Source organism: Glycine max, chromosome 18 (assembly GCF_000004515.6).
Source record: "Glycine max cultivar Williams 82 chromosome 18, Glycine_max_v4.0, whole genome shotgun sequence".
NCBI lineage: Eukaryota > Viridiplantae > Streptophyta > Magnoliopsida > Fabales > Fabaceae > Glycine > Glycine max.
The window spans coordinates 48061100-48133188 of NC_038254.2; the positions used below are offsets into that span (position 1 = coordinate 48061100).

At 35.3% G+C, this 72089-nt stretch overlaps 4 protein-coding genes across 6 annotated transcripts; 2 read left to right on the plus strand and 2 right to left on the minus strand.

The window, feature by feature from the left end:
- Nucleotides 1-31645: 31645 nt before the first annotated feature.
- Nucleotides 31646-35710, plus strand: LOC100785230 (putative receptor-like protein kinase At3g47110). The gene is made up of 2 exons (XM_003551500.5): nt 31646-34283; nt 35079-35710. Exons 1-2 carry the CDS (start codon nt 31664-31666, stop codon nt 35489-35491), a joined length of 3033 nt encoding a protein of 1010 aa, XP_003551548.5. The 5' UTR covers nt 31646-31663; the 3' UTR covers nt 35492-35710.
- An 856-nt stretch (nt 35711-36566) lies between these two features.
- Nucleotides 36567-38101, plus strand: LOC102661369 (uncharacterized). Its single transcript, XM_006602589.4, has 4 exons — nt 36567-37109; nt 37215-37257; nt 37349-37509; nt 37608-38101. Exons 1-4 carry the CDS (start codon nt 36783-36785, stop codon nt 37914-37916), a joined length of 840 nt encoding a protein of 279 aa, XP_006602652.2. The 5' UTR covers nt 36567-36782; the 3' UTR covers nt 37917-38101.
- Nucleotides 38102-40176: 2075 nt separating this feature from the next.
- On the minus strand, nt 40177-49300 carry LOC100811605 (RNA polymerase II C-terminal domain phosphatase-like 2). 3 transcript variants are annotated; one of them, XM_014770931.3, is made up of 16 exons: nt 48688-49300; nt 48107-48577; nt 46494-46704; nt 46065-46222; nt 45906-45976; nt 45722-45827; nt 45507-45587; nt 45134-45275; nt 44666-45039; nt 44501-44561; nt 42889-43019; nt 42755-42808; nt 42395-42491; nt 41502-41662; nt 40778-40857; nt 40177-40517 (listed from the first exon to the last, which is right to left on the minus strand). In XM_014770931.3, exons 1-16 carry the CDS (start codon nt 48979-48981, stop codon nt 40478-40480), a joined length of 2532 nt encoding a protein of 843 aa, XP_014626417.1. In that variant the 5' UTR covers nt 48982-49300; the 3' UTR covers nt 40177-40477. The 3 variants fall into 3 exon arrangements, 2 of the variants coding, with proteins under 2 accessions (XP_014626417.1, XP_014626418.1); XM_014770932.3 differs by having other exon boundaries at nt 40177-40530; XR_005889515.1 differs by lacking the exon at nt 40177-40517 and adding an exon at nt 41260-41356 and having other exon boundaries at nt 40772-40857.
- Nucleotides 49301-65170: 15870 nt separating this feature from the next.
- LOC100785766 (putative serine/threonine-protein kinase) lies at nt 65171-71769 on the minus strand. The gene is made up of 6 exons (XM_006602590.4): nt 71242-71769; nt 70081-70184; nt 69766-69976; nt 69193-69430; nt 66775-66925; nt 65171-65741 (listed from the first exon to the last, which is right to left on the minus strand). Exons 1-6 carry the CDS (start codon nt 71315-71317, stop codon nt 65379-65381), a joined length of 1143 nt encoding a protein of 380 aa, XP_006602653.1. The 5' UTR covers nt 71318-71769; the 3' UTR covers nt 65171-65378.
- Between the last annotated feature and the right edge of the window lie 320 nt (nt 71770-72089).

The window sequence follows — 72089 nt, forward strand, 5'->3', positions numbered from 1 at the left end:
GCATGACCTCAGTCGCTCTTGCTAGTCTGCAACAAGTAGACGACGAGTCTTACAGAAAATTCAAAGACAGATTTGGGCGCACAACCGTCCAGATCCAAAATCTTAACCCCGAGGTAGCGCTACATTCCATACTCCCTGTTTTATGCCCCAGCAAGTTCGCGGACAATCTGTGCAAAAATTCACCCGGTAGCATGGATGAGTTGTGTGAATGAGCCAAGGGCTACATCCAGATGGAAGAAATGTCTAGATTCAGGAATGAAGTCCGAGAAGTCGGACAGAAGCACAGGAAGCACAAAGGAAGCACCAAGACCGACTTACACAATTCGGACAAGAGGCATAAGCTAGACAAGCATTAGCCTCTTCTAAAAGAGTCTAGGTACGTGCATTACACACCCCTAACGACCAATTGCACCATGATTTTGGAGGAAGCTTTCAACTTGGAGGTACCCATCAGGCTACCCCTGACGAAACCTCCTAGATCGGGGTTAGACGCAACCAAATACTATAGATATCATTGTAGTATTGGTCATAACACAAAAGACTGTTGGGCCCTAAAGGATAAGATAGAAGAACTTATACAAGCTGGGTACTAAGCCCATTTTGTTAAGAGGCCAGACAACCATTAAGTAGGAGTAAGCCCCGGAGGACACCAAGAGGAGTAGCATAGGAACCATGAAGTAGACAAAAGAAGAGCAAAAAATCAAGGTAGACAAAGATACTAGCAACAACGACGTGAGTGACGACCTCCATAAGAATAGAAACCTGCCCAGCAAATCAGGTGTAATCAACATCGTTGCGAGCAAATTTTCCTATGAAGGACAGTCCAGCTAGTCCTAGAAAAGCCATATGCATTCCATCTAGGACATCGATATTAATTTTGTCGACGCACTACTGCAATGAAGTCTTCCTCTATCATGTTTACGGATAGGGACTTCAAGGGTATCAACACCGTCAGCCAAGACGACCCCATGGTTATCTCCATCACTATTGCAAACTTCATGGTGTCTAGGGTCCTTATCGACCAGGGTAGTTCCACCAATATCCTATATTGAAAGACTTACTAGAGACTCGAGGTCTCCCCTGACACTGTCCATCCTTATGCTAGTCCATTCCTCGGCTTTGGAGGCGAAAAATTCGAGACCAGAGGCTACACATACATGATGACCACCTTCGGTCAAGGCAAACACTCCAAGAGTTTCACCATAAGATATCTACTGGTTGACGTAGACACATCATACTTTTCTTTAATCGACAGAAAGACACTTAACGAGCTTAGAGCCATAGTCTCCATGCCTTATTAACAAATGAAATTCCCTACCCTGATGGGGGAGATTGTAATCGTCTAGGTAGAGCAAAAGCAAGTGAAGACTGACCAAGATCCCAATTTTTACTTGCATCTACTCATATACTCTAACCATGATCCCTCGAGTGAAAGAGCATAATTTATCTATTTCTCTCCCAAATCCCTTTAAGAGGTAAAACAGTTAAATTGAATTAAATATAGAGATGTATAACAAGCTAAATAAAATCAACCTATCCCTACTAATGAATTATTTAGATACTCTTTCTAATTTCTATTAAAGAATAACACTTCCTAATGCTACCACTAAAACTTACTATGAAAATGGTTGATCAAGTCGTAAACACAGAAATTAAGCACAAAAAAAGATAGTGAAAAAGTAATATTCATAAATAGATATGAAGAAAAATTTCACTAAGAGCAATTGGCTACTAAGCTCTCAACAAAAAGGGTTTTAGACTCTCACTGTCATGAGAGGCGTTACAATTGCAAGAAGGTAATATTTAGAAAATGGGAAATTGAGAAAGAGAATGGAGGGAAGGCATGGCTCGTGATGATTGCTTCTCTTACTTCTGCCATTTGCCTTATGTAACAAATTATATTCTATTGAATTTTTTGTGTGTTTTTTCTTCTTCTCTTTCCTTCTTTTATAAGTGCATATCAACTTGGTTTTCACGCAACCTTCACACTAAGCATGATTGTCGTGCTTAGCGAGCATGGCAGTAATCTCACGCTAAGTGTGCCTTCACAATCCAGACTTGTCCATACTTCTTGGTGCTAAGTGTGCGTTGCTCGCTAAGAGATTGAGTCATGCTGAGCGACTGGAAAGCACTGAGCAAGCAAGATCTTCAATTTTTCTTCTTTGGGCTTATACTATTTTTTTCCTTCACCAATTGTTCACCAAGCACTATAAATTCACAAACTTTTAGCACTTTCAACATAAAAACTTAAATGATGTTAAAATTCCAATTATTCACACAAAAAGGATGAAATAAGAGAGAAAAACTAACAATTCCTACATAATTTAATCCTAAAATATACCTATACATAATAGTTATTAGAGCACCCCTATTCATGTATCTCTTAGTAGTCGACGAAGCCATTAGCTCAACCTTCGTACAAGAGGAAGGGAAGCACCAAATCCTTATCTATTTCAGCAGTCGCATGCTCCATGACACCAAGAAGTACTACCGAATGATATAAAAGGTGGTACTAGCACTCATTACTTCGACCTAACAAATTATGCCCTACTTCCACATCAAATGGTAGCCAAAATGAAGTACTCCATCAAGCAGGTTTTCAGAAAGCTTATACTCGCATGAAGGATGGTGGCCTGGTCTATAGAACTTTTAGAGTTCGACATCTAGTATGAACCTCGAAGCCCCATGAAGATACAATTCATGTGCGACTTTCTAGCAGAATTCGCTAGAAATGACATAACCACCCTAGAACGATGGAAGCTTTACGTGGATAATGCGTCTAACATAAAAAAAAAAAAAAAAAAGCGGGGCAGAGATCATCCTCAAAGGCTCTAACAATATCACCCTAGAGCAATCCCTAAAGATCAACTTCAGAGCCTTAAACAACCAGGCAGAGTATGAAGCGCTCATTGCAGGTCTGAAGCTAGTAAGAGAAATCGGAGCTAAGAAGCTGTGATGCTACACATACTGCCAGATTGTCCAAGGACAGGTTACCAACACATACCAGACCAAGGAAACAATACTGCTTAAGTACTATCACATCGTGAAGACTCTCATCGAAAATTTTGAATGTTTGGAAATGTACTACATTCCCAGGGAAAGCAACACCAGAGCAGACCTACTCTTCAAGCTGGTCAACAATAAGAAGGTCAAACACCTCAAGACTATCATCTAGGAAACGCTCCAAACTCCCACCATAGATGTTAAGGAAATTATGGACAGAGAAGAGATCGAACCAAACTAGATGACCCCCAACAAGAACTTCTTAATTTGAGGGGAACTACCACCGAACGAGGACGAAGCCCGATGCCTGGAACAGACGGCTAGCTACTGTGCCATCCTTGATGGTGATCAATTCAAAAGAAGGTTCACAACACCCCTATTTAAATGCCTAAACAACCAATAGGCAGACTATGTCATGAGAGAACTTCATGAAGGGATCTACGGTCTTCATACCGGAAAACGCTCCCTAGCCACCAAAGCAATGCGAGTCGGCTACTACTGGCCAACACTTAGGGCAGGCACCCTCAACTTTACCAAGAGATGCAGAAAATGCCAAGAGTTTACAGATGTGCCACACACTTCTCCTGACAATCTTCACTATCTGAGCTTCCCTTGGCCGTTTTCCATGTAGGGAATGGACATACTGAGACCATTGCCAAAGGTCCCAAGAGAAGTTAAACACTTACTAGCCGCCATCGACTGCTTCACCATGTGGATAAAAGAAAGACCACTATGGGAAATTACGACCAATGAGGTGGAAAAATTTACCTGGAAACACCTCAATTGCAGGTATGACCTCTCATATGCCATTGTCACTGACAACGACACTTAATTAAGCTCAGATTTACAAAGACTTCCTGAAAATGTTAGGCATCAAGCACCTAGTCACCTCTGTCGAACATGCTTAGACCAACGATCAGGTAGAGGCAGCTAATATAGTTATCCTCAGGGCCTTGAATACTAGACTTGACAAGTCTAAGGGTTTATAGAAGAAGAGCTCTACAACATACTCTAGGTGTACCACTGTTCACCCGAGACAATATCCAATGAAACTTTTTACTGACTCACATATGTCATAAACACCATGATGCCCATTGAAGTCAGGGAACCGTCAACAAGGAGACTATTGTTCTAGCAACAACAAAATGAAGAAAATATAAGGGTGGAACTTGAAACCATCGAAGAAGTCTAAGAAATGGCGAGGATTAGGGAAGAAATTGCCAAAATATAAGCAACGAGGAGATACAATACATAGGTTCAACCATGAGCCTTTCAACCTGGTGACCTCGTATGGCGAGTTTGAGGTGAAGCCAAAAAATATCCTCGAGCAGGAAAGCTTGGCACTGGCTGGGAAGGCCCATTCAAGGTCAATGCCAACCTTGACAATAGAGCATACATACTACAAGAACTTGATGGCAAAAAAATTCCAAGAAAGTGGAATGCCACCCACCTGAAATTCTACTTCAGTTGATCCAGACACAAACCCAATGTTGCACTCTTTTTCCTACTCAAGTCTTTTGTCCCAAAAATAGAAAAATCAGGATTTTGGCTAAAAAGGTTTTAACGAGGCACATATGGGATAACGAAGGGAATTTGTACTTAATCAAATACATTGAATAAAATTCTACATCCATTCCTTTTCACATTTCTCTTATCAAGACAAGAGCATCCAAGGCTCTTAAGATCTATAATGAGTGACATATGCGAACGAGCACACTATTACGACTCTAGTGCATGTCACCCACGATGAGTGACATGTTCACAAGAGCACGCCATTACAAGTCCAGTACATGTCACCCACAAAAAGTGACATGTGCGCACGACCATGCAATTACGACACCAATATATGTCACCACAATGAGTGACATGTGCGCACGGGCATACCACTATGTCTCTAGTACATGTCACTTTGTAAGAGGCGCGTATGCAAGAACATATCACCATGACTCTAGTATATGTCACCCATGATGAGTGACATATATGCAAGAGCATACTACTAAGTCTCCAGTGCATGCCACCCACAATGAGTGACATGCATGCATGAGCACACCACTACGATATGCCACACATGACTATTGACATATATGCAAGAGCATACCCCCAAGACTCTAGTATATTCCGCCCACAATGAATGACATATATGTAAGAGCATACCGCTATGTCTCTGGTACTGCCACCCACGACAAGTGGCATGCATGCAAGAGCATGACGCCCAAAACCCAGATCAGACAATTCCTTGGTTGATCCTCCAAAGAGCTTGCAGAACCCAAGGTTTGCCCTTGGTGAGTCCTATTGATTCATACCACCATATCTCTAGTATGTGTCACTTTGTAAGAGGCACATATGCAAGAGTACACTATTAGGTCTTCAGTATATGCCACCCACAACGAGTGACATATATGCAAGAGCACAACACTTACATTACACATAAGACTCGGCAAACCCAAACTCTGCACTTGGTAATCCTCAAAGGTTTACAAAATCCAAGGCCCATCCTTGGTAAGCCTCGACACAACTCCACAGGCTTGACAAAACCCAGGGCCAACACGTCCTCAGTCCAAGGCTCGACAAATCCAAGGTTCACCCTTGTTGAGCCCTTTCTTTTACCAAGTTCTGTTTCCACAAGAACTCAAGGTCTACCCTTGACAATCTTTTCTATTCCTAACTTTTATATGTGCAGGAATACAAGCCTATTAAAACCTAAGGCCCGCCCATGGTATGTACGCCTCAAAAACCCAAGGTCAACCCTTGGTCTATACATCTATAAAACCCAAGGAATACCCTTGGTCCGTTCACTCGCATCAACTACAACGAACACCTTAAAAGGTCTAAGTTTAACAAAATGAACTACCACCATGCTATTTGGCAAGACCTTCAATCAGGTGGAAGTCATATTTACTCCTCATAACCATCAGAGGAGAATCTCGCAGGTCAAGGCAACCCATCACCAGATTGCATGACAAGACCTTCAATCGGGAGGAAGTCACACTTACTCTTCATAACCATCAGAGGAGAAACTTCATAGGTCAAGACGATAAGGGATTTAACTAGAATTGAAAAAAGGGGGGATTCACGAAGATTTAATTACTAAATGAATAACTGACCCATGAATCATTTCCCCAGGGTATGTTTCAAGTTCCCTTACATAATTAATGCAAATTGGATTTGGATTATAGGGTACGTTTCCAAAAAGATTCAGCGTACTTTTTATGACTCGTCACCAAATTGGAAGACAAGACTTTCAATCAAGGGCAAGTCAAACTTTCTCCTGATAACCATAGAGGAGAAACTCAACAGGTCAAGCAACCTACGCCTAGATTGGTTAACAAGACTTTCAACCAATGGGAAGTCAAACATACTTCTTAAACCATCAGGGGAAAAGGTCCACAAAGCACATGGATTCCCCACCAGATGGATGACAAGACCTTTAACTAGGTTGAAATCAAACTGAGATGATTTCATGCCTTCTACTCTTTACAAGACCACCACCGTCGTACCTCTACATCAACAAGGTCTTGCTTCCTACACTGTCAAAGATTCCACATCATAATGACCTATTCATACTACCACAAGTACGGAGTGTTGCATAGACAAAGGCAACATACATGACATGCACTCAAGACATGTGTAAACAATGCAAAATTCGTTATCGAAGGAAAGCATATGTATTGAAGAAAAATTAAAATAATTGCCATAATTACAAGGTCTGTACGGCCAAAATTCCAACAATAAAGAAAAAAGATAAAGACAAAGGAAGTGAGGCTCCCCGTTCCTATTGAATATTAGTGGCATACCATTAGCCATGGCATTGGTAGTCAGAACCTTAAAGAAATTATCCTTAAAACAGAAAAAGATGTTTGAGTCAAACTTAAATAGCTTCTTGGACATGCTATTCAAGGAGACTCATCCAATCTTGTCAATCATCTTTATTTGGAAGAAAAACAAGAAGACCAGCACACTAGGTTGGATGTTGAAGAAAGGGCATAAAATTTCAAAGGCCCTCACTATTGCGATACTGTTTGGGTGGAGTTTAGCAGAGGCCATATTCAAGTGCTCAAGCAGAACACATTGGAAAGCAGTCAAGGGGAGAATGAGACCAAAGACCTCAAACAAACATCTATACATGAAAAAGAAGGGTGGACTATTTGAGGAATCCCTCAAGAAAGGGAAGTCATCATTCCCACAAGCTTGAACGACCAACTTGCAGGAGTTCTCAAGGCTCGCCAATTTCACCTGGCGCTGAAGAGCAATGACACTCATCACCTAGGTTAGAGAGGACTTGTATTTCAAAATGTCATCTGTCGCAACCTACCCTTCGGTGGGAAGGCGACGCGAGGGCTCACGGGTGCATCTTCCAAGGGAGGAAGGCGCGTGGAGTCGTCACCAACGTTTATTTGAGGAAAACATCAGAAAAACCGAAAAAGGTGTGGTCTACGAACTTTAAGTGTGAAAGGTTCGGGAGTTGTTTTTACGCATGGGGGAGGTATTAGCATCCCACACGTCTGTCACAAGGGACAACAACCTTTAATCAAGTGTGCAAATATGACTTCAAAATGTTTTATTTTCCCTTTTTTTATGTCTTTTTGTGTTTTTATGCTTTTTATGTTTTTTTGTATTTTTTTTTATCTTTTTGTGGTCGACAGGGTGTTTCCCTTGCTCCTACGTATCCTCAATTGCGATGCGGAAATCAAACCTACGTAGTTCTTTTAGAACTAAACGTTGGTTAAGTTGTTTTTATCTTTTTTCGCAAGATATATTTTATCCGAACAAGAGTCGTTTAAGGTGTTGGACCATTAAACGATCTTTTGATTTTTGGAAAGGAGAGAAACGTTAAGGCGTTGGACCATTAACGATCTCTTGGTTTTTGAAAGGAGAGAAACATTAAGGTATTGGACCATTAACGATCTCTTGGTTTAAGAAAGGAGAGATACGTTAAGGCGTTGAACCATTAACGATCTCTTGGTTTTTGAAAGGAGAGAAACATTAAGGCGTTGGACCATTAACGATCTCTTGGGGTGGTCGACAAAAGCGGGGCGTTTGCTCCTACGTATCCTCAATTGCAATGAGGAAATCAAACCTATGTAGTTCTTGCAAAAGTGGTAAAGTTACATGCTGATTTTATGCTTTTGAATTGTCCATGTTAACTAATAAAAGCAAAGAGGACCATCTAAGGCGTTGGACCTTAAAACAGTTTTTAGTGATTTTTGCGGACAAAGCTTGATTTGTGAGTTGATTTTAGCCTTAGTTTTACTTTGGTTATTAGTCAATTCATTCAAGGAAACTTTCAAAGAAAAACGTCCGATTGATTTTTTTGATTATTTTATTCAAAGATATTTTGATTATTTTATTATTATTTTTTCAAGATATTTTGATTATTTTACTATTATTTTGCTTTTTTTGGTTTAATCGAGGTTAGAGTGTGAACGATCGGTTAGATTTTGCTTTAACACTGATTAAACGACATTACAACACAAATGATCGGTTGAAATTCATTTTATCATTTATTAAGCGAGATAACGACTTAAATAAACAGTTAAAGCACATTAAAAACGGAAGAAAAGAAAATTGAAAGTGAACGAGATGAAGATGAAAGCAAACAAAACAAGAAATGGATTGAAAGTCTCGAATTGGAACACTTACCGGTTGAAGAACGAAGAACGGATGAAGAACGATGAAGAACAGAGGAAAATCTACATAGATTTGCTCACGGAAACGTCTCGAAAGCATTACGGAAGCACTTCGACTCATTTTTTCTTCACGGAAATGTGTTTTTTACCCAAAATAGCCGAAATGCATAGCCTAGGGGTCATGAACATTTTTTTGAAACAGCCCCCCTCCCCTATTTATAGGGAAAAAGGGAGGCGCTTGCCGCCCAGAGGCTTCTTGAGGAAGATTTCTAAGCGCACCCCAATTACTAAGTTCACCCCCCTTTTCGTACTTTACGGAAAAGTTACGAAAGCCTTACGGAAGTGTTTTGGATTTTATTTTCATCTTTTTTTCTTTTCCCTTTAACCAATGTTAAGTGAAATATGCTTACCCAAGGTTTTTAGAAATTTTACGGAAGCATTACGGAAGTCATGGAAGCTCCGGAAACCAGTTTTCAAGAATGTGGTGGAGCTTGCCACCCAATTGCTTCCTCCTTAAGCAACCTAACTTCCAAAATGTTATGGATGGGCCTAGATTCATGTTGCTATTTATACCCCTATCTTGATAAGTTTACCCCATTTTTGTATTTTTGGCTGTTTTCTTTCCGAAATCTCACGAAACTTTACAGATTCCACCGCGATAAGTGTTAAGCCTTCCGAAGTGATCAAAAATGGTTCTCGGATGAAATTAGAGTGTAACAGTTTATTTACACACACCCCACTTTGCTAAATACACTCTAGTTTTCGTGTTTTTGACTAGTTTCTTCCCGAAACATCTTGGAACTTTACGGATTCCACAACAATGGGTGTTAAGCATTTTGAGGTGGTCAAATGAAGGTCGCATGCTGACAAACAATGATCCCCGGACGAAATTAGGGTATGAAATCATCCCTCACCCAATCATAGACAACGCCGGTTGGGGTGGACAACGATGACCCAACACTATGGCTACGTCGCCCGCGGGGAGACGCCCTAGCATCTCCATCGCCATTACCTCTCCTCACACCCTATAAATAGAAGGAGGGAAGATCACAGTAATTGGGACAGGCTCTCCAGCAACAGCGAAAGGTCGTGCCTTCCCGTGAGGGTGAGAAGTGCTCCCACCGGTCCGGGGCGAGGCCCTCACCCTTTTCGAAGAAGAAAACTCGCTGTCGAAAGCACCACAATGAGTATCCTCTGACAAGGAACCACTAATAGAGAGACCTCCTGCTCCATTATGGGTTACTTAATCGAACCCCCTGAATCACTGCCACCCATGTCGATGGTAGAATTAGACAAGAATAAAGACATTTAGGAAGACAAAAGTACCTTGAGAAATCGAACGAAGAAGAAACAGAAACTAAAAGCAAGAAAGCAAGGAGACAAGGAAATTTCAAGAAAAAATAGTGACCCAAAATCAAAAGTACACTCCATTTAAAAGGGAGACGGACTCTTCGGTAAATGACGAGAGCTAAAGTGGTACCCTAAAATTTTGCACCATGATGCACCCTTATTCACGCATGAACCATGACTCCAATATGTGCCCACTCTGCGAATGACAAGTATGCAAGAGTATTGTGTGTGCACTGCACACGCCTGTAGTTAGCAACAAAACGTAATGTTTGTCTTTAATGCACCCTCCAACGGTCAAAAAAAGGGCAGAGTTGTCAAATCCGACAACTTCCCTTACCTGACACGCTAAAGACATGTCCATCTTGGATAACTTGACAGAAGCAGCCCGAACAACATTTGTCCAAGCTTGGGGACTTGACAAGCCACATTGACCAGTAATTCTCTCAAACTTGTTGAGGTTACCACACCCGACACTGGACAACATTCGTGCACACTTGGGGGCTTGGCAAACTCATCACCCTCTGCTTGCCAAGACTACTACCTTGGACATCAAACAAACTCCCTTGACATAGGACAATCTCTTTTGCCCGCAAGCCGGCTCAAAGCTTGGGGGGCTTAAATGTCAAGTTTGCAATTTAAGTCCTATCCAAGGCTTCGCTATACAAAAGTTAAAGTATTCTAAATATCCTTAAGCATTCAATGTCCTATTTTTAAGTTCTAAAAAATATTTTTTCCCACTCTTTGCAAATTTCTTCAATTGCCTCCAATTCCAATGGTGTTCGATCCTTAAAAATCTACAACTTACAACAATTATAATTAAGTTAATCACATTAAATAATTACAAGTCTAATAAATAAATGAATTTTTTTTAAGTAAGTTTGTTAACTCGTTGGCAAGTGTACCGATTCATTTTAAGTAGTAAAAGACTCAGAAGTCTAAGGGTCGAATCCACATGGACTTTGGTTGTACTTACACTGATGCAAACCCAATTATTAAGCAATTAGAAGAAGTAGAAGAAATAGAGGATTGTAAGTGTGAAAATTGGAGTACGAGGAAAAGAAAAAATAACAAGAAAAATAAACGATAATTTAAATGCAAAAAGATGAATTCAAAATGTGATAATGTTGGGACCTAACATTCCAAAACTCCTTGTAATGTAATGTCAATGATTTTCTCTATCTAATGCAATTCCTGTTTCAATCCATATCTACTAAGACACTCTATCTTTGGTTTCTCGCATGAAAAGCCTAACTTATTTATTTTTTTCTCTCAAATTATTTTGCAAAGATAAAAATAATAAATTGCTAAGATTAGAGATGAATGAATTGGGCAAAACAAATATCAATCTATTTTTAGCAATGATTTTATTTAGATACCCTTCCCTAGTTCTTTAGAAAATATCCATTTTTCAATGCATTACCCCCTAAACATTATATGGATGATAAAGTCATAATAAATAGAGAGGCACAGAGAAGAGTAATAGAAATAGAATTACATTGAATAGATAATAGAGAGAGTTACATTACTAGAGTTGGCATACTAGGCTCCCAACAATAGGGATTTAGTCTCTCATAGCTATGAGAGACTTTACACTTCAGAGACTAATGTGGATGGAAGAAAGGGTTGGATGACTAGAAGAAAGAAAGAGAGGAATGACTAAAGAATGAGGGTTTCCCCTATGAAATAGGCTAAGGCTTTGCATTTATTCACTAGAGAGCTTTAAGACTCGATGTGTCTTTCCCATATGCTTCATACTCCTTTTATAGGCCTAAGGTAGCTTACTTTTCATGCTAACTTCACCCTGAGCGTGCACTAATAGCAGTTTAATCATGTGCTTAGTGTGGTGGTCACTCTAAGCGCAACCTTGGACTTTCTCGTAGACCTTCTTCACGCTAAGCATGAGCTGGTCGTTAACTCATGGACAAGTGCACCAAATTGTATCAAGTAGTAAAGTACTCGAAAGTTTGAGTGTCGAATCCACAAGAACTTTATTTGTACTTAGATTAATGCAAACCCAATTTACAAACAAGAGATAAGAAATTTAAAGAAAATAAGAGATAAGAAGGATAAAAAATTTAAAATAAAATATTAGGAGATAAAATAGAAATTTAAAGAGATAAGAGAAGAAAAAAAAGATAAAATAGATAAGAAATTTTTAAGTAAAAGATACGAAGTGTAGAAGATAAAAAAATGGTGATAAAAAGATAAATTCAGAATTTAAATAAGCTGAGGCCTAGCATGCCAAAACTACTTGTAATGCAATATTAATGATTTTTTTCTATCTAACGGTATCCTAGTTTCCACCCATATCTACAATGATACTTTATCTTTGGTTTCCTGCATGAAGAGCCTAATTTATCTATTCTTCTCTATCAAATTTCTTTGCAAAGATAAAAATAATAAATCTCATTAAGATTAGAGATGCATGGAATAGGCTAAACGAATATCCATTTATTTCTAGCAATGATTTCATTTAGATACCCTTTAGAAAATAAATATTTTTCAATGCATTATCCCCAAAACACTATATGGATGGCTAGACCATAATAAAAAATTAGGCACAAAAAAGAGTAATAGAAACAGGATTGCATTAAATAGATAATAAGAAAGAGTTACATTACAAGAGTTGGCCTGCCAGGCTTAGGATGTATTCATTAGAGAGCTATGAGTCTTGGTGTGTAGGGATTGGTGTCTTTCTCCTTTGCTTCTTACTCCTTTTATAGGCCTAAGGTAGCTTAATTTCCACGTGACCTCATGCTTAGCGTGAGCTTTCACGCTAAGCGTGCCTTTGGGCTTCTTTGTGGATCTTATTCACGCTAAGCGAGGAAATGCGTTGGACCTGTCTTGTGCGCTAAGCGAGCTGTCCCAATCTTCAACTTTTTCTTCAAGTTTTTGCATCAATTTTCCTCCAAAGCACTTGAAATCTTCTTCTTTTAACTTCTGCTAATAAAAACTTCAAAGATATTAATTTCTTTATTATTTCATTAAAAAAATGGTAAAGTAAAGAAATTACAATCATTCTTAGTCAAAATTGACTATTAAAATAACTCAAATTTCGTAGTTATCAGTCGCTAAGCGAGTACACGTGCTGGGCCGGTATCTCGTGTTAACTGAGCTGTCCAATTCTTCTAACTTTTCTTCGAGGCTTTTTCTTCCCGTTTTTGCATCAATTTCCCTCTAAAGCACTTGAATTTTTCTTCTTTTGACTTATGCTTATCAAAATTTGCAAAGATATTAATTTCTTTATTATTTCATTAAAAACAATAGTAATGTAAAAAAATTTCAATCATTTTTAGCCAAAAATGACTATCAAATTAACTCAAATTTCACAGTTATTAAAGTTACCTTGATCCAATCATTCTTGATACCCCCTAAGACTTTGGTCTTTATCCAATACATGACATAATAGTCACACTCAATGCCTCCCTTTTGTAAACAATTCTAAATTCAATATGAATTTTAATTATATCTCATAATGACAAATGAATTAATAGAATGTAATTAATTAGTTCTAACATCTTGGTTAAATTACTTACTTTAACTTCAATCCAATTAGTTTTCTTGGATGAACTTGAGAACTTACCATACAATTCATTCAAAACACTGGTTAAAAGAAACATGCAATTACTTTAACTTCGACGAAGTATAATTAGTTACAATGTAAACATATTTTAAATAAAATTGTTAAATTTACTTACTCATTCAAGTAAGCTCCTAGGTAGATATCTTTATGGGAATCTTGCATCCATCTTTTAATGTAATTTGCATATTATTGTTGCATATTCCCACTACTTTGTATGCATTGAGGCTTAAGGAATTCATACACAAAGCCATGACCTAATTTCATAATATTTTTATTTAGAAACCTATTTTTATTCAAATCAATGTAAATTATTAATCAAAGAAACTTTTTTTATATGCAGTTGGTTGATGGACCAAGAATTGAAGATACTTGCATGATCCACTACTATATAACAGTGATGTTCAACCAACTATTGCCATATCCTATGTTTGTCAAATCTCGAGAATTTTGTACAAGGGACAACGTCATTATGCACCCAAAAGATAGTTGAATCCCAGGACACTTCAAAATCATTCTTGTACATTTCCGTGCTAGCCATAAGTAATTTATAAAAGAGATCATCATTAGGCAATTTTCATTTAAAGGTTGTCTAGTGAAGATCAAATAGGGAGGATAGAAGAAGAATTTTTTAATTTTTTGTGTGGATCTCATGCATTTATCTCTTTACTTTAATTTAAATATTTTTTTTCTATTCTCTTTTATTCTTTTCACTTCTCTCCAACCAAACAATTCCTTAAACTTAAGACTTAAGAGATGGGTCTGCAATCCTTCTACTATTTTATGTTTTTTCTTGTACTAATCACATCCTTTTCATTCATGCTACCGACACAAATTAGTACATGTTTGTCTTGTTGATTTCGTATTTCTTATATTTATCATGAAAACTGTGAAGATTCAAAACACAAAGGCATTTTGTCACATTACACTAATCATGGAAATGATAATATAAATATTGGTTAGATTATCTATAGCATCTTCAGCCAAAGCTTGAAAGAATCTAAAAATAATAATCAAACATTTAAACTGTCTAATTTTGGTATTTATAGATTATAGGAAACTCAGCAAATTCAATAAATTTCCCATTCACTCACACAACTCTGCTTTGTTAAATGTTCATGCTTTAGGGACATTTGAAACGTCTGGTAAAAAATAATTAAAGGATCATGATTCATATCTACATGAATTTGAAATATGTGAGAGTTATCCTTTAGAGTAATAATAATGAATATATAATTCTTTTGTGGGACACAGAGTTCGAGATTAAGAGAAAGCTCGATGTTCTCCTATGTGCACCTCCTACGCCTCGATTTAACCAAAGGCAGCACATGGATCATGATTGATAGGCACGTAGAACAAAAAATGGTTTGGCTCCTGTGGTTTATATAATTTTATTTTTGTTATAAATTGGGTTTTTCATGAGCTTAACTCAACCCTACAAAATCGACAAGGTGATGATTGCTCCTCACTTATATGGTTTATCTTGGCACTATCTTCATTCGATGTGAGACTTCAACATGTCCCATTTTTCCTCATGGCTACCCGTCATGTGGGACTTTCAACACACCCCTCTATCTACCTTCTTAAAGCGGTGTGACAACCACAGGGATCCATTTATGATAGGCTCTGATACCATGTTAGAACTGGGTTTTTAATGAGGATTGCTCATGGTTTTTCATGAGCTTAACTCAACCTTACAAAACTGACTTGTAAGTTGAGGATTTCTCTTCACTTATATGGTTTATCTCGACATTATCTTCATTCGATGTGGGACTTCAACATGTCCCATTTTTCCTCATGATTACCCGCCATGTGGGACTTTCAACATACCCCATCTATCTAAGCATGACCATAATTTTCTATATAAGAAACTATATATGTTTCTCACTATTGGGATTTGGCATTTTAATTCAACAAATTTTTTTGATTTATTCATGAACTCCACAGGAAAAACAAAATTGTTTCTATTGTTTAATAATAAATAAATAAATAAGTATTGCTATTATATGGTTAGTTTTTAGTTCATTTGATTCTCAACATAATAACAGAGTGATACCGACAAGTGTTTGAGTTGTTCAATTGAAGACTTCAACTGCTTGAAATTAATTAAATCCAAAGTGATATTAAGTTCACCTCCAAAAACAAATTGAGTAGATTACTTACATTTTCAAATATGCATTTTGTGGTTGAGGGCATCTAAGAGAATATGTAATGCAAGGTTGAAATTAACCATGTAAGCCAAATCAATTAAAAAGGCATAATGTTGCTGCCGATAACCTTTAATGTTATCATGCATCATTTTATAAGGTGAGTAAAAAAATTGTAATATAAGAATGGTTGATGTCAGAGGATGTTGGAGAGAGAACAAAGTGTCCTTAGGTTTCGTAGTCTTAGTCAACATGTCCCTTCAGTTTTATCTAACTGTAAACCTAAGGTGAATTATCCAACTTATCTTTATTTATATAGGATGGACTCTAACAACCCTCTACATGTGTCACCCTAGTGTGGCCTCTATGAGCCACATGTCTATGTGCATATGACTTTGCTAGCTATGTACCAAGTATAAATATGCTCTTCATTACCTATTATTGTCACCTCGCTCTAACCATATTTCAAAAGACACACTTATTTGAAACTTTTAAAAGTCGAGGGATGTTCAGTCTATAGAAGCAAGCTTCATGATGATGAACCAAGCAATTTTGATGATGCCAAAAGCCCAAGTGATTGATTCAAGACTTCAAGATCAAGCATCAGGAATCAAATCCAAGATTCAAGATTCAAGAGAAGAAATCAAGAAGCAACAAGTCAAGACTTCATATAAAATAAGTATTAAAAGATTTTTCAAAAACCAAATAGTACAGTTATGTTTTACAAAAGAATTTTCTCAAATTTTCTAAGTTACCAGAGTGATTACTCTCTGGTAATCGATTACCAGTGACCAGTTTGGTTTTTAAAATGTTTTCAAATGGTTTGCAACGTTCCAAAATGATTTTCAAATAGTGTAATCGATTACACTATATTAGTAATCGATTACAAGTGAATGTGAACGTTGGAATTCACATCCAATTGTGAAGAGTCACAACTTTTCATAAAACACATTGTGTAATCGATTACACCTTTGTGGTAATCGATTACCAGTGAAAATTTTTGAAGAAAAAGTTAAGAGTTATAACTCTTAAACATGGTTTTCTCAAAAGTCATAACTCTTTCAATGGTTTCTTTGAACAGACATGAAGAGTCTATAAAAGCATGACTTTGGCTCACATTCAATATATGTATGATATTCTTCTAAACAATTCTTTTTCACAATCTTTCTCTAATCATTGCCCATTGTTTTTTCTTTGCCAAAAAGCTTTCTAATCTTTGTTTCAAAACTTTGTTTTTTTTGCAAGTGGAAATTCTGCAGAAAACAAAAGTGTGCTATCTTTTCATCCCTTCTCCCTCTTGCCAAAAGATTCAAATGACTAACTGCTTGAGAATTCTTTTGATTCTCTCTTCTCCCTTTTGTCAAAAGATTCAAAGGACTAATCGCCTGAGAATTCTTTTGATTATTCCCTTTCCCTTTATACAAAAGATTTCAAAGGACTAACCGCCTGAGATATCTTTTGTATCCCCATCACAGAGAATTCAAGGGACTAACCGCCTAAGAATTCTTTGTCTTAACACATTGGAGGGTACATCCTTTGTGGTACAAGTAGAGTGTACATCTACTTGGGTTGTAATACTGAGAACAAGAGAGCGTACATCTCTTGTGGATCAGTTCAAGTGGAGGGTACATCCACTTGGTTGTTCAAAGAGAACAAGGGAGGGTACATCCCTTGTGGATCTTTGCTTGTAAAGGATTTTACAAGGTTATTGGAAATTTCAAGAACCAGTGGTTGCTTGGGGACTGGATGTAGGCACGGGTTGTTGCCGAACAAGTATAAATCTTGTGTTTGTCTTCTTCTTCCTTACACTCTTTAATTTCCGCTGTGTACTTTTTATTTTCGCTTTACTTTTGTCTAAGTTATTGTTTTTGTTCTTTACTTTCTAATAACTTAGTAGTAAAGCCTAATTGAATCTAGTAATATTAAGAAGGATAAATTTTAATTAGTCAAGACACATTAATAATTAATTCAACCCCTCCCTTCTTAATTATTTCGAGGCCACTTGATCCAACACAGTCAATATGGTTGGTCAATCTTGAGTTTGTGTCTATTGCTGACTCTTTAGCGATGAATGGGGTATTGTTAATAATTCATAAGTGGAGTTGACCCTATAAGGTATAGTCGATAAGACAATCCATAACCCCCCAAGCATTAAGTCTATAGGTGTGAATGCTTTAGTTGTTTATGTGGGAATCAGCCATGTGGACACTATTGGTTGGATGGTCAACAACTCACTAAGCATTGAGCTTGGAAGTGTATATGCTTAAGTTGCTCATATGAGAGTCGACCCTTGTGGGCACTCTCGGTTGGATGGTCCACAACCCACCAAGTGTAACACCCCTTTGTTACGATTAAATATTTTCTTATTATTTTTAAATTTACAAAATAAAATTATTGATTATTAAAACAACTCTTCCAAACGGTAGAAAGATTATAATGCAGGGTGTCCTAGTTCATCCTTTTTGGGGTTTCTCTATAATCTCCACTTTAGGCCTATGATGCCTCACAATCCTTGATCTGAGGTCTTACATAACTTCTATAAGTGAAATCTGGGAGTACATATCCCATTTATACAACACATGATACTCTCTACCATAACATGGATATGTTATGTACTTGTTTGGGATGTTAAGCCCGCTAGATGAGTCCGACCCTATCCCTCTTGGGATCCCACAACTTGGCACCTCATCCACCCCTAAGGACTTGTCATCCAATAGACATACCTCAAGTACCTTCTATTGTCAACCCATTTCTTTCTCAACCTTCTGGTTTCACATACATGATGTTTCCTTCACTGGAAATCGCCTTCAAGGGTATCCCCCTCTTTAAGCCTAATTCCAGAAGTGTCCCATCCTTTTTTGGTAACTTGAACTTTACCATTAGGGCTCTGTTACTCATAGATCACCTCTATGATTTATCCTTTTAACACATTTCTCAGGTAATTTTATTTCTTTGAGACAAAGTCTCCAATGCCATGCAACATCACAAGTAGATCACAACCTCAATTGTACAATCTCATACTTTCATAATCGCTAGATAGACTTGTACCTTCCTTGCATCCTTTTCCATTCATGCCCTTTATGGCTCTTTAATATCTCAAGTTACTTTCCTCTCCCAGTGTGATATCTTATGTTATTAGATGAAGCATAAATCAACATCACAATCAAAGTCACCTAGTGACATTTCTACAATTAAGAAGGAACCTCTTCCCTTTATTCATCTATTCATAACTCTTATGACTTCCCACATTCATATTATTCAACCATTTAAAAAAATATATAAAGGACTAGAGGTAGCATAAGGCACCATTTAAAAGAAATTGATACCCATTTTATAAGACATTTAATAATTCTTATTTTTTTTTTATTTTGATAAAATATGTTTTTTGTCCCTAAACTAAAGGAGAAGTCATCCATATAGCTGCCAAAGAAGCAAATCTAGTTGCTGGTGGCACCAACGCTGTGGTGGTGGTCAACGATACCGCACAACCCTCACATGTAGAAGAGAAGAAGCCTCATGAAGTCGAAATGCCCATGGAGTTTTTTGGAAGCTTCGGACGCTACCATTACTATCAGACATGGTAACGCCACTTGGGTCCAAATTTGGGGCATGGTGGGGCTTTGTCAAATCCCCCCCCCCCCCTCCCCCTCAGTCCACCAACATATTTGCTACAGAGGAGTCAAAAACTCCCTTTAGGGCGCTATCTTTTTTGGATCTGTAACCTAGGCAAGAAATTTGTGTCTGCCTTGCCATCTTTTCCACTGTCGAGCATGCCGTAATAGTGTGTTTGGATGGAGCAATTTAACAGGAGAATTCATTTTTTCAAAGAATTTAAAATGATTCGTGATAAAATAGTTTGTTTGGATAAAGTATTTGAAAGGAGATTTAATTTTTGGTATTTTTATGAATCATTTTGATTGACTAAAATAGTGAGATTTCAAATTCTCTCAAAAAATATAGAATTTGAAATTCTTTTTTCGGAGATGCTCACATTCTTGCTCCCAACTATTTCTCGTTCAAAACTCACAACTAATGGTGATCAAAGTTTTTACGACCAATATCGACATAAGTTGTTTTTCACAGACGTTGGCCGATGTTTTTTTTATTAGAATTTTTTTGTATGATGTGAACCAAAGTTATTTTTGCCGATATCGGCTAAGATTTTTTTTAGATGATGTTGATTAGGGTTATTTTCTTATTGACGTCAGTCATGGAAAATTTTTGCTAATGTCGGCCAAGGATTTTTTTGGCCGTTGTCATCCAGGTTTTTCAGTTCATATTGACCAATGATTTTTTTTTTTTTGCCAATGTTGGCTAGATTTTTTCTACTGACATCGGTCATGACTAACTTTTGAGTAAACATCTGTTAGGATTTTTCAACCGACGTCAGTTAGGTTTTTCCAGCAAACATCAACCAAAGCTATTTTTTAGTCAATATCGGCTAAGGTTATTTTTTAGCCGATGTTAGCTATGATGTTTTGGCTGATGTCAACTAGATTTTCTTTGTCGATGCCGGTTAAGATTTTTTTGCTCACATCGACTAGGGTTTTCTGGCTGACATCAGCCAGAGCTATTTCCTAACCACATCAGCTTGGTTTTTTTGTTGATGTTAGCTAGGGTTTTTTTGCTTACACCAGCTAGGTATTTTTGACCGACATCGAGCATGACTATTTTTAGTCGACATTGACTAGATTTTTACAGTCAACATTCACTAGAGTTTTTTTCTTGGACATCGGTCAGAGTTATTCTTTTGCCAACATCAGTCAAGGCTATTTTATAGCCGATGTTGGGTAGGGTTTTTTGTCTGACATTGGTCAGGACTATTTTTTTTAGTCAACTTCAATTAGGGGGTTTTCGGACAACATTGATCAATGATATTTTTCAGCCGACATCAGGTAGGTTCTATTGGTCGACATCGACCAAGCTATTTTTTAGCCGATATTGAGTATATTTTTTTGTCAACACCTGCTAGGATTTTTTTAAGCCGACGTTGGCTAAAAATAGCCTTGGTCAATGTAATTCGAAAAGACCCTAACTGATGTCAGCCAAACAAACCCTAGCCGACGTTGGTAAAATAAATCTAGTCAACATCGGCTGAAAAATATACTCAACCAATGTTAGCAAAAAAATAGCCCCGGCTAACGTCAGCTAACAAATATTTCCGGCATACTTTGACAAAAAAAATTCTTATTTGATATCGACTGAAAAATAGCCTTAGTTGATGTCAATTTAAAAACATCACTGGTTGTGGTCAAGCAAAATAATCCTGGTTAAAATTATCAATATTTTAATTTTTAAATTGTTAAAAATTGAAAATATTTTTTGGTTAATATTTTAAAATTAGGTTGTGTTTATTTCTATGAAGTTTAATATTAAAATTTCATTTATTTAAAATATAAAATTAAAATTTTGCATATAAAGAAAACTAAATTGTCCTATCCAAACAAAGAATTTAAAATGGAAGAAATTTGAATTGATTTATCCAAACAAAATATTTTAAAAATAAAAAAAATTAAAATTAAAGCAATTCAAATTTTAAACAAATCAAATTTCTTAAAATTTTGAAATTATTAATCCAAATATAAGGTACGACGCCAAGGCCAAGATCAATTTTTTGACACCCTTAGAGCTTAACATTATTCAAAATCCTTGAACTTCCTCTGATTTTTCTTTAAAAAAAATTATGGATTTGTGTTTATTTTGATATTGACTCCCGCATTTTGATTTTGATGTGATTTTATTTTTTGAAGTAGTTTGATTTTGATTTACACATGTATTTTTACGTATTTGTTTTTATGTCAATAAGCAATTTTTGATGATTTGTAGCGGTCAGAAAATAAATCGTAATAAAATAATAATAATAATAAAATTAAATAATATGTCATCATTTAATGCTGGAATTAACGGAAAGGACTGAAACTTAGAAAAGAAAAAAAAATTGAAGATGTCTCATCATTGAAAAGTTTAGGAATCATAAACAGAAATCTCAACATCCAGGGAAAAAGATATTTTATTTTTTCTTTTTTCACTATTTGTGCATGTTATATACTTTAAGTTTTTTTATTGTTAATGATGTTTAATATTTTCACATCATCACTAACATGTTAATGAACAAGAGTTAAAATACAAGTAACTTATATTAAGGATAAGAACGAGTAACTAATTGATATTTAAGCATATAACATGGTACAAATCTAAAATTGAAACATGACAAATTTAATTTCCTTACAATATAAAGTAGATAAAATTACAAAGCAAAGTTTTTTTGTGGTGCATTTTTGATAAATTCAATCTTTCAATCATATATACATGAAAGTATGGAATTATTAATAAGATTAAATTAGTATTTGGTTCTCTAATTTATTATTTATGTTGAATTTGATTCTCTAATTTTTAGAACTGATTTAATTTAATTTTTAATTTTTTGTTCGATTTGGTCATTTAATTTTTAAAATAATTTTTTTTTATAAAATATATATTTTGTGATGATTTAAAATCACTTAATGAGTTTTGAGCTATCACAAAGGGTGATTTTTTACCATTTAAAATGAAAAAATAAATTGAATCAATTTAAAAAATTAGAAGATCAAATTGAAAAAAAAATTAATGAATCAAATTAAACCTAAATAATAAATTAGATGATCAAAATACTAATTTAACCTTTAAATAACTATAACTAATAAATAATTAAATTGTAAGTGATTATAATAACTATAATCATAACTAGTTTTGTATTAGTTATAATTTAGTATAATTGTTTATTATTTATAAAAAACGATAATCATTCATGAATATATCTAGTTATATAACAAGTTATATCTAAAACTAGTTTTATAACCAGTTATGAATTGATAAAAATAATTTATTTAAAACAACTATTTCTATAAATTTGGTTATAGTTTTATAACTATAACTATTTTTTACATAAAAATAAGTTATTTAAAATAATTATTTCTATAAAATTGGTTATAATTTATAAATATTTTAATATTATTATATAACTAGTTATTGTTAGTTATGGTAATATCTTTTTTAAAACTGGTTTTTCTTAGCATCCCTAGATATACTTTGTTCTGGAAAATAATTTTCAGAACTATGCATATTTGATACTATGTTTTAACAAATAAAATGATATATTGGCAATAAAAAATACAGTGCCCTGGTGCTAAAATTTCATTCAAACATAAAACTGGGCTATCGATCACTTCCTGCAGCTCCAAGTTGCTTCCTGCATCCTTTCTGGAATGTTTTTTTACCTCTCAGATTGATCATTCTGGAAGTCAAAAAAGGGTGCAATCCCTAATGTAATTTTACTTTCCGGACTGATCATTTTGGAAGGCATAAAGGAGGTGTGGAAACAACTTGGGAGTGCAGGAAACAATAGCCATAAAACTGTTTATAACTCAGAAGGCTTGGCTTATATATCCATTGGCCACGGGCCAGTGACAGTTCTTGCGGTTATATTCCAGAATAAAGCAGAATTAATAGTTCAATAAAATTGTATTTATTCCCCAATTATATGCTATATAAGATTAATATAAGTCAAAAACTGGATCTGTTATTATCTTGGCTCTTGATTAATACCTAGTAGTAATAATTTAGGTAGTCATTTGCATTCATTTATGCCATATATTAATGGTGTATAAATACTACTTTCACAATGATATGATCGTAATTTGATGAAATTTAATTTGCATACTATTGCGTTATATTCTGCTAACATTTAGTTTAATAAATTTGAATATGTTAATATTTGCACAAGATATTAAACTTAGTAAAATTAAATTTGAAATAATAGTATTTCATTGCCATAATATGATATTATCAATTAAAGTTACATAAAAATAAATACACAAATTAGTGTATGATGATGATTATTGTCAACAAAAAATAAATGTCTTAAGAGCCTAAGAATGCTTTCGTCTTAAATAGGAATGGACCATCTCTTACCTATTATGTCAATTAGGCAATCCTTTTTCTTTTGTCTAACATCAGCTACTTTTTATAGCATTATCCCTTTAAAACAGAAACATGTATCATTTCAATTCAAAGTTTAGTTTTTTTTACAACAACCGTTTCAATTCAAAGTTAGCATCAAAATTTTGAACTTAAAATATGAACCATCCTTGTGCAAACTCTAAGATCCTATTGTTACAACTCCTTAGTGGATGTCTTCTGCTATGCATGATCTTAATCAAGGACTCAGCAATAGCAGCAACCTCTGCAGGAAATGAAACTGCTTTGCAAGCATTACTTGACTTCAATTATTGTATTAGAAGGAAACGAGCTAACCGGTGGTGCTTTGCAACCTATGCATGATCTTAATCAAGGACTTCAATTACTTGCTGAAATTGGAAACCTTGCTAACCTGACCCTTATAGCATTAGAAGGAAACGAGCTAACCGGTGGTGTTCCTGATGCATTAGGTAGGCTGCAAAATCTGCAATTATTGTATCTGAATGTCAACAAATTTTCTGGTAGAATCCCATCCTCCATGGGAAATTTATCTTTAATAACAAAACTCTTTCTGGAGGAAAACAACTTTGAGGGAAGCATACCTTCTAGTCTTGGAAACTGCCAAAAGTTATTGGTACTCAGCCTTTATAGCAACAAGCTTAGTTTACAAACAGAAGTTATTAGCCTTTCTTCACTGGCAATATACTTTGATGTGTCTCATAATGCTTTGGCAGGGTACTTTGATGTGTCTCATAATGCTTTGTCAGGGACCCTGCCAGTTGAAGTGAGTAAGCTACGTAATCTTGGAGAGTTGGTGCTGTCTGAAAACAACTTTGCTGGAGTCATTCCATCTTCTCTTTAACAAAAAGGAATGCTTCCATAGAAAGAAAAATGTCGAAACAATTAAATGACCAAATAACAGCTTGGCTTTATTGGTGTAATGAGTGCAGTATATATACAATAGTGAAGGAGAAGAAAAACAGAAAAGCTGAAGCAGTTAGGTAGTTATAACAGAAAACTGATTACAACAGAAAAGCTATAGCTCAACAATTGACAAAGCTGGCTAAGAGCCCCCCGCAAGCTGGGAGTGGATGTTCATTAGTCCCAGCTTGGAACAAAGGCCCTGAAAAACAGATGGAGATAGAGCTTTGGTAAAAATGTCGGTGAGTTGCATAAAAGATGGGACAGGAAGGAGCTTGATAAGTCCACTGTTTACTTTCTCTCGAACTATATGACAATCTATGTCAATATGCTTGGTGCATTCGTGGAACACTTGATTAGAAGCTATCTGGATTGCGGATTGGTTATCACAATAAAGGGTGGCTGGCTGTATAAACGAGATACGAAGGTCTTGAAGATGGTAGGTGAGCTATTGAACCTCGCATGTAGTGGACGCTAAGGCTCTATATTCGGCTTCAGAGGAGCTACGAGATACAGTAGGTTGTTTCTTCGATTGCCAAGAAATAGGGGAGTGACCAAGGTAGATGGAGAAACCTGTGACAGATCGTCGAGAGTCACGACACCCTGCCCAGTCGGCGTCATTGAAGACTTTGAGCTGGGGACTGCCAGTAGCAGAGAAGAAGAGACCAGAACCTAGAGTTTCCTTGAGGTAGCGTAAAACACGAGAAGCAGCTTGAGAATGCGCAGTAGTAGGATTAGCCATATACTGGCTCAATTGTTGAACGACATGTGCTATATCGGGGCGTGTAGTTGTTAAGTAAATGAGTCGCCCAACTAAACGACGATAGGAAGATGAAGATGAGTCAGATAGCGGGTCACCCATCGTTGCATGCAGCCGGGTAGAATAATCCGTAGGAGTTGAGATGGGACAGGAACCAAGCATACCAAAATCAGCAAGGATATCAAGTGTATATTTGCGTTGACACAAGTGAATGCCACGAGAAGAACGAGCAACTTTTAGACCAAGAAAGAACTTTAAAATGCCAAGATCCTTTATCTTGAAGGTTTGATCGAGGAGAGTAGTGATATGGTGTATAGCATCAATACTATTTCTTGTTAAAATGATATCATCAACGTAAACAAGAAGGGGTTGTGGTAACATTACCACTGAAGCAGAGGAAGAGAGAATGATCAGCTGATGATTGGTGGAAGCCATGAGAAAGAAGGAAAGAGGAGAGACGAGTAAACCACTGTCTGCTGGCTTGTTTGAGTCCATACAAAGATCGTTGAAGGCGACAAACTTGGTGAGGCTTATCGACTAAGAGACCTGGAGAAAGTTGCATATATACCTCCTTGTTGAGCTCACTGTGAAGAAAAGCATTATTCATGTCCAGTTGCCTCAAATGCCAATTATTAAGCACTGCTAGAGCTAGCAATAATCGAACTGTAGTGAGCTTGGCCACGGGTGAGAAGGTATCCAGGAAATCTAAGCCCTCCATTTGTGTATATCCCTTCGCAACTAAGCGTGCTTTATATCGTTCGATGGTCCCATCAGCATTGTATTTAATTTTGTATACCCAGCGACACCCAATAGCAACTTTATGAGGTGGTAGAGTAGTAAGAGTCCAAGTGTTGTTCATTTGAAGGGCATGTAATTCGGCTTGCATCGCCTTAATCCAACAATCAAGTCGAGAAGCCTCAACATATGAAGTGGGTTCAGTAGAGGATGAAATGGACATGATGAAATGACGATATGAAGAAGAAAGACGAGAGTAAGATAAAACAGAGTTAAGAGGGTACCGAACACTCGTCGAGTTGGTAGCAGTTTCTGAGGTGAGAGCTCGATGATAGTCTTGAATATATATGGGTGGATGTCTTGTTCTTGTTGAACGCCTTAGGTGATTAGATGGATCAGTTTCAGTTGGATTAGCGGGTGGTGTTGGTGATGCAACAGGTATAGGTGTAGTTGCTAACTCAAAAAATGCATTATCGTGTATGAATGATTCTAGAGAAGATGAAGTGGTAGTTGTGCTTTGTGTGTGTGCTTCGTGAATGGATGGAAAGTGATCCTCGTAGAAGACCACATTTCATGAAACAGTAATGTTGTGAGAGTGAAAGTCATAAACAAGGTAACCCTTGGTATGCGGTTTGAAGTCGAGAAAGATACATGGATGAGACCTAGGATCAAGTTTTTGTCTGTGGGCTTTGAGTGTGCTAATGTAACATAAGCATCCAAAGACACGAAGATTGGCAATGTCACATGGGCTGCCATGATGTTTTTCATAAGGCGACATATTATGCAAGAAAGGAGTAGGAATGCAGTTAATCAGATATGCAGCGTGCAGTAAGGCAAAGCACCAAAAGCTGTGAGGAAGGTTAGCTTGAAATAAAAGAGCATGTGTATCATTTAGGAGGTGTTGATGTTTACGCTCAACAATGTCATTTTGCTCAGGAGTTTCAACACAAGTTGTTTGATGTATTATTCCTTTTAGAGCATAAAAATCATGCATTAAAAATCCAGACCCATTGTCAGTTCTTATAATCTTTACCTTGTTATTAAATTGATTTTCAATGTATGCAATGAAATCTATGATGATTTTACGAGTTTCAGCTTTTGTGTGCATGATATGAATTCATGTAAAGCGAGAATGATCATCTACAATTGTGAGAAAACAACGATGGCTATGCATAGAAGGTTTCGAACATGGCCCCCATATGTCTATATGCAGAATATCAAAACAGTTAGATGCATGTGAATTGCTAGAAGGAAAAGGAAGTTTTTTATGTTTTGCATAATGACATGTATTACACACAAAATTTTTGTTATTTTGCAAGAAAGGATAGCAAGATTGCATGAGTTGTAACCGTTCAAAAGATGGGTGGCCCATGCAAAAATGCCAGAGATCTATGGGTGTTATGTTACATTTGGGGTGAACAATGGTGGAGTGTATTGCACATGTTGCTATATGATCTGGTGTGAGTTGATAGAGCCCATTTCTCACTTCAACTGTACCAATCCTCACTTGAGTGCTCATATCCTGTAAAATACATGATGTGGAAGAAAAAATCAATTTGCAGTGAGTAGAAGAGACAAGTTTTGATATGGAAATGAGATTAAAGGTGAATGAAGGTATGTAAAGGACATCAGACAAAGTTATAGAAGCAGAAAGAAATACAATGCTTGAATGGGTGGCTCGAACATGATGGTCATTTGGTAATTTGACCATGATAGGATTGATTTGTTTGTAAGAGTGAAAGTGGGTTAGTGAAGATGAAACGTGATCAGTTGCCCCAGAATCTAATATCCAAGAGGTGTGTGTGTGTGTGGTTCACAGTGGATAAGATTATACCTGAGGTTGGTGCTGGATTAGTGGAACACGAAGAAATGGAAGCTATTTGCTTGGCATGAGATGAATTAGGAGCTGAACTTCCTTGAGATGATTGTTGGATTAAAGCAAGCAATGCTTTATACTGCTCGGGTGAGAAACGAACTTCTTGAGACTCATTGCGTTGTATCTGGTCATCTTTGACTTTGTCATCCACTGTCACAATGCTATTTGCAGTGGCCTTTGTGTTGTAAGACCTGTAGTCGGGAGGAAATCCATGTTTTCTATAGCACACATCGACAGTGTGCCCATTCTTTCCATAGTGGGTACATGTTTTTCCATTCTTGGCATTATTTCCTTTATTCTTTCCATCATAACCAGTGGACATTCCATGCTTTTTGTAGCATGGAAAAACATGGAGGGACTAAAAATATGTAGAATGTCCTGGAGGGATGTATCCAGTAGAATGTAAAAAAATACATCCCTCCAGGTATATTTTTCAAAGGCTTACTTATATTTTTAGTCCCCCAAATTTGGGGGTTTATTTTTTTAGTCCTCCAAATAAAAATTAATTTGCATTTCTTATTCCCTCAAATTCGATAAATAATTTTTAGTCCCTCGGTCCCTCCCCTCGAATAAAAATTTCATTTGTAGTCTCTCAAATTCTAGCAAATGGACTAAAAAGAACATATTTTGAATTTGAGAGACTAAAAATGCAATTTTTTTTTATTTGGAGGACTAAAAAACACATCTCTTAATTTAAAATGACTAAAAATATAATTAAGTCATTATTCAAAATTCAAAGTGGGTTACATTCCATTTAAAATAAATGACTCACAAATAAGTGAAAATGCGGAGTGTGGTATGGGTGGGAAGCTTTCTACATTTGGAGATATCTACAGCTATGGGATACTATAACTAGAGATTTTCCCAGGAAAAAGACCAACAGATGAAGCATTTGAAGGTGGCAACGGAATTCACCAGTTCGTAGCAATGGCTCTACCTAACCATGTCAAGGATATAGTTGATCCTTCATTGGTTTCTGAACAAGACTTTGATGAGGAATATCAAGAATTTGAGTGTGAAGAGAAAGCTATAAGGAGAAACTATGAGATTGAAGCCACGGCTAAAGGTTTGATGGAGGATTGCTTTGTGTCACTGATGCAAATTGGAGTGTATTGCTCTGCAAATCCACCAAGTGAACGAATGGCAATCACAGTGGTGATCAACAAGCTACATGCTACCAAGAACTCGTTTATATAGATAAAACATAGTGCTATATGAACAAAATTTATAAAGGGATAAGAGAATGAATTAATGGTATGCAAAAACTACAAGATTTTGTCTATATCTATCTATAAATTCTGAAACGCATACTATATCAATGTCATGTAAATAACTTTTAAATTTTAACTATTCAATATTGTCACATCAATACTTTAACTTGTCGGCATTTTATCTAGAGACAGAGAACATTAACTGAGAATATCTGAAGAAATGATGTTGTTAATAGCTCTAATCATCAGTTTTGTATACATTTGAAGTTTATGGGTTGCAACTTGCAACAGCCATTAGTCAAAAAGTCTAAACTGGTTACAGTTTTCAGCTAAATATACTACACTTTCAATCAGCCTATCTCCCTCTAATGGTCCAAATGTATTTTCTTATACTTATTTCCGTCGTGTACTATATACCCATAACAATAACATAACTAGATAAAAACCTGTTTTTTTACGAATGAATAAATGATTATATTATATTCTGAAATTAGTACAAACAAAAAAAAGTATATAAAATATAATGATCTTTTAGTATATAATAAATTTATTGAGATTAAGAAAGATATGAAAATTAATGAGAATTTGAAGTTATGAAAATTGATAGAGTTATTAACATTAATGACAATGACAGTTAAATTCATTAAGATGGTGAATGGAGAAAAGTATATTCAAAATTATTAAAAGTGTTGACCGATTAAAAAAATTATGGACTAAGAATAATTTTCTTAAAAAAGTTTACGAACTCAAAAATAATATAAATTCATTTTTATAATTTCAATTAATAAAAAAATCATTTTATATTATAATTTTAAAGCAATTATTATAAAAATTTACTAATTTACCATACATGACCTTCGTTTTACAGAAACCATACATGGCCATTACAATTAGATAATACTATAAAAGATTTTTACAATGCATAAATTATTTATTCATAATTTTAATAGCTGAGATTTTGTACTTCACTCTCAACTGCAAATGATCACGATCAGTGATGTAATTATCATCAAATTCAAAATTAGTACAAATTTGAAGATTGCCGTAAGTGCTATCTTTAATGCAAACTGTTTTCCTTCCAACCATATATATGCCGCCATAATAAATTCCAGTCCACAGTTAGTATGAACTTGAAAAGAGAAGGACTAATTATTAAATAAATACTACATAAATAATTATTCGACATATATAAAGTATCTAATCATAATAAAAATATACACATTTCAATACAAGTTTTTATAATTACTTTTATGCACACCAAAATTCAAAATATTGATTTTATTTTTATAAATGTTTAAAAGATACTAGTATGATAAATATGCCTAATTTAGAATTTCTGTGCACGGATGATATGTATAAACTGATAGCACAGTACGTGTACAATTCCAGAAATACCTTGAATTGAATGCACCAATTTCAGAAGATAATATCGTGCCAAACTGGGTCAGATAAGTAAATGCTGGATGACTAACCAAGCAGATAGGGATGAAATTTTATTCAAGTCAAACACAAAATACAGAATTAATTAGCACAATTTTTTCTTTTTTCTTTTGGAGGGTTTTGATATATAATTGAAATCAATTTAGACTCCAGTCAAGTTACGTAACTCTAATAAGCAAGCAAATTACTGTCTTAACATTTAATGCTTGTTTGAAATACGTTCCTCAGGCCTCAAGCAACTGGGTTAAAGACATGAAAGCTACAACTAGCTAGGAGCTTCCACTTTGATGGAAAAAACCTTTTCCTTAATATGTAATTAACCAAACACACTATTGATACATTTTTTTTACACTTACAACTACCTATTAGGAGAAAGGTGTGAATAGGATAAATAAGAATGTTTAAATAAGTAAAGATTGTGTATATGAAGCGATGTTAACGTGGTATGGATAGATGACAGTAAATTAGTTAAGAAGATTTGGATAGATACTAAGAAAAATACTGCAATATAAATGAGAATATATTGAACGAATTTTAATCTTGTGAAAAGGGAGAAAAAAGTCCAAAAAAAAACATTTGAAAAAATTGTTAAAAGAGATCTCAGAATGAACAATATTTTTGAAGATCTATTCTTTAACTAAGTCCAAAGAGCATTATGTATTCCAATGTATCTAGCGTCACCTAATAAGACAAGGAGGCTTAATTAAATTCAAAAGTCAAGACCTCTTTTAAAAGAATTCAAATACCTGGTTATTTGAACAAATATGCATTGGTAGCACCCTCAGGTCTCAGGAGTATCAATGTGTTGAAAAAGCAAAACGTGACAAGATAAATTACATAATGTATAAAAACTAGTAATATGTTAAAAAAATACAATATGTGAATAAGTGTATTTATGAAGTAGCATTATTCACTAATAATATAATGTGTTGCCATTCTAAATCAATAGTCAAATATGTCAGTCATCAAGACAAATTCTTTATTCTTTATAAATCAGCAAATCAATAATTTCCAAGTCCTTTGTGAAATGGCATCAAAATCTGCATTTCGGAGAAAAATGGGCTCTTCTTATGTATTCCAATTTCTTTGTGGAATTCTTCTCTTATTATGCATGAGCACATGTCAAGACTCAGCAACTGCAGCATCAACCCTTCAAGGAAACGAAACTGATCTACACACTTTACTTGACTTCAAGAGTAGGATAGTTCATGATCCATTCCACATCATGAGTTTGTGGAATGATTCAATCCATCACTGCAATTGGTTAGGAATTACCTGCAACAACTCCAATGGAAGGGTCATGTACTTGATCCTTTCAGACATGACATTATCTGGCACTCTTCCACCATCTATAGGAAATCTCACATTCCTCACCAGACTCAACCTCAGAAATAGTAGTTTCCATGGAGAGTTTCCTCATGAAGTTGGACTTCTACAATACTTGCAACATATAAACATTAGTTACAATTCTTTTGGTGGTAGTATTCCAAGTAATCTAAGTCATTGCACTGAACTAAGTATATTATCTGCTGGTCATAACAATTACACAGGAACAATTCCAGCATGGATTGGAAACTCTTCATCTTTATCTTTACTTAACCTTGCTGTGAACAACTTGCATGGAAACATACCAAATGAGATAGGGCAATTATCAAGATTGACACTTCTTGCACTGAATGGAAATTACTTGTCTGGAACAATTCCTGGTACTATTTTTAATATTTCTTCCTTGTTCTTCTTCACTGTTTCTCAAAATCATCTGCATGGTAACATACCAGCTGATGTTGGTTACACTTTTCCAAATCTCGAAACATTTGCCGGTGGAGTCAACAGCTTCACTGGAACAATTCCAGAATCACTGTCAAATGCTTCAAGACTAGAAATTCTTGACTTTGCTGAAAATGGCCTAACTGGCACACTTCCTAAGAACATAGGAAGATTGCCCCTTTTAAAAAGACTCAATTTTGATGACAATAGACTTGGAACTGGGAAAGCTGGTGATCTGAATTTTCTTGCTTCCTTGGTTAATTGTACTGCTCTTAAAGTTTTAGGCCTTTCTGATAATAGTTTTGGAGGAGAACTGCCTAGTACAATTGCTAATCTTTCAACTCAATTAACTTCACTTACTTTAGGTGGCAATGGAATACATGGAAGTGTCCCAATTGGGATCAGAAACCTTGTTAACTTAACTTTTCTTGGATTAGAAGAGAACAACCTAAGTGGTTTTGTTCCTCATACAATAGGTATGCTTCGACTATTAAATGGTTTGGATTTGAATGGCAACAACTTTTCTGGGGTAATCCCTTCATCCATTGGAAACTTGACAAGGTTAACAAGGCTACAGATGGAGGAGAACAACTTTGAGGGAAGCATACCAGCCAATCTAGGAAAGTGCCAAAGCTTGTTGATGCTAAATTTAAGCCATAACATGCTCAATGGTACCATACCAAGACAAGTCCTTACCTTGTCTTCTCTTTCAATTTACTTGGACTTGTCTCATAATGCTTTGACAGGGCCTGTGCTTGCTGAAGTGGGCAAGTTGGTCAATCTTGCCCAGTTGGACCTCTCAGAGAACAAATTGTCTGGCATGATTCCATCTTCTCTTGGCAGCTGTATTGGTTTGGAATGGATACATTTGCAAGGTAACTTTTTTGAGGGAAACATTCCTTCAACTATGCGTTATTTGCGAGGCTTACAAGATATAGATCTGTCATGCAATAACTTCTCTGGGAAGATTCCTGAATTTCTTGGTGAGTTCAAAGTGCTAGAGCATCTCAATCTTTCTTACAATGATTTCAGTGGAAAATTACCAATGAATGGAATCTTCAAGAATGCAACTTCCTATTCAGTGTATGGAAACAGCAAGCTCTGTGGTGGTGCCCCAGAGTTAGATTTACCTGCATGCACCATCAAAAAAGCCTCTTCCTTCAGAAAATTTCATGACCCCAAGGTGGTTATCTCTGTAATAGTTGCACTTGTTTTTGTTCTCTTACTATTTTGTTTTCTAGCAATCTCTATGGTAAAAAGAGCAAGAAAGAAAGCTTCTAGATCAACTACTACAAAGGATTTGGACTTGCAAATTTCATACTCAGAAATTGCAAAATGCACTGGTGGATTCTCCCCAGATAACCTTGTTGGCTCTGGAAGTTTTGGTTCTGTGTACAAAGGAACCCTTTCAAGTGATGGATCAAGTGTTGCAGTTAAAGTATTGAATCTTGAACAAAGAGGAGCTTCAAAGAGCTTCATTGACGAGTGCCAAGTCTTAAGAAGTATAAGGCACCGCAACCTTCTCAAGATCATAACAGCTATCTCAAGTGTTGATCATCAAGGTAATGACTTCAAAGCATTGGTGTTTGAGTTCATGCCAAATGGAAGTTTGGAAGATTGGTTGCATCCTGTAGATAATCAGCAAAAACAGACAAAGACTTTGTCATTTATCCAAAGACTGAACATAGCAATTGATGTTGCTTGTGCCCTGGAATATCTCCACCACTTTTGTCATACTCCAATTGTTCATTGTGATATAAAGCCAAGTAATGTGCTTCTTGACAATGATATGGTGGCACACGTTGGTGACTTTGGATTAGCTACATTTCTGTTTGAAGAATCAAGCGGTTCTCCCCAACAATCAACCATGTCAGGTGTGCTAAAGGGCTCTATTGGGTATATCCCTCCGGGTATGTTTTTCACTCCATATCTTTATTTTACGCTTTTTTTGTTTGTCTCAGAGGAAAGTGAAAGTAATTAAACAAAGAATGAGAAAATAATACTAATTTGAAGTAAAAAGAAGATGAAAGAAATAAAAATTTTAAATTTTTGTTTCTAAATCTGACTTTTCTCTCTTTTTTCTTTTTGTTTTCAAATAAATATTCATTTTTGTTTTTGAAAGTATGAAACATGATAAATTGATCTTGGAAAGATCAAAAATTCAAATTTAATTCTTAAATGTGCAAAATGTGCGACATATTAATCTTGTGATCAATTTATTGTCAAATTGATCATTGAATATTATAACTTAATAATAAAATGGTTTTATAAATTTAAAAATAAATTCAATCTGTCACATTTTGTACCGGGACTATTTTTCATCTTTTATAGACTAATTTGTGATTGTCTCACATTTTCAAAGAAGAAAATGGATTCTTTGTTTTCACATCAACTAAACAAATGAAAATGCATCATTAGTATTTTCTCTTCTCTATTTTGTTTTCCTCTGGTCCAAACAGACCATCTATGTTCAGTTGTGAGTTGCATCCAAAGTTTTCAGAAATGGTTTGTGATCGCAATTTTGATAGCAATATCAAGGTTTTTGAGTTCTCTATGACCACATCATGATTTCAATTGTGGCAACATATGCCGCATTTGTTTGCTGTTTCTAGAAATATTAAGGATTGTGATGAAATCACAATTGTGGTCGCAATTTAAAACCTTGGTTTATGAAATAATAACAACTACAGTTACAAATGCTGCAGAATATGGAATGGGTGGCCACCCTTCAGCACTGGGAGATATTTACAGTTATGGGATACTATTACTTGAGATTTTCACAGGAAAAAGACCAACTCATGAGATGTTTGAAGGTGTCAGCATGGGAATTCACCAGCTTACAGCCTTGTCTTTACCAAACCATGCCATGGAAATAATTGACCCATTATTGCTCCCTAAGCGAGAATTTGATGATAGAAATGAACAAGTTTCCACAGAGGAGGAAGCAATATTGAGGGAGAATGAACCTGAAGTAATAGAGGGTTGCTTGGTTTCAGTGTTGCAAATAGGAGTGTCATGCTCTGTAACTTCACCACGTGAAAGGGTGCCTATGACTGAGGTCGTCAACAAACTTCATGCAATTAAAAGCTCCTATCTAATACTAAATCAGTTAAAATAGAATGAATAGGGTGAAAATGGAAAAAGGGAAGAGGGAAAAGCATAGTGCCAAGTACGTTGTATGGACGCAAAAATTGTGGTACCTTTAGGTGATTCGTGTAGTTAGGTATACCTTTCTCGCCTTTTGGCAAAGATAAAGTCCATGTGTTAGGTGTTTCTTCACTTTTTACATTATTATTGTAAGAAGAGATTCCAAAAATGCGATGCGAATTTAGTACTAGTGTGTAACACTCATTGGTGACGCAAAAAATCACAACCCAATTAATGATAAGAAAAAACGTGAAAGCTACAAAGCAAGGCTTCAGGAGAGACGTGGTTATTCACGTTAGAGACGTGTAACCAAGCACAACATGTGAAGCAATTATTGAGAGAATTGTTTACCTAAGAAAATTTTGTAATTAAAATATTAAAGGAGATAGGAAATGAATTGAGATGAATCCATTGTAGAAAATTACAATAGTAAAGAGAACAATTATATAACACCTGAATTTGGTACCTTTCATAGCTTACGAACAATTTGTTTAAATTTATTTATTGAAAAAATATTTATTTAATAAAATAAATAATTTTCCATTTTTTTAACGTGTTTGTCTAAGCAATTTCTACTAAAAAAAAGTACTTTTTTACTTATTTTTATAAGCAAAACTTATTTACTTCTTTAAAAAAAAACTTACATGTTTATTTTAAAATTATTCTTTTAAAGTTTAAACAAACTCATCATTAATCTTTTTTGGATGAATCCAATATTCCTCCATCAAGTGTGAAGACTGATCCCTTGAATTATGATATTCATTAATAACTCAAGGATCAAGATGAAAATATAAAATTATTTAAATTGTTAATACATCAACCATTTTTTTCTTTAGTTTATAACTTTTAATGCATTAACAACATAGATATTTATTTGTATTTAACTATAACTATAGTTTATAATAGTAAGTATTTTTAAATTTATAATAATTATTTTTAAATATATAAATTATATTTTAGATTTATAATAAATAATTTAAATTGATGTATAAGCACTTCACCTTCAATCTTCAAGGGTTTTCATGTCTTAAAAAGACTCATACAACCATCCACGTTACAAAGGTGAAGAAGTGGTATAGTCTTTCTAAGACAAAAACTCCGAGTTTTTTGCAGCCACTCACACAGACAAACCAAAAAATAGTTAGTTGATGAGATTCTCATGAAGGATAAAAAAAGGCAAAATGGCCACGTGCAAATTGATCCGTGCTCTATTTTTACCATGGCTCTAGTACCATAAACTACTATGACCCCACCACTATAAAATGTACCCCACTTCCACTCTCAATAACACACAATTAAGTTTAATTTGCCAACAACAACAAAAGCTTATACTACAAAGGAGTAAACGGTTGTTTCTTTGTGACCAAGCTTCACTCCATCAACATCAAGTGATGGCCCTCAACACCTCTTGCTCCAAGGCCATTGTTGACATGCTAGGAACTCATGTTCCTAAATGTGCTATTGATGTTTCCAACACACCCAGATTTTCCTTGTCCCAGAATGACAAAAAGGGCTGCAACTTGGGATTCCCCAAACTTGTTCAAAACAAGGGCCTTTTCCCACTTCATGCTGTGCCATCCAAAACAATGGTCCTTTTTTGTTTTTTTTTTGCTTTCTTTACATTGTTTTAATTGTTTGAATGATAGGTATATATTGGTTTAGGCCCTTAATGAGTTTTTTGTAACATGATGCAGGTGGACTTGGACAATTTGGTGCTTCAATCTCAAGAAAAACCAAGTGAGTTCTACCATCTTATTGGATCTGTCTACTGAATATTTTTATTCTATAGCTACGAAAACTCTAAAAAATGTCAATTTGTGTTGTGCAGAGGAATCAAAGACAATAAATGTCAAATTTCAGTTACAATGCAATTGTAATTATGGGGAACAATTTCTAGTAGTTGGTAATGATCCTATGTTTGGTTCATGGAACCCTGAAAAGGCCATACCAATGACATGGTCAGAAGGGCATGTGTGGACTGCAGAGATGGTGAGTATTATCATTAATTTATTATTATCTTTTCAAAATATGAAAAATGTTGTGTGATGGAAAAAAAAACTTGTGTTGCTAACATTTTATGCAATCAGGGTGTACCTGTTGGAAAATACCAATTCAAAATCATCCTGAAAACAGCAGAAGGTGAGATTGTTTGGCAGCCAGGGCCAGATAGAAACCTCCACACATGGGAAGCAATGAACAGAATCACTGTTTGTGAGTATTGGGACAATGCTGAGCAACAGAAAGTAACAGAAGATGATGAAGTTCCCAACACAATGGAGGAAGATCAACTTGCTCGCACAAACAAGGAATTACAGATGGAGTCAGAAATGCCAAATTTTGCTGAGAATTTGGGTAATCCTAAAGAGAAGCTGAAATCAAGGCAGCCAAAGTGCTAAAAAGCACACGTTCAATCCGAATTGCTTAATTTTGTTTCTTCATACACAAAGTATGATTTACTAGAATTAAAGCTCAACATATTTTGAGCTCGGCATTTCCATTCTGCTGATTTATTTATTAGTAAAAATAAATGTGTGGCTTCTATTGTATGGTCATATATGTTCATCAATGAAATGAGTTTTTTTCCCTATCCATGGCTCATTAGTTTATTTCTCAAACATAAAAGAACTCTGAAGACCGAAAAGGTCAAGAGAAAACATTGTTTCCAATTTAATCTTTATATTCAATGATTAAGTGCTCTGACAAAAAAGGTAACAGCAAAAGAGGTAAGTGTGCAACTATGGAATTAGAAAAAAGGCCTGAACAGTTAAACTTGTTCAGAGTTTGCCATTAAATTTACGTTACATTACAAGTTACAAACACTCAAAATATTCTTTACCATTGACTATAAACAGCTGATGCGTATTTCACTATAAATTTATATAATCTTAAGGTTTTATCAGGGATGAGCAGTTTTTACCACTGTTAAGAGATTCAGGTACGCATTCTTCAAACCAATGCATCTTCAAAATAGTTGGGCTATGATTAATCTCTTATTCTCTTTTCTGTTCTTATCCATATGCTGAGGATGAAATTTTCAGCTCAATAAGGAGAAAGAATCTAATGAAACCCCTAGAGATAAATGCAAAACCCAACAGTCTTGAAAAATGACAAATTCAGTGACAGCAAAGGGAGACATCAAATCCTCAATGACTTGACAATCTTAAAATGATATCCAATGCAAGTTAGTCATCAAGGTTGAATTGCCTAAGGCCTTATAATATAACCCTCACACTTTAATCTTATACTTCTGTTATGGGACTCTAGTCCCGTTTATTGCAATTAGATCATAACAGTTTCTAACTTGGATTGTGTTGATGTAAATTTCAGTGAAAATCATTGAAACTTATATCATGTTTCGTCGAGACATTAATATCTATGAGATTATAACTAAATAACATTAATATCTATAAGATTATAACTAAATATATTTTCTCTACTTCAATACTTCAACTCTTTCTTCGGAGATCTTAAATATAACTAAGTTTCAAATCGAAAATTAGTTCATAACTTATTCAAAGGACAGAAATTTATGAAAATACATTGAGATCTAACCAAAAAGCAATGATCCTAATTATGATAGGTAGACTAGTGATTATATGTCGCATGTATATATCTTATAATAAAAAACTATAATATATCTTATAATAAAAAACTATAATACGTAAATGTTCACCAATATATATTATAACACTTTAACATAAGCATGATATTACACTTTAACAGTTTTAGTTTCATCAGTTTCTTGTTCATTATCACCGGAAAAAAAATTGTTTATAGTTGATTCGTTAAGAGAAAGAGTAGCGATTTCAATGTCAATCGCTTTAAGTGAATGACATGCATCCCAAATTTTACTCAAACCACTTTCTAACTCTTACTCTTTCAAAAGATAAGACAAAAAATTGAATATGTAAAAACTAAATCTTCATCTCTTTTTAGAGTTGAGCCTATTTCTTTTCATAGTATGCATGTACTTCAATTTCTTAATAAAAAAAAAGATGATGATGATGAAAACAATCAAAGTAGACATGGATAATTAAGTCATTTCCAATATTCAAATGGGTAGTAAAAAATTTAGAAAAAAAAAGATTTTGCTAAAACTATGAATCTTTAAGGAAAAAATCCCTATTCTAACCCTACACTTTTACATTGCATTCTTCTATTTCTTCTTATAGTTTTTTTACTAAATTTCTGAGTAAACTTTTAAATTACTTTATATATTAAACCAATCATAAATACTCAAATGCTCAAGAAATGATAATTAAAATGTTGTTAGAAAAACCAAATTTAGTTTAATCACAAACTTTAACTAAAACTGACTCAAGACCAAAATCATAGCATAAACTTATACGATGGAAAACGCAATTAGATAAATAAACTCCGATTAATTAAAGGCTTAAGTTTATAGTTCTAAGTAAAAGGGAAAAATTAATTCGTGGTCTAGACCTGAAAATTTAGCCCTCCTGGCAGTCGTAATTGACTATTACAAAGTGGAGCGATGCATACTTTGGCGTGTTTTATTAATGAATGTTAACTGGTAAGCGTAGATATTTGTCTGAAATTGACACCCAAAAAATTCTATGCCAACGTTATGTGATCTTAACCAGTCAAATCCAAAGGGGCCAACACTGGCAAATTAGACCACCAAAAGCGAATTAATTACAAAAGAGAAATGATTTTCTTGTAATTAATATTCGAACTAATATGACATTGAGAAGGAGGCTAGACAAAACATCCTAAAATGAGGAAAATAGGGCCAAAAAAAATGCCTTTCTCTATATCAGAATTTAGCCAAGGGAAATTACCTCAGCATATCTACAACCGCTACGGCAGAGATATTGCACGAGCAAATTACATCAAAACCTTTTGCGTATAAAACGATAATATGCCGTTCCCAGAATTCAGATGGCCAATTCTCCAGTTGCTGCACCAATGGTAAATCTTGTTTCTTGAAACTGTTTTATTCCTTCAATCGTTTACTGGGAATAGAATTCGGCATTCTGAAATTGACAACTAAGAAAACTCTAAGCATAGACACCTATTATATGAAATACTCGCTCCAAAAGCTCAAGGTATAAAAAGTCATCAAATTTAAATATAGACCCTAAAAAAATAACGAAGAGCAGTGATAAAGAAATTATATAAATGGAGGAGGAAAATAACCAGGAACATTGAGAGGCAAAGCGTAACATAAATAGAAGAGTTAAGGACGAAAAATTCAAGCTTTCACACTCCTAGAAGAAATCCTATTTAAAGTTACCTCCTCGGGGAGCTGACACGCTTGTCCATTTGCTGATTAATGGCATTAGGGGTACTTGACCTAGTCTCAGCATCCAAAGCCTGAAAATCACAGAGAATTGATACAAATAATTAAATCTTCATGACAAGTTAGGCAATTCACAGATCACCTAGTAAATCAACTTTTACTCCTAGGTAGAATTATACAGCATACCATATAATAAAAATTCCTGAAAACAACCTAGTTTAAGTAATATCCTGCAGTACCAATTATTTGAGTCTGTAAAAATTCCATGTATCGGCCATTAGACTGCTGTTATGAAAATAATTAAACCAACCACATAAACTCGAGGAAAAAGTAATTGATTCCTTCTTGTATTCCCAAATGAATTGGAAAGCAACAACATATTTTAGAAGCATGCAATACCAATATGGCTAAAAAATGATAACAAGGGAGTACTTGGATAATGGGTAGATACCAGGGACTGACTACCAAGCCATTACCTTATAAGCAGGAATTTAAGAAGCCTGTCTAAGACAGCAGTAGCAGACGTGAAGCCAGTTCACTCCCCATTCAGTGATTTTAGCCTTCACATTGATGCTACACAATTCCATAAACAACGTGATTTCTCAATACAACCACTTTCATCTGGAATTTCTAGTCCACATACCCCTTATCCAAGCATCACCTATTTCCTTAAACAAAACAAGTCAAATCAACTACCAAAAACATAAAAATTCCTCACCTCAGAAGCATTTTCTCTAGGCACTCCATCTTCTGGTTGCAGTTCACTGGATTCCAGATTGACCACATCCCACAAGAAACCATTGTCACGTCCAAGAGAAAGCTTGTCAAAATCTTTATCCACAGCTCTACATTGTGGCTCCACATGTGCCACATACTTCTCTGTAATTCCATACGCCAAAAGACACATTCAATAGTTTAATATAGTTCCAATAAAGACAAAAGTCAAAAAGTTAGTTACATTTATAACAATGAGATAAACAATCTTTGTTAATCAACCATCATGCGCATAGCCATCATTCACCAGTAGCATGCAGAGAAGCATTTCCTCAAGCCCAGTCAGTAAAGTACAAAAGAATATTTACCCCTTGAGCCATGCTTGCTGATAATTTCTACAGTAACATACACTAGAAAAAACACCGGGTTTACTAGATGTGTGATCGTGTCAAATCATGGAGCCAAGATTAAGGGTGCAAATAAGTAACTGAAAGATACCAGCAGATATTCTTCAATTTGAACTCACTCCAATGTGTTTTGCGTAATTCAATAGGTACTATTTCACAAATCACCAAAATAAAGAATCTCAGAACTGTTCTACATGCATGCATAGTGCTGGTAGGGCATATTCAGATGCTTGTCATCAAGCAACAAGTAAATGTATCTCTATAACCAAAATGAAGAAAGAAAATTCTCCACCTATTCCCTGAACATGACCAATAACGTCACACCAAATGCAGCAATAATATCTTACCTATCAATCTGTATTATATTATTGACTGACTATTTATATCCACACGTTCCAAGAATTTTCTCTTCATTACAAGAGAACAAAAGCTATAAAAACAATATAATCAGAACACGATTTTGGAATTGGCTCGAACATTCAGTGTTTACCTGCTAAGCTGCGAAGAGCATTCTCTGCAGCTTGTTGTTGAGCATCTTTCCTTGTCCTAGCCATACCAACACCTATTTTCTCGCCAGTGAATAGTACCTAAACCCAGGCACAAGACAAATTTACAGCACAGGTTATGAATCAATTAAAACTGAGAAGACTTATTTCAGATCCAAGAGTAACAAAAATTCAAGTGTTTATTTAAAACCACTAATCAACTAATGCATATAATACAACTCATACTACATAAACAAAGAGTAATGCAATCATATAAAAAAAATGTAAAATAAGACATGCATAAAGAGGCATATAATAACAATAATAATAATAATAAAATATATCAAGAAAAAACTTTCACTGACCTCCACTGAAAACTGCAAGTCTTTGCTGGTGCTTAAAATAGTCTTAAATTCAACCTGTAAAGGAAAAATAAGAAAATGCATTTCAAGAAAAACAGACAAAAAGATTATCAGTTAGGTGCAAAAGCCATGCATACCTTAGAGTTACATCGCCTCCCAATTTCTTGCAGCACTTGGATAGATAGAGAGGGTAAGAAGTTCACTTTTCCAGCTTCATTTTGAAAATCTTTGCTGTTAGAAGTGGCATGATTCTGAGATATCCCATCCTCTGCAAAAAATTTAGGTCAATAATACAACACAAAACAGCAATTACAATAGGCAGCAATGAAAATAAAATGCTAATGAGACCATAGAAACAAGTTTGTTACTAGTATCTGGGATTTTTCCAGCCCTACAAACTTGGAGATATGGTTGGATAACAAGGCCAACATTAGAATCTACCAAATGATATGAACTTAAGAAGGAAAAAAGAAAGAAAACGGAAAAAGAAAACAACTAACAACAACAATAGCCTTTTCCCACTAGGCAAAAGGAAAAAAACACCCCCAAAGAAAAAATGCATTCATGCACAACTTCAGCTCTCTCCAATCCAAAGTGTATAAAATGTTATTGTTGAGACAGAAAGGCATTTGGTGTGTGGGTGTGAGCTGGGGAGGAGATTGCTAACATTCATCCACTTTTAGAAGGAACACATTAACACTTCTATTAATATAACTTCTTTATGGGAGAAAACCCCGTTATCCTAAGATCTTCACCGGGCGGCAAGGGAAATGGTGGACAGAGAAGAATCTTTGAGACAGCTCAATAATAATTTAAAGAAAGCACAGGGACAAATGAAGAAGAATGCAAATATGCATATAAGGGATTTAACTCATGTTGAAGGAAACTGGGTGTTTGTCGAGCTATGACCCATTAGGCAACAAACATTAGCAAGAAGGATTAACCAGAAGTTAGCCACTCAGAACTTTGGCCTGTCCAATGTCATAACTTAAGAAATCAGTGGGAAACAAGTTGGCCCAAGAAACCTTACCCTCAGATAAGGATGTTAAATTAGAGGAGCAACCGGGGTAAGTTTTAGCCAAAAGAAACTGGGCACTACTAGGAAAAATGAGTGTTCCCTGTGAAGTCAATTTCCTAATTTAATTATTGAAGCAAGGAAGTGAGTCATAAAGAAGGAACGTTTGGCCTCTGGCTTGGGCCCTAAGCTCTGAAAGCAATGGAATATTTTCTCTGTTTTATCCGTGTCTTTTTTGGTTGTTTAGGGATATTTCACTGTTAATTTGCAACATCTTTCTGCAATACAGTTAAGCGCATTTATTAACAGTTGGTTTTCCTTTTGAGTTCGTCAAAGAATTAAAACAGAGTAGACTAAGTTAACACAAAAAAAGGCATGAAGGATGTTGCTCCTGGACCATTCACAGGAGGCAGAAGAGAAAATAGAAAGTGGGGACATCCAAAAGGTGAAATACAATGCATTCACAGGTTAATTTTTTGAACATGCACAAGATACGTGCTACTAAAATATACAATGCTACTTCTGATTTACGACTAGATCTTTCAAACAATACATCAAAACTATATTAATACCAATAGAAAAACCCATTAAGTAATCATCAAAAATATTTATAGTAGCCAAACAAATACAAACTGGCTATTATTCCATTTACACACAGTTCATCATACTTAATAAGAGTGTCAAATAAGATTCAAAGGCTTTAAATCAGAATATGTCAAGAAAATAAATATTACCCGATGATAGCTGAGACTTAGATGGAGCAATATGCCTCTGCAAATCAGAAACAGAAGTTGCCTGCATATAAGCAATATTTTCAACACAGGAAATTTTACAGTGCTCCAAAACAACACTTCAAACATTGTCAAAAATGGGAAGCAACAAAATGCTCATTGGCAAACCTCTTCAGTCTTTACTTGTGATGCTTGTGGGGGTAAAACATTGGGAGATGAACCTATGACACTATGAGAAAATGGTTTCTGTTGAGCCTGATGCTTATCAAACTTTATTACATTAGATTCTTTAAAAGATGCAGAAGGCCAACTATTTGTCTGAGTTCTGCTGGCAATATCATCTTCTACCAACCCACCTCCAAATGGCTGAATTAAAGATGGTGATGTTTGATTAGGTGGCCTTGATATCAGAGGAGGTTCAGCTGAAATTTGACCTCTTATATCTGGACCATGCCTCATGCCTAAAAGTCCTTTTCTCATGTCATAATCACGATCAACAGAGTTGCCGTCATGCTTGACAGGAGGTCCAAGCAAACCAGGTTCTGAGACAAGGTTGGGAAAAATACCATGAAAAAAAAGCATATATTTTCAAAACTAGAATATAGAAACCCTAAAATAGCATAATCTGTTCCATACTCTGAGAAGGAATCAATGTTCTTGAAGATGCAGGGCCAGTGACATTTGAAATAATACCAGCAGTTGGCTGAGAGGTTTCATGTCTGAATTCAACACTGTTTGTCATGGGTCGGGTGACTAAATCAACCGAAAATTTATCATCCTGAAAAGAAAAAACGCAAAATATATATATATATATATATATATATATATATATATATATATATTAAAGAAAGATAATTATTGTAGTGTCTACAAATGTTTCATGCACAAACATGGCCAAAACATATCACAGAGACAACATGAAAGCCACTACCAAGATTTACTAGAAAGTTTAAAAATACATTGCTACAACAAGACCAGAAATAACACGTTGAAAACCAAGGAAACTTACAGGTTGGCTTAACCTTCGTTCCACTTCTGCACCATTGATTCCTTCACTGATGGGGGCATTAGCATTACCATTCGGTACATCCTGTCATCCGGTGAACATGGTGATATTAGAGCAACAGATAAACAAGCATCTACAACAGCAAAATAATAGCACCTCATCACAGATGGCTAATTATGATCAATAAATTATGAAGCACACATCTTCCAATCTATTACCTCAGACATCAAGTAGTTGCTGACATCTGGAGGGAGAGGTAAAAGTCCAATATCATCTTCAAAGAAGATTTCAGCAATTCTTTGTAATAAACTCTCATCAAACTCTCTGAGAACATGGCAAATTAATTATAACCATAGTGGGAAGAATATTTGCACCAATAAAACACTTGGTCATATAACTTACTTGAAAAAACAACCTCTGACATTGCATGCAACATTTCTTGCTACACATAGGACTGGGACAGCATTGGCCGTCTAATAAAGAAAAGAATATATTAGTGTCTCTATCATGAATATTTAGAAAAAAAAATTAAAAAATGCAGTAATATACATAAACCCACACCTCTGCTTGAGGAGCATAATAAGGAGTAAAGGCAGGCACAACATGAACCCTAGGCTGGTCCTTGTCTTCCCAAACCTTTGACCGATCATCAATCACCATTGCCATTTTGGGATGGCACACACCATCTTGGAAAACATTTAGTAAGGATTTTCGGGAGCCTGAAAATTATTCCATAAAGAAATGAATAACAGCAAGAAGAAATTACCACTATAAAAAGCAATAAGACATAATAAAGCAAATTAGCTTCAAAAAAAACTTGTTCACTTCATATTTGTTAGATAACCAACAAGACCTCATAGAAAAAATTAGTTTTTAAAAGGTAGATAAGATTTCAAATTAAGTTTCATTTCAAAATTGTGCAGAAAACTGTATTGTGTTAAAGGTGATTCAGAGAAGGTTCAAATAGTTAGGAAATAATAGGAATAATACCTGATTTGACACAAATCACACGATTAAGGACTTGCTTTGAACCTATAAGATGTGCCCCGGGGTCAAGAAGCCTCCATATTTCCAAAGCATAATCCCTTTCAGCCATAGTACAAACATATACTTCAAACCTCTTGCGTCCTTTAGCAGTTAAATAGCTTCTTAAATCCTCCCAAGCAGGTCGTAATCTCACTAATACACTAGTATCACGAATCTATGAGAAAAAACAAGCAGTAAGACGCAAAATCTCTGCATATCAAAAGGCTTCCAAACATTTAGGTGTAATTAATAACCACATTTCATGCCAAGAAATTCATAAAAAAATGACAAGTTTTACACAGTATTTGTGCATTATCTAGAGACAGGGAACAAAGATGAATAAGAATGCTAAACTACAACAAAACTAAACATAATTAATCCATTAAGAAAACCAAAAGGCTGCCCAAGTAAATTGATAGCATATACATTCATAAACAAGGGCAAGCACATGCAGTAATCAGTAGCCACCAGGCAATTTAATCAATAATAGGTGCCCCCTTGCCAATCAGCAATATTATTTAACTTACATGTTTTCACAACTGAAAGATAATTTGAAGGTATATGAAGCTGATTGCATTTATACAGGCAAAAAATACACACAAGCAAAAGCTGAAAATGTAAACAAGAGAGAATCACACAAGATATTAAAATGTAAAAACTCTTAAATGGCCAATGAACCAAAATACAGGATGATAGAAAGCAGAATATATCACATATCAGTAAAACACAAAATAATGTCATTCTCTGTCTCTCTCTTATGTTTGTAATAACACATTCCTAATTCAGTCAAAAATTACCGAGTAAAACTCTACTCTTCTAATCCAAATCTCTGAAAAGTAAATCCCTATATCTGAGTAAATGCAAGAATGAAGTGAATAGACAAACCAGTTTAAAACCTATGTTTCTCCAAGCCAAAGGTGTGTGTTTTACCCATATATACCCATTCAGTTTGATTGTAAACTCACTCCACGCACAAAAGTGTTATTGTGTGATCCATAAACGAGTACAAGAGGGGTTTGCAAACAACTATTCCAGAAGATTTACTACTCTCCCCAGCTTCACTTTTTTTTAGAAAAAAAGGTTAGAAAATGCAGTTGCATCATGCTCCGATGCAGCCCAATGCAACCCACAATGAAGGCCTACTGTAGCTACAGCAGTCCTTACAGCCACATGCAATCCATTTCACCACTTCAATCACATCCAACAATTTTCATAAATCAGGCACATCACCACATTAAGATCGCTCTCAGCAAATTTCACAGTTTCAATCCCATCTAACAATTTTCATAAATCAGGCAAACCACACACTACGCTCACTCTAAGCAAATTTCACCTATTCCCAAAACCCCCAAACTTCACCTATCATCAAATTTCACCAATTCCCAAAACCCCAAACTTAAACCCTAAAATCCATATCGAGCAATCTCAGCCCACCACTCACACTCCCTCAAAAAACCCCAAAACCCAAACACCACAAAAACTAACCAATAACCCAAATCAAACACAAACACAACAGAAATTTTCCACTTGACAGACGACAGTCAACACTTAATACTCAATCAACAATAACCACAAACCTCAGGATTAATCCTCGTGAGGACAATATTCCTCTCCTGCAACCGGACAACTGGCCGAACCAGTTTCTCGTGGCTACCGGACAGCGGTGGTGCCTCCTCCATCTGAACCTTATACACCTTCCCGTTATCAACAACAGTGTCACTCTCCGCGTACTGCTTCAGCAACAACCGGTCCTCGAGGTACCTCTTAAGCTCCGAGGACATCCCCTGGACCCGCAACGGATCGGTCTCGCGCAAAAGCCACCCCCTCAGGGCCTCAATCCTATCCTCGAACGACTTCATCGTGTTCGCCACGATGAGCGTCTCGTCCAAATCGAACACAATCGCGAGACACCTCAGGTTCAGCATCGCCAAGCACGCGTCGTAGAGCCCCAACGGCACCGCGAAGCACCAGAAGCACGGGAACTTCTTCCTCTTGCTCGGCATCGAGACGAGGTGAATCTCCTCGTCGTTCACCACCACCACCGCCGTCTAAAACACACCGTTTTTATCAGAAAACACTAAAAGTACATAAATATATTCAATTCGTTTGTTTATTCGTTAATTAATTAATAATTAGTTTGTAATTTGTTGATAATAACCTTCATTTCGTAGAAGCAACTGGCGTGGATGGCGATTAGTTCCTTTTGCTCGGTGGCGACTGAGGAATCGAGCTTGCAGCGGACGTTGAATGCGGCAACGGTTTGGAGGATCGAGAGCGGAGGGCAGCGCTCGCTCTTCGCGCTGAAGTGGTGGATGCGAATCTCGTTGTTCGGGAAGCGGAAGCTATTGTGAAACGGCGTCGTTGTCGACGACGACGACAGAGGAATCACGTCGAGTTCGCCAACGTGCTTGTCGCCGTCGTAAACCTCGTGCTTGAACCCTAAACGACTCATATCTTTATCTCCCTCGCGCGCGAAATGCTTTTGAGAAGCCGAAACGACGACGGTGGCGGAGACAAAACGCAGCGCAGCGCAGTGAGAGAGAATTCTCAGGAAATGAGATTGAGAGGTTCGCGCAGATTTGTGAATGTCGTTTTGTTTTTTCGTTGTTTGGTTCTTCTTCGCATCATCATCGCACACTCTCACAGAGTCACACACACTCTCTTTCTCTGTCTACTAGTCTCTGAAAGAGAAACTCGGAGCATTCTCTCTCTCTCTCTCTGTCTGTCTTTCTCTATCTGGCTTTTCTCTCTCTTGTTTCTCTCTCTAGCGTGCTATTTTCAAACCATTACAGCGCTTGGGTATTTATAGGCAGAGAGAGGGGGGGGGTTCGTTGAACAGGGGGACGTGGATGTTGTTGTGTAACTGATGTGCCCCGATGGGCTTGCCCTGATTAGGAATGAAATCCTAGATACTCGTCTTGTGTTAGTGTTTAAGAATAATACCTTAGCTCGATCTCATATTTACAAGCATAATAATTTTAATTCTCATTTTTCATATTTATATACTTATATTTGTAGTTACAATTCACACTTTTCTTTTATATATATATATATAAAAGATTAATAATAAAAAATCAATAAAAATTAATTAAAGTCATAAATAAATAAAAAAGATAATCTTCCAACATAATTAAAATTAATATCCTAATTATTTAACAAAAATTATAATTAAAGGATTATGATTTTTTATTCTTTAATAATCATTTAACATAATAATTTAAAAATTTTCACGCTCTAGGGATATTGCTAGAGATTAAAATCTAAAAGTATTAATCACAAAAATATAATTATTTTTAAAAAATTATATATATATATATATATATATATATATATATATATATATATATATATCAGGATATATTGTTGGTATATATTGATTTGGCACCCAATCTTAATATTGTGGATAATCATTTCTGTTTGTAAATATTTTTATAAATAGACATAGGATTAAGCCTAGTGACATTAAGGTTACAACCTATAAGGTGGGACGAATGATGAGACACTTTGTGACACGTTGGAATAGCATCTACCGTTTACGCACGAAGTGGGTTGTGTTTTTGTTATACATCTTAGTTTTTCTTCTCATATTCAAAACTCCATTTTACATTTTTTTTTTAAAAATTCACAGTATTCTTTTTCTTAATTATGTTTTTAATTTCTTAAATTAGGAGTCTTTTCAAATAAAAATATATACCTTTTAATCTCTTGAATTCAAAAAATACTTTTTTAATTACCAAAATTTGAAAAGCTAAAAAAATAAATTTTTAATTTAAGAGACTAAAAAGTTATATTCCTTGGCTAAAAATATAATTTCTTTTCATTTTTATTTTCACCAAATATGTATACACTCAGTTAAAAAAGTAGAAACATAAATTTTATTCTCCTATTTTAACTATGAATGTGTGTGTTGGTAAGTAATAAATATTTATTCGTTTGTTAGAAAAAATAAGAAAAGATAAAGAAAAATATTAACAATATATTTTGAAGAGAAGTAACTAATAATATATTTTCTAACACATTCTTCTAAACATATTCTAAAATTCATTATAAATCATAAGTTTAAATAGGTTTTACTTTAATGAATCATAATTAATTTTATATTACCTTCATTTTATTAATATTTATAAAACTTAATTACCTAATTTATTAAAATTAAAAAATATTAATTTATTTTATAATAATAATTTTATCCTAAATTTATATCTTTTTTAAAACTATCATTAATGTTCTTATCTCTTTTTTAAATATTTATCAATATAATATATTTTTTCTTTTAATTATACATAATTTAGTCTAAAATAATAAATGAAAGAGATATTATAAATTGAATTTTATAAAACGAAACAAATATCATTATTAATTTGGATCTTATAAATAACAATGAAGATATAATTTTTAATAAATTTTAACTAATTATAAAATGTATGTTTAAATGAACCTGTCATGAGAATGTATTACTATTATCACTTCTGTAAATAACAAAAATTAATTTTCAATTTTGTAAACAATTAATTTAGGGTTTCAATTTTTACCTTTTGTAAATAATCAATTATTTATTAAAAATGTATGATGTTGTTAATTAACTCATGGACCAAGCGAGCTAACTTGTATAAGCTTACATTTAATGAGTTAGGTACTATCAAGTTCTAGCCTACCCATGTGACAGATTAAACGAACCAATTAATCAAGGCTCTTTTACCAAGTTCTACCCATGATTATACGAAAGAATTTCACCTCTCTACTCATGTAGGATCCACTACTACATCATGAAAATTATGTATCGATTTATGAGTTGCGACTGTAAATTCATGATGAATCCACGGAGGGAGTTTTGGGTCCACACTCAAGTAAAACGCGTACTACATCAATTGAGATGTGAAAAAAAAATGATATAAAAAAAGGGGAAAAATGCATTTAAACATCTATTAAAATGAATTTAAATTGGGTGTCAATAAATAAAATAAATTGATGTAATATTAATTAGTATGTGATTTTTATTTGAATTTAGTTTAACACTACTCATGATGAATCCACGGAGGGAGTTTTTTTTGTCCGCATTCAAATAAAACGCATACTACATTAATTGAGATGTGAAAAAATTAATATAATAGAGTACTATTTTATTTTTCACAATGAAATGCATTTAAACATCTATCAAAATGAACTTGAATAGGATTCCAAGAAATAAAATAAATTAATATAATATTAATTATACTCATAATTTTAATATATTTGAAAAATACTCTTTTTAATCTTCTTAAAAATAATTTTTATTTAAGATACTATTGTTCCATATAAAATATTCGGTCAGGACAAGTGGACATTTGACACATCCAAGCTGACCCCTTTGGCCAATGACCATGTATGGCTGAGTACTCCTCATTCGGCCATATATCCACATATTTCATGTAGGATGTCTCGAAACCCCTTGCTTATGATTATCCCGTGTGGTTATCGCCATCATTCATGATTATCACTAATAAAGTTCATAGACCTCAGGCCTAGTAAGATTAGTATAAAAAAGGGTGAATCCCTCAAGTAAAAGCATTGATTCATTCTCAAACACTCTATATACCATTAATAGTTCTAAGTTGAACCCTCACTTAAGCATCAAAGTGTTTTTTACAAGTACCCCCCTTGTCCTGCCGAGTACTCACACACCTAAGGCTTCAGCAAGAAACTACAAGTAGAAGACCCTTCAACACAGTAGAAGACTCTTTGGTAGAAGGACAGGTATCTGGTCCATTTGTGACAGGAACGTTTTGGCACCTACCGTGGGGTCGAGTAATGTATATCCCAACCCCAAGAATTTATGGCTATAACCATAACTGAAATGAACACAACAACAATGGAGCAACCGGCTAACAATCACAACGAAGACATTCATGTAGGAAATCAGACCAACTTGTCTTTAATAGTTAGAAGACTATGGACTTAGGTCTCTGAGATGCAAAAGCACCATGCCGAGGAAATTGTTGCCCTTCAGCGCGAGAATGCTCACCTTCGGGAGGCACAGGGGTTGTGACAACTTGAGACTAACTTATCGGAAGAAGGGGAGGTTGAATTAACTACAGTTGGCTTAACTAGGGCCACTAATTTGAGTATTTATTCGAACATGATTCCCCCGACCTTCAACACTTTGCAAGACAATTGTCGTATTTCAAGAACCATTTCGTCCTTAGCATCATGGAGGTGACTCTTCCTTCCAACTGGAAGAATTTAACTATTCAGAAATATGACGACACCACAAACCGAATAAGCACCTAGATGTGTACATTACCTAAGTGAGCATGTACACCATCGATGATGTGGTCCTTTACCATGTATTCCCGACATCACTGAATGGGCATGCCTTTCATTGGTTCGCATAACTACCCCTCAACTCAGTAGACTCGTTCAACACCCTGACTGCTCACTTTGGAACGCAGTTTGCCACTAGCCGACCTCACCACCTAACCTTTATGACCCTCGTCAACACAGGGCAGGAAAAGAAGGAACCATTGCGAACCTTCATGGAATATTTTTGGAAAATGACTTTAAATATCCGAAACTTGGACCCACCGATGGTCATGCACCACTTAATAACGGCGTTACGATCGAGACCCTTTGTCAACAACCTCTGTAAGAAACCGACATCTGACCTCGATGAGTTACGAATGAGAGCAGATAAGTATACGCAGATGGAAGAATTGGCCGAATATCGGGACCAATTCGGGTCGATGTCGTGTCAACCAAAAAAAGTAATGACAAACTCAACTTTAGCAAGGTCCGTGACGATGGAAGGAGGGATCAGCCGCCGAGAGAGTCACGTTTTACCCAATACATTCCTTTTACCGCTAGCCCGTATCATGGATCAAGCCTTATTTGTCAACATTTTTCCATTCCCAAGAAAGCCAACACCCTCAAAGGTCGATTACTCAAAACGTTGTTGGTATAATCGTAATCGTGGTCACTCAACGGAAGAGTGTGGTGCCTTGAAGGACAAGATAGAGGAGTTCATCAAGCTCGCCCACTTAAAGGAGTTCATTCACAAGCCACGGATGTACCAATCCGAGGGGAGGAATAAGGTCGAGTACAGTCGGGGGAAAGATCAAGAATGGGCAAGACGATTAGAAAGGCAGAAAAGCCAGAGTTGCTCCCGGGAGAAAGAAGAGAGACCCCTCAACCAACCAAGGTGGATCACCAACACCATAATTAGGGGTGGGGCCACTGCCTTCACACGAAAGAAACATCTCTTGCAGGTCCGATCCGTCAACATGATTTCCCGACACCAAGTACCTAACATGCCACCCATAACCTTCACTATAGATGACTTCAAGGCAATTGACCTAGTGTAGGACAACTTAATGGTTATTAGTGTTAAGATAGCCAACTGCATCATTAATAAAAACCCTGGTAGATCAAGGGAGCTCGGTCGAAATCTTGTTTTGGAAAACTTTCAAATAGATGAATATACTCGAATTGGAGACCCTCCTACATGATGACCTCCTTTTCGGTTTTGTTGGGGAATAGGTAAGGAAGAAGGGTTGCATCTAGTGCTACACCAAGTTCGAGAACGAGGGGCCGCTACAGAAAAGGATGAAGATACGATATGTAATAGTGGACATTTACACATCATGTAACATATTCCTCGCCTGTTCCTCACTTAATGCCCTCGGTATGATCGTTCTAACCCTTCACCTCACAAAGAAATTTTTGTCGAACGTCGAAACCATTGTAACCATGCACACCGACCAGAGGACAGCTAGAGAATGTTACATGGCCAACCTTAGGTTATGACCTCATACCAAGAAAGGAACCCTGGAAGCCATCCACTGTGTGGAAACTAGAACTGAGGTCAAAAAGGTAGAAAGACTTGAGCTTGACCCTAGAACTAGTGATGATAATTGAGTGGCCTCGGTTGAAGAGACAACCACTTTTCAGCTCGGGTCTAGGCAAGGACAAGTCACTTAGTTAGGGAACCAACTACCTAAGGATGATATTGGCCATATGCAGCGAGTCATCTAGGAACATATTGACTTGTTCGCGTGGTCCATGGCAGACATGCCCTGTATCGACCCAAGCTTTCATTGTTACAAGTTAGCCATATGTGAAGACGCCAAGGCAGTCACCCAAAGGAAGAGAAAGATAGGAGAAGAGAGGTATCGAGTAATGCGATAAGAAGTGACCAAGTTGACGGGCGTCGGGTTCATCAAAGAAATTGACTACTCACTTGGCTTTCCAACGTGATCATGGTCAAGAAGCCAAATGGGAAGTGGAGAATGTGCACAGATTACACAAATTTGAATCGAGTGTGCCCCAAGGATACTTACCCACTCTCGAACATCAATCGCTTAGTCAATAGGGTGGCCGAACACATGATGTTGAGTTTTCTGGATGCGTATTCCGATTACAATCAAATAAGGATAGACCCCAAGGATGAGGAGAAACTGACATTCATCACCAAGTTTTGTAACAAAGTCATCCCTTTCGGGCTAAAAAATATTGAAGCCACGTATAAGCACTTAATGGAAAAAGTTTTTCAGGGTCAGCTTGGATGAAACCTGGAAGTTTTTGTGGATGACATGGTGGTCAAGTCCAACGACTTAATTATAATTCAATTATAACTTTTATTAATTTTTCTAACTTAATTATAACTCAATTATCTTTATTGTTTTTTCTTAAATTATTTTATAACTTTATCAATATAATATTTAATAATTATTTTTATACAAGATAGTTAAAAAAAAAAGCTTAACATGTAATATATGAAATTAAAAAAAATAAAAACTTGAGTTTAACTCTTTTATATAATCAAGTGAGAGTGGTATCTTAAAAAGAGTGAGAGTATAGTACATATTTATATATGTCAGTGCACTATTTTTTCTCATAATATAATTAATTTTACTACTTTTTAAAATGAATTTAGTTCAAGATGATTGCACTTTGTACTCTTTCATCACCCATATATCAATCGTTTCACATTCTTGGGCTCAGCAACACACGCTCAGACATCCTCCCATAGTCCCATTACCCTTAAAGTATATATTTCATATTTTCCCAGAGTTAAATGGCCCAACAATGGAATCTCCAATAAACTCCTATGTATCAAGTCAAAAGCGATGATCACAAGCCTCTTCTCATCCCTAGACAAAACCAACCAATGAAGAGCCCATTCAACAACGACCCAGCTCTGTTACACCCTTTACCCCGACATACATATTTATATAATATCATACATGAAAATACAAAATTAATTAAAGAGATTTTATTCAATAAACATAAAAGAGTTCATGTGGATAAAAGGTTCACATCCACGTTAATCATCAAATTAAAAAGTTATCAAATAAGAGTATGAAAACATTTTCGACTCAACACAAGACCGCTCAAGTTTACAAAAGAACTCAAGTTAAGTAATATAATAAAATAAAGTAAAGTGACATACTTGGAACATCATGCAATTAAAACAAAAACTCATGCACCAATGTCACATCCTATTAGAGTATTGTGTCCTGATGTCCTTCAACACGAGGTTCCTTAAAGCAATCCACCTAGTCATCTGCTCTCATGAACACAAGGTTTGAGACCATCACAGGATCCAAACACAAACAACACATAGGGGAGTGAATTATCACATTCCTAAACAGGCAAAGATAAACGAAGACACATATAAATAGTATAAGTATAACAAGCTCAACTTAGCACAATTCGCGTCATTTTACCACTCATTACGTAACATCATTTGTCCCAAGGATTTAATCACAAAATTAAATTTCACACCTTCACATTAATCACGTGTTCAAAATAACACATCTTAAGCACAACACAACATCTCACACTTACACAATTCATTACACACCATAACGTAACAATTCACAATGATCATTACACAAACATTATGCAACAGATACACTAAGACTCAATCCTATATGCAATGTGAGACCATTCCAATGAAAAATCTCATCGGATGCCTAGGAGTACATGACAAAATAGACCATGTACTGGTAAGTCAAGTCATTTCACTAGGTAAAATCATAGGGAGACTAGCCAGCGTCACACTGTTTTGCGAGAATGCTCCAACTATGTGGGATCGGCACAAGCTTAAAGGAGCACTCAAACTAGGTGTATTTACCCCCAAGGCCTAGACTTTGAAGAGTCCGTCAGGCCCTCTTCCTCCTGATTCAAGTTCAACCTAGAAAATATTTTTGCATGCCGACTATATCTATGAACTATACAAAACACACAACTCCTCAATTGTTCTCAAAATAATTTTAACTCGTCGCACCTCAAAGTGATTAAACTCGTTGGATTCCCACAGTGGTTCTCATCACAATACTCATCTTGCATTAACTCGTCGCCTTTAAAGGGTCTTACAATCGTGTGATTTTACGGTTCATAGCTCATAACTCAATGCATACAACATCTCAATACACATGTATCTCACAATTCATCACATATTCAATTTATCACTTACACACAATCTCAATCACAATTTCATGACTCCAATATAACAATTTATCACGCTAATCTAGTAAATCTTGTCCAAAACACAAACGAATTATACAAAACTGCTTCTCACAACAAGGGGAGTAAAACCCCTCAAACAATTTCGCATAATCATATCAAAATCGAAGCAATCAAAATCGTAGGTTCAAAAATACAAAAAAACACGAAAAACATTCAATTGACCCGTCAAACTCAATAATCTCAATTATAATTGTTAAGGAAGAATTACAATACAGTAAACATTCCAAAATAAACTCCAATTTGATCCTTTAAAGATTTCTACACATGTTCATTTTAACCCTGATTGCGATAAACTCATCCCTTACCTCTAAGCGGGCTCACATGTGTAGTTCGACAATGATAACAGCCTCTCTAGCGGTTTCCTAAGATTATTCAAGCTTTTCCTCTAGTTTCTCTGCTAGGGTTTCCAAGCGTTAGAGAGAAGGAGAAGTGATTGGAGCCTCCATTTCATAGTCTCTGTGAGAGAGACATTTCTCTTATTATAGACATTATTTCACAAATACCAACGGTGAAGATGTGTGAAAATGAGTTTCAAACCTGGTGTTTAAATTTCATGATAATCCAATGGTTAAATAGTCAAAGATCTTAGTTTTACTAGAATAGTTTTGGATGCATGCGAAAAAAGAGAGCTTTGTGTGAGGGATATTTCTCTCACCATAAACATTATTTTGCAAATCCCAAAGGTGGTGATGTATGAAAATGAACTCTAAACCTGGTGTTCAAATTTCACGATGATCGAATAGTTAATGAGTTCAGGATCATAGTTTTACTATGACAGACTTGAATGTATGCGGGAAAAAGATAGAGTTTTGGGAGGGGAGAAGGAAAAACGAGTTTGAGAGGAAGAGAGATCGTAGAGACATATCATGGAATGTAAAAACTGATCTAATATGTTTCTATTTGTAACTAGGGTACTCTCAACCTATTATTAACTTTATTTTTTTTATTTTATTTTATAAAAAGAAACTCTATTTTACTCCCTATCAAGTGAATAAATAAAACATCCTTTTTATTTTCTAAGAACATATATTTATTTCATTTACCTTAGAACCATTATTTTAATTAATAAAAATATTTCTCCTTATTTATTTAATTACAGAAATCTTATTATTTTCCTAAAATTTTATTTATTTTTAATAATTTTTTTTAATTTATTTTACGAAAAACGATGTGTTACAAGCTCTCTCTGCATTGCCATGATCATCATACAAAACGTTAAAGTATTCTTCATTCTATGATCAAGTTTTGAAGGAGAAACATGTATTTCAAGAGGAAATATAGAAAACAATGAAATGAGAATAAACAAATAGTCATCTGTTGATGGGTTATAACCAAAACCAAATAAAAAATAATTGGTTAAACTTCCAAGTTTTGACGTTTGTGATTCTTATTCATTTATGGGCACCTATTGATGGATTCCATATGATGGTTTCTTTGTTGTCGATGTAGTATTGAAGTATAAACCCTCTCTATGTATGCCCAAGATCCAATATATCATGTTATCAATTTCAATAATTTTTTTTATTTTATTATTATATTTATTGTTTTATTAAATTATTAATTTGACAAGTCCTTGATTAAAATTTAGAGGCTTGTTATCATGTTAAAGATTATGATAATGAGAAACAAGTCCTTTATAATTTTAATCTAAATTATTCTTGATCATAGGATTATTGTGAATAGGACATCAATAATCCGGATAGATCAATATGCATGTGATTATCTTTATTAGATAAAGATCAATAAATCTCATTTTAAATTGCATATATAGATGATGTATATGTGAATATCATCATTGAATTGACTTAATTGAGAAATGGAAGCTTGCTTGAGAAGCTTTTATGGAGGCTGAATCTTTGAGTTTCAATGAGGTCCTTCAACGGTGATTTTCAGCCTTGGAGTTGCAGTGTAAGATAAAGGAGAAGAGGTGAGAGGAGGCGCCATCCACTAGGGAATAGCCATGGAAGAAGAAGTTTCACCACCAAGAGAGTGTCTTGGATAAGAAGCTTAGAGAGGAAGCTTCAATGGAGGAAGATAATGAGAGAGAGAGAAAAAAGTTGTGTGGGAATGAAGGAAAGATAAGGAGAGAAGTTGAACTTTGAAGAATATTACCTTGATATGTCAATAGAAAGTTCTCAAGAAGAGATATAATAGTTTCCTTTGACCTGAAATTATCATAGTAATTAACAAGTTGTTTTTTATATTTTAATTTCGAGCACCTAATGTCTTAGGACACTAGTCAGATGAATTTTGGATATGATTAAATGCTTAGAATTAATGATTAATCAAGAAGGAATCTATCAACTTAGTAATGAGTTTGAGCTCTATGATGGAATTAAGACCTTGGCTAGAGCAATTGAATGAAAAAGAAAAGAGTTTCTTAAGTCATTTATTGATTAAATGTGTTAATTTATTAGACCGACAATAATACTATACTATAGAGTTAACCTTGAGTTATAAATGATAGAAGAAAATATTACATTATTCTTCCATTGGTTCTTGAAGGTAAAAGATGTTATTTCATGCTATTAGGATGTTAGGAAGTATTGTTAAACGCCTACCATATTGGTTTAGTATTAAACTTATGAGGGTCACACACAAACGAGTGTTCCAATCTTTGTAAAATAAAATAATTCATTTGATAATTAAATTAGAGAATTTAATTTAATCAAATAAATATTTTAGTGAAATATTATTATATTTTTTGCAAGCACCAAGAATATAATTAATATAAAAAATGGAGTATTATTTTATAAATGGGGAAGTTGTTCATAAAATAAAAATAATATTTTATTGCTATCCAGCAGGATCATGTGATTAATTATTGTAATTAGTCATATAATTAATTGTAAATTATCTTTGTCTTATATCAATAAACTTCTTAAAACAAAAGATATGAAATAATTTTTATTTTTATAAAGATAAAGAGATATGAAATTATTTTAAATAAAATCTTTCGTTTTTTCTGTTAAAAAAAGACCGAAATCCATATCTCTTTAACATTATAAATAGAAACATCTACATGAGGCAAGACACAAACTAGAAAAGTTCAAACCTAGTTTTACCTGAAAAGTAGAAAGAGGATTTGCTCATTAGAGTTTTACTCATCAAAGAATGATTGATAATATGGAATGGTCTCGGTGTGAATATATACATGTAGAGTTTTCACACTATAGAAGAAAAACTTTATTACTTCAAGAATGCACGTTCGGCTACACAAATTTATTTTTCTCTATTTATTACTTTTGTATATTTTCTTAATGCAAAATAAATCATAATTTTCCATTGTAAGTGTTGAGAACACTTCTATGTAATTATCACCCTCTACATGAACCCAGGATCTTGAGCTGAAAGTGAAGTTCATTGTACAGGTTCTTCCTGTATAGCCAACAGATACAAAATGCAACGTAAGAGCTTCTCCAGCATTTTACGTTGCTTCTCCTTAACTAGGGTTGCTTCATTTGTTCTCTGTATTTTCCTACTTCACCTATCATAAACATTGAATGGGAAGTACTACTATTTGGCAGTGTAATCATTGGACTTGGGCTCCCATCCAATTTAGACAATTTTGTTTACAAATGACAATTTTAACTGCCACTATATTTTCTATTATTTTTTAAGAAAAAAAACTTTCATCCAAAAGTGCATAGTCCCAATTTCCAAACACAAACCCCAATCCCCAAAATGTAAACACCTACCAAATCTCTTTTTTCTTCCAAATCATGAAATAGTAAGACACCACGAGAGGGAGTATGAAAGCTTGAGAACAAGAAAGAAGAAAGCGATGCCAGGTCGAGAGAGAGTTAAGCGCACGCGATAGAGCAGGGAGGATGAAGGATTTTATTCTGATAGTGGTTTCGGCGAGATGGTGATTGAAGGAGAAGGAGGCCACATGTGCAATTGTATTTATTAGCGTCTTCAAAGACTCTTCCTGAAAATGGTCAAGTGAGCAAGTTCAAGAAGATGAACGACATCAACGAGGGTGGAATTAGAGGTAGAGCTTGAATCTGGAGAGTAGTCAACAAGGTAAGACAGAGCTAGATGTTGTGTAATACTAATATAACTGGAAATCCCACTTTGATCAGGATAGAGTTAGGGAAAAAAGTAGTTGAAACAAAGAATGAAAAGTGGTATTTGGTTTTCTACTAGTATGAGATTGCTCTTCATCCTGTCCTTATATGTTGTCGTCACTTCTTGGCCAAGAAAGTATGGGAGAAACAAATCTAAGGACAACAAAGAAAGTAATTTTGAATTCCATTCATTTAATTGAGAAATGAAAAGCTCTAATAGAAAACATTTGTCACGTATCATAATTGTGGCCAGATCGAACCCGTCGAGTTTGATTTCTTCAACATAGCTTGCATGAACCGTTGTGTTGTGCTCCAACATGACACACATAAAAGTTTCTAGAATTTCTGTTGCATTTTGATTTGTTCGAATAAGAAGGAAGATCATGCAACGCCACTTAAGCCCTTCCATTTGAAGTAATTCCCTTCTTCCCTTGTATCGAGACTCGATGGACACCTTCCTTGGCTTGAATAATTCTTCGTTTGATCTCCAAAGCTCCTTCAAAACAAGGAGAATGTTGTACTGTTGACAATATTGTTGCCTTACAGAACCCATTAGTGCTTTTGTTGTTTCCCTCTATCTCTTCAACTCAGCGTCTTCGTCCATGGCCTGCAATCTACATACAAAACCAAAACCAAAAATAATGAACGAATGGCTAGTTGACTAAAGCTGGAAAAGAAGAAATAATAAACATCCACCACATGGTTATGGAAAGAAATTAATTAAATCAAAGAATTACTGCATTCGCCTTGTTAAAACCACATGAGGTCACTTTTTTTTTTACCCGTATGAATTGAAAACATATAACAAGAGATTCATAATAAGTTAATGACTTACGCACCTGTTCAACCAACTAAGCTAAACCTTTGTAGAGTGTTGTTATATTTTGTGTCTGGAAGAACATAAATGATTGTTGTACCGTATGGCTCGTGAAACTCAGCGCGTACTCGACTCGTGGGGCCCCACATGCTCGGGTTGTGGCAATCCCCAACTGTCACCTACGGACTTGGCCACAATGAGTAGAAGAGTAGTTTACCAATGTGGCTCTAAGCATTGCGCAACTCCTTTAACATTGGATATGTATATATAGATCCAGAGGAGAGATCCCCATGTATGTTTTACTCATCCCACACATAGGCACAAAAACACTTCAGAGCACCACTAACTTACTCGTTAGAGTCTCTTTTGCAGGTACCTCCCCTCACTTCAACCCTGGAGATCGGAGATCACACTAGGAAGAGGAGGACTAGGCAGCTCGGTCAGAACTCAATAGGAACATTTGGCACCCACCGTGGGGCTGAGGAAAAATTTTCTTCGATTGCAAAATGGTACCAACAAGGAGAGGCAATCGCAGTTCATCTGCGTGCTCCACACAAGCCAAGACATCAACAATATGGGAAATTCGAGAACAAATGGAATAATTACGAAAAAAAATGGAGGCCGATTTGGAGGTCTCGAGGCAACAACACGAGGCGAACATGTGATGATTAATAGAAGAAAACGCGAATCTCAGAGTCCAACTTACAATCCAGCACCCACCTCCGTTGCCCCTACCACCACCATCTCCACCTCGCTCCCCATCCCCACCCACCCATGTCGAGACATATACTCAGGAAAGTCACACTTAACTCTCCTCTTATAACCACCACGAGCAACCTTTAATCTACTCCCGACTCAGATCACTCAACATCGACCATGATGTAGTTCACTGACACCCTTTCGTAGATGGCATCATGGATACACCCCTACCAATAACCTGGAAACCCCTGAACATTGAAAGATACATTGGTACCTCTGATCCTAACAAACACTTGGATGCATTCACCACACAAGTCAATTTGTACTACATAATGACGACGTCGTGATGTGCAAGGTTTTTCCCATCTCCCTCAAAGGGCCGACACTGACGTGGTACAAGTGTGACCCCCACGATCCATTGACTCCTTCTTCACCTTAGCCCAACGCTTCGGAGTGCAATATAAACCAACCGCCCTCACCACACCACATCCATCGCTCTAGTCAACCTCTGCCCAGCTAATGACGAGTCATTGCAGTTTTTTTTTTTTGGAGAGGTACGCCACCATCTCCATTAGAATTAGAGACCTCGACCATGGTGTCGTGCTACATTCTATGATCACAACGCTCAAGCCATGGATTTTTGCCAACAACCTCTGTCGGAAGCAACCCAAAGATCTGGATGAACTTCAAGCACGAGCAACGAGATACATCCAAATGGAGGAGCTATCCACCTTTCGTAACCAAGTATGTTCGGCGAAGCAGAAAAAAGATGACCACACAAGTGTGAACCATGTCAATAAACCTTGATATTATTTTTTTTATATCAATAATGGTATTGAAAAAAAAATCATTTTATAAAAAATTCTTATCATGTCTAACAAGATTTAAACGACAAAGAGTAATTGCCAATCTTGGAATTTAGGCTCCACTATTCACACAATGGTGTGGTTCCTCTGTATATCTAAATAAAAACATGATGAGCTATATAGCGTTCTTACATTATGTAGAAAAAGCTAGTCTATGAGTTCAATTTTTAAACCACCTTTCTTTATTAGGAGATACGTAAGCTGTCTATTATGGACCTTTGTTGTTGACTTAAAAACAATATTTACACAGTCAACTCTATTATTGAGGGTATTACAAGGGATATAGACGATACACTTTTGGATTTGTTGGCCCTTAGAAGTTCAGCCTAGGTTTGTTGTAGCTAACTATGTCCTAATTGGAGTAGTACGTCACTTTAACACACGAAATATGGTTAACAAAAATGATGTATGGACACCAAAATTGTAAATTTATAGGTAATATGATATGAAAAGACGGAAATAGAGAGAAATTTGAGTAATAAATAGTGTTTGTACTGTCACATGTGTTCAAATATCATTATTGTAACGTTAAAATTAAGGACCGATGCTATGAAACTAAAAAAAAGAAGAATCATGTAACAAAAAAATTGGGAGATCTACATAGGAATATAGAAAGAAGAATAGATTTCCTAAACTCTTTCCTGTTATTCCAAAACTTTAACAAAAGAACCCAAGTTTTGTTATGGAAAACAAACGCATATGAGCTTACCACAAGCTGCATCATAATGGCCATTATGAACTCCATAAAAAGTCAGCACCCTCTTTAATCATGGTCAAACTAACAACTAACCATCTCAAGCCTACACACTTCTTTGTACACAATGTTAGGTACTTCTACTGCTATAGTCTGTTGCATTTAAAGCCTATACCAACTCATCCCTAGACTAGGTATTTTCTAAACCTTGAACAGCATGACGTAGGAAAGCAATGAGACTAATAAAGCAATAAGACTACTAAAGATGGCACACGTAGGATTCAAATTTTGGTGAATGAAAAACAAGTTTGTGTAATTAATTTGTGATTGCAAAATGTCTAAGAAACTTAATAGATAATTCTAGTAGAAAGTTAAAATGAGTGGTAATGTCCATTCTACTCTATTCTATTTTAATCTATTCCATTCCATATCTTCCCATCAATTCAAACATAGCCTAAAAGGGAAGAGGGAATAAAAAGGCTACAAATAAGAGAATGTTGGAGTGAGAGGATATACAAGCATTTAGGAAGTAATAGTAGCTCCTACTGAGCAAAAAGAGACTAAAACCCTCTATATATGCTCACCTATGTAAAAAAGAAGAGTATAGAATATATAAAAATATCTCATCCTATCTTTGATAGGCTTTTAAGATTAGTTTATCTATTTTTTTTTCATCATCTCCTTAGATTTAAAAAACAGGTTAGACTCATAATAAGCTTAACCTACTTCAGCTTATTTCCATATTTCCATCCCTAATTCATACCAGATAACCCAATTAAAAGTAGTAGAGAAAAACATATAACAAAATTTCAAAAGAAACTACTATAATGTATGTTAGAACAATTTTACTGAACATTTTAATGCTTATTAAACTCCAGGTTGTCTATTAATCACTATAACTTGACCACATTCAATCAAATGACTTGTTAGACAGGTTGAAAGTAGAACAGAGGAGCGCACAACACAAGAAATAAGATCATCATCACACCTTTAGGCTAACAGCAGAAACATAATTAGCAAAGTGAAAATATGTATATGCACACACATATGTACATGCTAATGAAATAAGGCCTTTCTTCCCAGGATCTTATATTTCCCTTTGGAAACACATTGATCTTATTCCTAATTACTACAATGACAAGTATGACCACATCCTACTAATATATACCCTAACACCACATACACATGTAACCATCATCATCTTGGAAGCATCTCTGTCACAATATCTGTACCACTAAAGTGAGTTGAATTTGCTTCATGCGGATTTTCGGTTCTTTTGTACTTGATTGCTTGAGAAGATGATGTCTCATTCAAAGAACCACACTTCTTTCCAGTGCTGTGCCATCTGTAAATTCCAGGCTCAGTCAATGCCTTCTCATTGAGATGAACTTCCTTGGAAAGCATTTCCAATACTTGCTTCATGCTTGGTCTATGTTGAGCTGCTGATTGGGTGCAAAATAGAGCCACTATAAGGAACCGGTACACCACACTCTCATCATATTCACTTAGTTCTGAATCAACAAGGTCCAGAAGCCTATTTTCTCCTTTCAGCTTCCAAGCCTGCACGCATGAATGATGAGTTAGGAGAAACAATATACTGCTGCTCTTTTTTTTTTTATGATCAACAAAAATATAAAAGGATGCATTAAATTTTGTTTTTTGTTTTTTGTTTTTTGTTTTTGTGTGCTTTGTGCTTTTCAATTCAATCCCTTGAAGAGATTAGATTGAATGATTTTTAGTCAAGGAGAGAGGGAGGGAGACCAAGAACTGAAGAAAGATAGGAAGTTATTAAAGAGGGAGCTCATGGTAATTGGTAACTAATATCTTTGAAAATCTGGTCATTAATTGAGCTGAATGATGTTGTGTGATCCATGTAACTAATCTCACCTAGTGGGGAAAGGCTTTTGTAGTTGTTGTTGTTGTTGTTGTTGTATTGTTTTGTTTTGTTGTGTTGTGCGTTTTGTTTTTTGGCCACTATGTCCACTATTCGGAAACACACCATTGTCTAAACATAGTAGCAGCTCATGGCTGCTCCACACTGCTATAGTGCTCTATTGATAACTATGCTGTTAGGCTGAAAATTCTATCTTGTGTTCTAGATTGTAGGTTAGTTAGTAACCAATGAGCTGAGTGTGTGAACTGCTATATCGTAACTAGCCAGAAGAGGCCAAAACTCAGAATACTTGCTAATGAGTAGTGAGTTGCGAGAATCTCACCTCTTATGCGGAACTGAATGCAAGTTCCACCCTGGGCCAAACCAGTATAAAACCAGCTGTGCAAGCTCCTTCGCTTTCTATCCTCTTTATTTTAATTGATATGCTAAGCTTTGGATTTTCTGGGTTTTTCAGTTACCTGTCTACTAAAAGTTTTATCAGCACTCTATACTCTGTCAAGTTTCAATTTGAAGTTTCTGTTCAAGAAAACATTTTGAAGGGCTAGATTAAACCCCCTTCTCAAGCATCCTACATGTATTTATGACTTTATTTATCTTTGTGTGTTCCTATGTCTCTTGCAATTAAAGAAGCTAAGAGAAGATCCTAGCATGTATTGTATCAAATCAATATTAAACATACTCAAGAATTAAGAAATATACCCATTCCACCAAAACCAAATAATCCTCTTCAAATGCAGCTATGCTACTACTTTTCCCACTGATTATTTCAAGCATGAGAATCCCAAAACTGTACACATCTGCCTTCTTTGTAAGTTGTCCCAGAAGTGCATATTCTGGTGCAAGATATCCCCTGCAACAGAAGAGGTAAACTGGGCTTATAAATTATGTCCAAGTCTCATACAAAGAATTATCAATGTACCTATACTGATAAGATGTGAGATAAGGATCTTATGTCTTTGGTCTGCACTAGTCCACTCTCCACATTACAAAGATGCTAATTTAACCCAAAAAACATAGGAGATTACAAGCAATTACTTCTAGTTTTCTTTTTGACAGCACAGTTTAGTTTTAGTCTAAAACTTCTTTCCCCTCTCCGTTCTTTTGATATCCTACCTTTGATCAAACATTACATCTTAGCAGCACACATTATTATTGCTAAAAAAATTATAGAAATTACTTGACTTTTTCTGTAATGTTTCAAAATTTAAATGTATTAATGTAACAATTAAATATTTACTAACAATAAAAAATAGAGATACTAGCAGAGCATGTCAAGATGTTTAAACTACTATAAGCTCAAGTGGTTTGAAGCATATTACTATGTTAGGCAAGACTAAAGTCTAAAGTGATTTAATTCTGGCACATGAACGCGAAACAGAAGCGCTTAATTGATAGGACACTGATTGATAAACTAATAAAATATAATTCTGAATACACAAATCACATACAATACAGTAATAGAATTCTTGTCCCAAACAAAAGTCACCTATAGAGAATATTCTGTTTTCAGAAACTGCAAATAATAATATACTTATTTTCACACTACACCCTTCTACACACATATTTAATAGTATAACTGCTCCTAACATTCTACCCAAAACTGTCAACATGACAGTTATTATTCACACATACTATGAAAATACACAATACACAATTACTTATAACTCCTCTACCCACAACTGCCAACGCGACAATTTTTATCTTCATCATTGAAATTCATTTTGACAATAACTGTCTTAACTGCTTCTAACACTCGGTTCCCATCATTACCTCCTGCTGAAAAAATCAGCCCTGTCCTCAAAGTATGACTGGTTTTATTTGATGCAGTCACAGATAGGAACTCCCATTCCTGCAAACTTGTGCCACCCTTTGGAAACCTTGTAGAACATCCCTGGCACCAAGTTTTGGACTACCATGAATTCTGTCCAACTGAAGGACACCATTTTTGCTTCTAAATTTCATGCTAATTGCATGACTTCCAATGAGTCTTCAGTTTAAAGGTGTCAATTCTGTGTTTTCCTCGGGTAGTTTTCTTGCTTGAAAAGACGGAAATTCAAAGGCTTCTATGTACTCCTCTACACTTCCTATTTGCTTTAATTCAAACCAAATCTTCACATGGATTTTCAACTTTTCTTCCATCAAACCGGGGCTCTTTTAAATATTGCCCAAGTAATAGGGGCTTCAGTTTCTCTCAGTAGATTGAACCATTGTATGGTTGGGCCCTCCATACTCAACTTGGCCAAGTTAATGTTGACATTGTCACTTCTATTCTGCAGAACTGCCATCTCTTTGAAACTCTTGAATTCTTTCTCTGTCCATTTATCCAATACCTTCTTCATTTCATTTAGAAGACTCTGTCAACTTGTCTTCCAACCTTTCTATCTTGTCCTCCATGCACCCCAAACTGTCATCCACACTTGACAGAACTCTGCTCAGAATTCTGGCTTTCATGGAGTTTCTCTTCCAATAGATCCATCCTTTCCCTCACCTAGTCATGGTCGATTGATATAACTCCAATTTATAAACTAATAAAATATAATTCTAAACACAGAAATGACATACAATACAATTGCCCTCCAAGAGACAAAAGTCTCCTATAAAGAATATTCCCTGATCACAAACTGCCAAATAAGTTATTTTCACACTACACCCTACTACACATAAATTTAATAATATAACTGCTCCTAACTTTCCACCAAAAATTGGTAACATGACAGTTACCATTACACATACTCAGATGATACACCATTGCTTCTAACTCTTCTACCCATAAACTGTCAACATGACTGTTATTATCTTCATCATTGAAATCCATCTTTAGACAATAACTGTCATAACTACTAACTCTCGGTTCAAATTGTTAATCAAGCAGTTCATTGGTATAAATGTTGTCTACAAAGATTCATAAGAAACTACAAAAGTTAAGAACACTGATAGTTTGTTCCTTCAAAAATATATGTATTTGATAATTTGTTCCTTTGAGATGAATCATGGAGTTTAAATGAGTATTTGAAAAAGTTACAGAAAAACTAGACTAACTTTCAAGCAATGATCAAAAGGAAAGATTCTGGCACCAGTTAGACAAATAGAAATATTAATAGATACATTTGTGCTTACACAGTTCCTGCAACTCGAGTACTAACATGGGTGACATTGTCAGGAAAAAGTTTTGCCAGACCAAAGTCCCCAATTTTCGGATTAAAGCTCCCATCCAGCAATATGTTGCTGGCCTTGATATCCCTGTGAACAATGTTTGGTTGAGCCTCTTCATGAAGAAAACTTAGACCAGAAGCCGTGCCACGACAAATAGCAGCCCTCTTTGGCCAATCCAGAGCAACATATTTACCTTTTGAACCTGTAAAATATTCTCACAGCATTAGAATAAACCAATGCATAAATAACCCTTCAATTCATTGATTTACACAGTAGCATATGCATATCAAACCCTTGACTCCCACAACCCAACCAAACAGAGGAGTCACACTAAAAATCTCCAAAACTCTGTGCTCCCTCCCCAAAATCTTTAGTGTATGGCACGCTCCAATATTTAAGAGCAACCCAGATCAATGAAACTGGCAAAGTGAGTCTTATATAAAGATAAACTGGTTTCAGAAAATGGAAAAGTTGAACAGCCAACTACTTAGATAACACTCAAATTCTAATACATATTTAAATTGTTCTGGTATTTACCAAGCAAAGAGCTTGCAAGGCTATTGTTCTCCAAAAATTCATAAACCAATATTCGGTGACCGCCCTCAACACAGCAGCCAATCAGTTCCACAAGATTTGGATGTCGTATATTTGATATCATATCAATTTCTGTCATAAATTCATGGGTTCCCTGTTTAGACTCTACAGAAAGAGACTTGATAGCAGCCTGAGTACCATCCCTTAAAACTCCCTGCAAAGATTAATGACAATCAGAAAATAAATGTACTGAAATCCATCTACAGATTGTAACCATAAATAAAAGGAAAAAAAAAAACTGATGATCATGACTCTCACCTTGTAGACAACTCCATAACCTCCTCCACCGATTTTACTTGAAGGATGAAAATCTCGAGTTGCTGATCTCAATGAGTTATAGCTAAACTTTTTAGTTGCAACCACTGTCAGGAAAACATATAAAGCTTACATAAATAAATCACAGGATGCAAAATTTCATAAAAAGACAATACAAAAAAGAGAGTCAAGAAAGCAATTTTAGGAAGATAATGTCCAAGTGAAGATGTCTCAGTAGATCTAGACAAGTTTCAACTGAAACAGAGATTCATGCATATTTTGCTTATATGATTTGCAATAATTTCCACCATACGGGAGGGATTCAATATAAGTACATAACCAAAAAATAATGTAACCAAACAATGGCCAACCACCCTTGCCAGCCATCTTCAGTAGTAAAATTTCAATATTAATCATTTAAAATAGGATATCAGGATTTAAATGCATCCCATTAAGTTGGGACTTGGGAGTAGTAAGGTGGTTCAAGAGAGATAAATGATAATTCAACCGGTTGACCTCAGGTTTGACCCGCAATTAACTATTTCCAGCAACAGATAAATGATAAACTTCAAATCTATCTATTAAGTGTAACCATGACTGCCCTTTTGACCATATGAGTGTGAGAATTAAAAACAAAAGAACTGTACCTATAATTATGCTACCATAAGAAGCAATATTAAAATAATTTAAAACCTCATTAACCAGGATTAAGCTTTTTTTCTTTCCAGGGGAAATCAATCAAATTATCCAAGTTAGTACATCAAAATCAATTTTGATTTTTGACAGCCTAAAGTTAGTTGCCAGCAACATCCAATCCTCCATTCCAGCCACAGTTCACTGAAGAACCTACAACAATTTTATACAAAATTGTCTGTATGTTCCCACCTGTGGGATTTAATAAACAGAACAAAAAAATTCCAGAAAATGCAGTCTATTCATTAAGCAATCATCCCTTTATTTCCACCAATAATTAGGCAATTCCAACCTTTGTAACAACACTTATCTAGCTAGCATTTCAGAAGGAAAAATATAGGAAGGTACAATAGAGAAAGAAGGATGAACTAACAGGAATAAATCATGACAATCACAAATTCAACAACCTATTCAATTAGACACAAACAATTGGTCCATGATGCAATTTAAAGCCATGTTCTTTTTTAATACCTTGTTCATGAGGCTGCTCTTCAGGATCATCCCTCCTTCCACACCAATTCAAAGCACCAAACCAATTGCAAAACATGACTATGGCCCCAGCTCCAGTCTCCTACACCCCCATTAAACCTTGTAACAACATTTGTCCCTCAAATTTATCACATGCACCAACTACCAACCAGGATGAAAACAAGACACTCAATCCAACTACCTTGGAAAAGAATGAAGCAAGTTGGAAACTTGAATACACTGCAGGGGTAAAAGAATTCACAGCATGGTTTGAAATTTGAATCACTGTTATAACCAAAATCCTAGCCTGAGTTTTCAACCTGATGGGGGTTTAAAAACGTTGAAAAACTGTGGTTTTAACTCTTATACAGAGAAAAGTAACCAAAGCTTCGATAGTTTATGTGAGGTAGCTGTGTTGCAGGGTTGGCAGGAACGTGTGAATCCATAAATGGTTAGGAAATGGAAAGATGAAACGACGGGTCAAGAAAGCTATCAACAGAAAGGAAAGACAGCAAAGATCTAACAAAGTCGGGGTTAAACTATGAAAGGGACAAGTATCTGCCCTTTGTTTTGTTTTGTTTTTTTTACTTTTATTTTCTCTGTTCCCTACTTATCTTTGCTTGACAAAATAAATAATAATAGATTATAATTTATATTTATAATAATATAAGACAGGAGAGTGATGCTGTGAAGAGATAGCCCGCCACAATGAATCAAAAAAAGACTAAGACAAGCGAGACAGGAAAACGACTGTGGTTCAGAAAGAAAGAAAAAAGACAAGAAAATTGGAGAGAAAACAAAAAGCAACTTTTTCTTACTTTCCTACTTTCCTTCATAATGGGGCAGGGGAA

Excerpts from the sequence above, each read along its gene's own strand:
- LOC100785230 (XM_003551500.5), top strand. The coding sequence starts at position 31,664 with ATGGGCTCTTCTTATGTATTCCAATTTCTTTGTGGAATTCTTCTCTTA. Across the intron at positions 34,284-35,078 it reads TATTGGGTATATCCCTCCGG|AATATGGAATGGGTGGCCAC; the intron begins GTATGTTTTTCA and ends CAAATGCTGCAG.
- LOC102661369 (XM_006602589.4), top strand. The coding sequence starts at position 36,783 with ATGTACCCCACTTCCACTCTCAATAACACACAATTAAGTTTAATTTGC. Across the intron at positions 37,110-37,214 it reads CTGTGCCATCCAAAACAATG|GTGGACTTGGACAATTTGGT; the intron begins GTCCTTTTTTGT and ends AACATGATGCAG. Across the intron at positions 37,258-37,348 it reads TCAATCTCAAGAAAAACCAA|AGGAATCAAAGACAATAAAT; the intron begins GTGAGTTCTACC and ends TGTGTTGTGCAG.
- LOC100785766 (XM_006602590.4), bottom strand. The coding sequence starts at position 71,317 with ATGTTTTGCAATTGGTTTGGTGCTTTGAATTGGTGTGGAAGGAGGGAT. Across the intron at positions 70,185-71,241 it reads AGAGCAGCCTCATGAACAAG|TGGTTGCAACTAAAAAGTTT; the intron begins GTATTAAAAAAG and ends TTTTCCTGACAG. Across the intron at positions 65,742-66,774 it reads ATTTGGTTTTGGTGGAATGG|GCTTGGAAGCTGAAAGGAGA; the intron begins GTATATTTCTTA and ends TCATGCGTGCAG.
- LOC100811605 (XM_014770931.3), bottom strand. The coding sequence starts at position 48,981 with ATGAGTCGTTTAGGGTTCAAGCACGAGGTTTACGACGGCGACAAGCAC. Across the intron at positions 44,562-44,665 it reads CACAAGTAAAGACTGAAGAG|GCAACTTCTGTTTCTGATTT; the intron begins GTTTGCCAATGA and ends GCTTATATGCAG. Across the intron at positions 42,809-42,888 it reads GGAGGCGATGTAACTCTAAG|GTTGAATTTAAGACTATTTT; the intron begins GTATGCATGGCT and ends TTTCCTTTACAG.